The 72,089-nt window shown below is 43.2% G+C and overlaps 1 long non-coding RNA gene across 2 annotated transcripts; it reads left to right on the forward strand.

Annotated features, from left to right (window-relative positions):
- The first annotated feature begins 24,293 nt into the window (after nt 1–24,293).
- Nucleotides 24,294–33,707, forward strand: LOC148686147 (uncharacterized). Of its 2 annotated transcripts, none has more exons than XR_015948830.1 (2): nt 24,294–24,399; nt 31,744–33,707. It is a non-coding gene; the product is annotated as an uncharacterized LOC148686147 (long non-coding RNA). The 2 variants fall into 2 exon arrangements; XR_015948829.1 differs by lacking the exon at nt 24,294–24,399 and adding an exon at nt 30,072–30,400.
- The last annotated feature ends 38,382 nt before the right edge of the window (nt 33,708–72,089 follow it).

Consider the following 72,089-nt stretch of genomic DNA (forward strand, 5'->3'; position numbering starts at 1 on the left):
TTTTCAAGGCACACACATGTTCTAAAAAACATCTACAGTGGAACCTCGGTTTACAAACACCTTGGTTTACGAATTTTCGGTTTACGAATGCTGCGGACCCATCTGGAACGGATTAATTCACTTTCCATTACTTTCAATGGGAAAGTTCACTTCAGTTTATGAACGCTTCAGTTTATGAACAGACTTCCGGAACCAATTATACCCATGCTTTGGGTTAAGTACGCTTCAGGTTGAGTACTCCACGGACCCATCTGGAACGGATTAATCCACTTTCCATTACTTTCAATGGGAAAGTTCGCTTCAGTTTATGAACGCTTCAGTTTAAGTACTCTGCGGAAAGTCTGGGACAGATTAATCCACTTTCCATTACTTTCAATGGGAAAGCTTGCTTCAGTTTATGAATGCTTCAGTTTAAGTCCTCTGCGGACCATCTGGAACAGATTAATCCACTTTCCATTACTTTCAACGGGAAAGCTCACTTCAGTTTATGAACGCTTCAGTTTATGAACAGACTTCCGGAACCAATTGTGTTCATAAACCGAGGTACCACTGTAAATGAGGGCACTATGAAAATGGTGAAAGGATCTATCATTCTGATAGTGAAGACATGTGCATTACCGTAGCTAGAAGGAAGGTATTTTCCTCATGTAGGGGAAAACCATGACAGTTGATTTCTCAGCTTAATTGTATTCAGGTGTCGTGCATTTCCTGCTCTTTCAGTGGCCTCACTGCTGCAGCTGCATTACTATTGCATAACTTGTGTCAGGAAACCAAGCAAAATGCAGGTCACTACATGCCGCTGAAAAGCTACAGGTAATTCAGGCCTTGCAAATGTCTGATCCAGACAAGGCTCTTCACAGTTCTTTACTGAGCAGGTGGACCCAAGGTATATGCTGCAGGTTGAAACAAGAGCTGTAATGAAACATTGCACTTAGCTAAGTGGGGAAAAAACCCAACAGTTTGAAGTGTACTTGCAGCCAATACCAAGAGGCCATTTTGCTGAAATAATATCAGATTTCCGCTTGTGCTATGCATAGCTGTCACCCAGTGATACGATAGGCCCATGATTTATTAACCTACTAAAAGCACTGTCACCGACTTGTTATAATAAACTTGGCTTAAAATATTAAAACATAAAACACAGAGCGGGCAGCTCTAGCAGAAGGGCTTTCTAGTTTTGTTGTGCTGCATTTCACAAGGAGGAAGAAGATAAACAGTGGCTTTGTTATGTTAAGAGTATTGTTGGTGAGCAGCGAGTATCCTTTACCAGCTTTGACTGGTATACCAGCTGCATCTGGAGAGAATGGACCGTGTCTTTGTTGTCCTGCCACTTCTCACATCCAGAATGGCTACAGTCATGGGCTCTACAGAGCGCTGCCTTTGAAAAAGGTTCAGAAACGGCAATTGGTACAAAATATGACCACCCTGTTGCTGGTGGGGACCAGGTAGACAGAACATGTTGCATCAATTTTATATCAGTAGCACTGATTGCCACTGCATTGCTGGGCTGTATTCTGGGCTATTTATTCTTACCTTTTAAAATAGGGGTAGGCAACCTAAGGCCCCCCGGGGGCTGGATGCGGCCCAATCGCCTTCTTAATCTGGCCCATGGATGGTCTGGAAATCAGCGTGTTTTTACATAAGTAGGATGTTTCCTTTTATTTAAAATGCATCTCGGAGTTATTTGTTGGGCCTGCCTGGTGTTTTTACATGACTAGAATCTGTGCTTTTATTTAAAATGCATCTCTGGGTTATTTGTGGGGCATGGGAATTCATTCATTTTTTATTTTTATTTTCAAAATATAGTCTGGCCCACCACAAGGTCTGAGGGACGGTGGACCGGCCCACGGCTGAAAAAGGTTGCTGACCCCTGTTTTAAAATCTGCCACCCTAAGCAGTGGCATAGCGTGGATTGCCGGTGCCCGAGGCAGAGCAAGTGTTGTGCCCCCCTGTTGGACTGGGCAGCTGGGGTGGGGGCCAGGGGGGCATGTGTGGAGCCCGCGTGGAAAGTGAATTGAGCCTGCCTCTAACAAGCTCCTGATGTGGGGTTGCCTAATTTTGTCCTCTCAAAAATATGCACCCAGGGCCACGTCACCCTGCCCCCCATGCTGTGCCTCTGCCTCTAAGCACCCCAAAGGCCCCACACTGACAGCAAAAAATAAAAATACACAGTGTGCTGGAGTGGGTAGAAGGATTTGTGTTTGTGTCCTGTGTGAGAGTGCACATATGACAAAGTAACGTGGTGACACCCATTCTTGCACTAGCCTAGCAGCCTTTGTGTTGGCTGTCAGAGAACTTTTGTGTCCACTCATTGTATGAATGAAGGAGCAACCATTGTATTCTGAGCTTCGTCCAGTTTCAATGGAGCTCAGCACAAGGATCAAGGGGTGGCCTTATTCTGCATAGGAGGAAGAAACCAATGACACACAACAAGGGTCCCGATTTGCTGAGGTCTACTCTGTAGCCAGCTTTGTCCAACAAAGATCCACTCCTAAACAGAATGCCACAATTGTAGAGACAGCAGTGGGACTGACTTGTATATGCTACTGAACGAAACCAGATTTGGAAGGAAACAACATACAATTTGGAGAGGAACAGTGAGCATTTACTTCTCTTGTTTTTCTCTTTTTCCAGTATCTTTTGTTTTCTGTGGAGCTGCATGATTTTATCTTAAAACGTCCCCTGATTTGCGTGTGAAGACCCCCCAAACCACCCCCAAATGAAGACACAATAGACACAGATTTTAGTTTAAGGTTTTTGGCATTACATTTTAGCCAAAACTCTTATTGATTACAGCATGCGAGTGGTTGCTTAGGCATTGGTTCCAGACTACCTGAACCTGCACGGTGGCAGGAACAGGACTGACTCTGGGGACCACCAGAGGTCAGTAAGGGAAAGCATCCTGGGGGAGCGAGAACTCCTTCCATCGTGTAGACGATTTGCTACACGGTAGGCAAAACCCAAGTAGCACCAGCCCATCAGCCAAATGGCAAAATTCCTACCAGGCCCCTGCTTGTAACACAGCAGCTCTTTCATTGATTAGAAAAAGCATTTTGGTTATATTTTTCAAAGTCATGCAGAACCAGGCATTGCTAGAGCTACTTCATCCCGGAGAAATGTTCTGCTGCTAAGAGCTTGTTTTAGAAACAAGAGTATAACCGCTCCATGAAATGTAGCCATCTATCAAATTAGGGATTCCCATATGGTGTTGTTGTTGTTTAGTCGTTTAGTCGTGTCCGACTCTTCGTGACCCCATGGACCATAGCACGCCAGGCACTCCTGTCTTGCACTGCCTCCCGCAGTTTGGTCAAACTCATGTTCGTAGCTTCGAGAACACTGTCCAACCATCTTGTCCTCTGTCGTCCCCTTCTCCTAGTGCCCTCAATCTTTCCCAACATCAGAGTCTTTTCCAAGGATTCTTCTCTTCTCATGAGGTGGCCAAAGTATTGGAGCCTCAGCTTCACGATCTGTCCTTCCAGGGAGCACTCAGGGCTGATTTCCTTAAGAATGGATAGGTTTGATCTTCTAGCAGTCCATGGGACTCTCAAGAGTCTCCTCCAGCACCATAATTCAAAAGCATCAATTCTTCCCATATGGTGCACTTGTATTATTGCTTGGCTTGAGGAACAAATGCAAATGCTGGTGATAAAAAGGGCCATCGTGGGACATGGAACAGGAAATGCAATGGAAATACTGACTTCAGAATTTAACTTTCCTGCTGGGCAGGCATTGCAAACTAATACATCCTCTAGGACGTGAATGGTGTGGCTTTGCAATTTGCACTGGATGTGTTCTGGGTCTGAGGGAGGTGGTGAAGCCTTAATGTTTCAAAAGCAAATGTGTACCCAACACTAAAATGAACTGCATATTTTGGTATTTAATTTTTAAGTGGATTTGTTCAGGCCCCCTTTCCACCTTCTTTAATAAAACATCTGCAAGAATTATCAGAACATTTCATGCAGACTGAATTTCACAGTGTTACATGGAAATGGTTATACTAGAAGGGTCTCTTGTGTTAAACCCATGGGAGGGAAAGAATTGTGTTGAATTACCATTACCTGGTGGGCATGAAGGTTTTTTTTTTTAATGAGTATTGAAATTCTCCATTCGATTCCGCAAATCTCTGAGGTGCAGACCATCTTAATGGATCTAGTCTAACACCCACCAGGAAAAGACGTGACCACGACAGCGGGGTATATGAACCCTTCCAGACTCACCACCTCCTCAACTCAGTACAAATACCCAATCAGAGCCCACTTTATACAGGCCAGCGATGTATTGAGACAGCCCTATGGGTTTAATGGTGGTTGAGAAGTGCCAAGCTAGTCCTTGGGGTGGGTGTGTCCCTTGGTTCTCAGATAGCACCCTTGGACCACCTCCACCAGATGTGCTGCTGTCAGGTGGGCTGACGTGGTATCAGCTGATTGTCAGGTGGTAAGACCCAAACACCGGCCCAAGTGGCTTGAGAGGGGCAGCCACTCCTCCTCTAAATCATGATATCCTCTTTCATAAGAAGGTCTGTATCATCAATGTTACCAACCAGTCACTCTTAAAGGCTTCGGCCACTTCTGGCTTCTGAGGCACCTAGTTGTAAGAAATACAGCCATTGGACGAAATGATGACACGTGAAAAGAAAATAAGGGACCCAAAAAAGAAAAAAAAGTGAAACATAATTTGATTTTTTTAAAAAAATTAACAAATGTTTTCTGGACCTTTTCTATGCAAATGCACTAATAACTGAGGGAAAAACTTGCTTTCTCGCAATGTCACTGTCGATGTTAAGCTTATGAAAAATCTGTATATCGGCTAACAAAAAGAAGTTATCAAACATATCTCTTAATGGCTTAAATTTGCAGCTGTGAGCTGAGTGTGTGTGCCACACAATTTCATCCAATGCACATAAAAACAGGCTGCGAAACTTATTGAATGCCCCCAAATTGATAAGTGTCTAAATTAGAGGGCCCCTTTGAGCTTGAGCCCCTGGGCTAGATGGTCTGTCCAGCCCTCCCCACTTTGGCCCTTCTTCCATCAGAAATGTCACCTAAATTGAGCCTCTAGAGAGAGGTTCCAGCATTTTCCAGGAGCTTTGAGTTTTGCAAAGTACAAAAAATCCCAACACCATGATCAGTAACATTGCATATTTCCCAAGTGCCCCAGGGAAAATGAGACATAAAAAAGGGACATTGTAGCTACCATTTTGGGTGCTCTCACATTGTGCTCTCACCCTGAAAAAACACTTTTTGTGCGTCGTGATCTTGTGCAGTGCCCAAAATGTGTATTTTGGGGCATTACATGAGATCTCCCCCCTCCCCCAAAAGTGGTTTTTTTTTCAGGATAAGAGTGTGGTGTGAGTCATGTGACTCATCCAGGAATGCGTCCCTAATTTGCATTCTGGTTTTGGTGCTTGAAAAGTTGGACAGTATGACATTGACAGTTAGAAAAGCATATTGTATAGTTAGGAAAACATGAAGTATCAAATGTTTCTAGCTCCTAAACAACAAGCACCACACTTTTCACTTGCTCTACTTAGCATTTAGCAGCCTTTGGTAGAAGCATAATTGTAACCGTCTGACTCTGGGAGGGAAATTGTCTATTGCCCTTCCTTGCCTAACAAAAGGATGCATTGATCATATAAAATGTAATTGCATTGGCAACTGCTGTTACCACAATTGATTATATTGACTGGTTTCCCTGTCTATTTTCTCACTTTGTTGTACTTTTGTTGCCTATTTCTTTTCCTATATTTTTAAGGATTTTTTCTTCCCCCCCACCCCAAATAGTTGGTTCATTTGTACAGTATTTCATGCCTGGAATGCTTGGGTCCATTCTTGCAACTGTTAATTCAGTTTACAAAACTTTGATTGGTTCTATGTCGTGTTGGCTTCTTACCAGAACAGATTGATTGGTTTAAATATGTTGCAATCGTGCCTGCCATTCTATATGGCAGTACCCTTCATTAATATTAACTAACCCCCCACTTTGAACTTCATCATGATTGATTCAATGTCATATCGCACACAGTACCTAAATTCTTATTTAATCTTATGTTATTTATTTATTTCTAATGTGTTGTATCCGATGAAGTAGTCCTGTTAGCACAAGGTGGAGGTCCCCGCACTAATGGGATGACTTCGTTGGATACAACCTATTTCTTTCATAAGGTTTAAGATACTGTATTTAAAAACATAAAAACACAAAAATGTCCCCTAGGATCAGGGCTCCCCCCCCCCCACAGCTGGAACTCAACAGACCTCCATTCTGGCACATCTCAGGTAAGAACTATTGCCATTCTAAGAGAATGAGGGAGGTGTTCGTGGTGAGTTCCGGCAACCCTTTTTTTTCTAGAAAAATAGCACTGCCTATGATTATTTATTTCATAAAAAAAACCAAATTTATTTATTTATTTCATACACCACTTGATTGTAAACCACCCCCCTCAGAGCATACTTTTAAAAGGATGCTTTTATTTTAATAAATTATAGCACCTTGAGTTGAATGTATAAGCATGTGCAGAGTTTATATTGTCCAAGAGAAGCAAAGCTTCCTTTTTGTTTTGTTTTGTTTTGTTTTTAAAGGAGGACCTAAGGATAAAGTGGTCTGATCAGGAACTGGCTGCTTTTTGTTTGCTGCAATGCCCAAGAGGCAGCCCAGAAACTATAGGAGCCAACTCCTTGGGGACGAGGTCGCTTAGCCGCCGCCTGCTTTAAAATATTTGAAGAAGCCAAAGTTGATGGATAGTGCAATTCAAATAGGTAGCCGTGGTAGTCTGACACAGTCGAAATAAATAGATAAAATTGTCCAGTAGCACCTTGGAGACCAACCTTGGGTATAAGCTTTCGTGTGCATGCACACTTCTTCAGATCTGAAGAAAAGAAAGAAAGAAAGAAAGAAAGAAAGAAAGAAAGAAAGAAAGAAAGAAAGAAAGAAAGAAAGGTAGGTTACCATTAAAAACAGTGATCTGGATTCAAACCTGGCCAACATCCTGAGGCCAGCAAAGAGAGAGAGAGAGAGAGAGAGAGAGAGAGAGAGAGAGAGAGAGAGGCAAACATTTACATTTTTTAAAAAATGTATCTTTATACCTTAGGGACGCTGCTCCTGTGAGGCTATTGCGGCAGCTCCCCCCCCCCCATATAGACTCTTTCTTTAATGTAAAATATAAGCTGTTAATTTCTCCTTTGAGAATTTCCCAAGTACGACATGGTGCAAGGGACCAAAGATGTTGTGCCTTGGATGCAAGAATCCTCTTCCGCTTGTTTGTTTGTTTCTGAAACAAAACAGAGCCCCGAAGTGCCCGCTCTCAGTCTTTGCTGATCACTTGCTAATAATGGCTGGGCTCTATCCTAATGTCATTACACTTCCAAGCAATGATTGATTGTGCCATAGCATGCTTTTGAAACCTAATTACTGTCTCTGTTGTCTCTGAACTCATTAATCTTCTGGCCTGTAAATAAGTAAAATTGACAAAATAACTGAATTTCTTTAATGATGAGCTCTGGTTATCTTTGTACCTGCTGCTTTAGGTTAACCTTTTTCACTGCTTGGGAAGCAGCAGTCTTCTTCCCTGTACAGTAAAGGTTTCCCTGCCAACAGGTTCATTTAAATGAGCATCTCCACACATGGCATTGCTACCTGTGATTTTTTCCCCCAGGCATTAACTCTGCTGGACCATCCAGAGAAATTCCAGGTAGTTTTTATGTGCGGCCATTGCTCCAGAGGGTTGTGTGGGGAAATTATGGAGAGCTATACAGCCCATAATTATGGAATTATGAAATTATGGAGAGCTATACAGCCCATAATTATGGAATTATGAAATTATGGAGAGCTATACAGCCCATAATGTACAGGTTCCCAGGTGGCGCTGTGGTTAAACCACTGAGCCTAGGGCTTGCTGATCAGAAGGTCGGCGGTTCGAATCCCTGTGACGGGGTAAGCTCCCGTTGCTTGGTCCCAGCTCCTGCCAACCTAGCAGTTCGAAAGCACGTCAAAGTGCAAGTAGATAAATAGGTACCACTCCGATGGGAAGGTAAACGGCGTTTCCGTGCGCTGCTCTGAATCGCCAGAAGTGGCTTTGCCATGCTGGCCACATGACCCGGAAGCTGCACGCCGGCTTCCTCAGCCAGTAAAGCGAGAAGAGCGCCGCAACCCCAGAGTCGTCCGCGACTGGACCTAACGGCCAGGGGTCCTTTTACCTTTATACAGCCAGACAAGTTTTGTCATGCCTCTTGGTGCTGCTAAAAGGCCGTCGGTTTTCAGAGCCTGGATAAGACAACGACAATCCAGAAAAACTTAGGGAAATGCTGGGTGAAATCCAGAAAACTTAGGGAAACGCTGGGTGAAATCCCATGGACAGTAATACTAAAAGGGAAGGGAGTTCATGATGGTTGGGAGTTTGTTAAAAGGGAGATATTAAAAGCACAACTTCAGGCAATACCAATGAGACGGAAACATGGAAGGTGCCTAAAGAAGCCAGGCTGGCTATCTAAAGAACTTTTGACTAAGTTAAGATTTAAAAGGGATATGTACAAAAAATGGAAAAGGGGGGAAATCTCCAGAGAGGAATTCAAACATATAGCCAGCACGTGTAGAGACAAAGTCAGAAAATCTAAAGCACAGAATGAACTCAGGCTCGCTAGAGAGGTTAAAAGCAACAAAAAGGGCTTTTATGGGTATGTCCGTAGCAAAAGGAAAAACAAGGAAACAGTGGGGTCACTCAGAGGAGAAGATGGTGAAATGCAAACAGGGGACAGAGAAAGGGCAGAACTCCTCAATGCCTTCTTTGCCTCAGTCTTCTCCAAGACAGAAAACAACGCCCGACCTGAAGAATATGGAGCAGATGATTCAGCAGGGGAAACACAGCCCAGAATAAGTAAGGAGGTAGTACAAGAATACTTGGCTAGTTTAGATGTATTCAAGTCTCCAGGGCCAGATGAACTACATCCAAGAGTATTAAAAGAACTGGCAGAGGTGATTTCAGAACCACTGGCAATAATCTTTGAAAATTCCTGGAGAACAGGCGAAGTTCCAGCAGACTGGAGGAGGGCAAATGTTGTCCCTATTTTCAAAAAGGGGAAAAGAGAGGACCCAAACAATTACCGCCCAGTCAGCCTGACATCAATACCAGGAAAGATTCTAGAGCAGATCATTAAGCAAACAGTCTGTGAGCACCTAGAAAGAAACTCTGTGATCACTAAAAGTCAGCATGGGTTCCTGAAAAATAAGTCATGTCAGACTAATCTGATCTCATTTTTTGACAGAATTACAAGCCTGGTAGATGAAGGGAACGCTGTGGATGTAGCCTATCTTGATTTCAGCAAGGCCTTTGACAAGGTGCCCCATGATATTCTTGTAAAGAAGCTGGTAAAATGTGGGCTAGACAATGCTACCATTCAGTGGATTTGTAACTGGCTTACTGACCGAACCCAAAGGGTGCTCATCAATGGCTCCTCCTCATCCTGGAGAGTAGTGACTAGTGGGGTGCCACAGGGTTCTGTCTTGGGCCCAGTCTTGTTCAACATCTTTATCAATGACTTGGATGATGGGCTTGAGGGCATCCTGAGCAAGTTTGCAGATGACACCAAATTGGGAGGGGTGGCTAACACCCCAGAGGACAGGATCACACTTCAGAATGACCTTAACAGATTAGACAACTGGGCCAAAGCAAACAAGATGAATTTTAACAAGGAGAAATGTAAAGTACTACACTTGGGCAAAAAAAATGAAAGGCACAAATACAGGATGGGAGACACCTGGCTTGAGAGCAGTACATGTGAAAAGGATCTAGGAGTCTTGGTAGACCACAAACTTGACATGAGTCAGCAGTGTGATGCAGCAGCTAAAAAAGCCAATGCAATTCTGGGCTGCATCAATAGGAGTATAGCATCTAGATCAAGGGAAGTAATAGTACCACTGTATTCTGCTCTGGTCAGACCTCACCTGGAGTACTGTGTCCAGTTCTGGGCACCACAGTTCAAGAAGGATACTGATAAGCTGGAACGTGTCCAGAAGAGGGCAACCAAAATGGTCAAAGGACTGGAAACGATGCCTTATGAGGAACGGCTTAGGGAGCTGGGTATGTTTAGCCTGGAGAAGAGAAGGTTAAGGGGTGATATGATAACCATGTTCAAATATATAAAAGGATGTCATATAGAGGAGGGAGAAAGGTTGTTTTCTGCTGCTCCAGAGAAGCGGACACGGAGCAACGGATTCAAACTACAAGAAAGAAAATTCCACCTAAACATTAGGAAGAACTTCCTGACAGTAAGAGCTGTTCGGCAGTGGAATTTGCTGCCAAGGAGTGTGGTGGAGTCTCCTTCTTTGGAGGTCTTTAAGCAGAGGCTTGACAGCCATCTGTCAGGAATGCTTTGATGGTGTTTCCTGCTTGGCAGGGGGTTGGACTGGATGGCCCTTGTGGTCTCTTCCAACTCTATGATTCTATGATTCTATGATTCTATGAATCCAAACATTTGTGAAGTTGGGTAAAAACGCATGGATGCAGGTATATAAAGCAAGCTTCTTGAGGGAATCTCTAAAAATAAAACATTCTGCATTTTTTAAAAAAAATTATAATCAAGCATTTAAAGTGCACCCCCTGTAGACATACCTGTATGTTTAACCTACGTTAGAACTTAGAAGTGAGTATCCCATTCAGACATTTTTTTCAGGTCTTCTCTCCTGCCATTTGTAGGATAAGAACCATTTTGGGTTCTTTCAGGGTTGTTCTGTTCTAGAAGTGTTGTACAGATGTTAAGTATAATTATTATTTATCTCTTTAGGTTTATCTGTTTACAATTTGCTGTTGGCAAATGAAGATGAGGCAAATGAAGATGATGGAGTATATGGAGATGGCTGAGATGACCGGGAGAATCCGTGACCGGGGAGAAGATGTGACTGAAGAAGATTGGAAAGATTTCAAAATATATTTGAAAAAATATGCTAAAATTGTATATTAAGATTAGATTTAGAATTCTATGGAAGCTGTGGATTTAGAGAATATGTGAAGTATTTAGAGGGATGAAAGATTTGAAACAATATGAAATTTATATAAAAATGTATAAGAAATTGCTAAAGATAAAAATGAAATGAAGCGCAGATCGATGGAACTCGAGGAGGTCCCTATACACAATGTTCAAGGAATGTGGATTTATATTTGGATTTTTCTGTCTTTTTTCTTTTTTTCATTTCTCTGTTAGTTAATGCATTTTTTGGTATGTTTCTGTTATTTTTTGTTTATAAAATTAATAAAAATTATTATATAAAAAACAGAAGTGTTGTACAGATGTTAAGTATAATTATTATTTATCTCTTTAGGTTTATCTGTTTACAATTTGCTGTTGTTATTGTTGTCTTGTATGCCTTCTGCAGGTAAGATATAAAAATTCAAAAACAAGCAGGATATAAAATTGGAGTTTATTCCTAGACATGTTGGGTACTCCTTGCATAAACCATGATGCAAATTTGCTGCCCAGAGGGCTGAGTGCACCCAACATTGTGAGTCTTAACACAGCACTGTGTAGTTTCATTAAAAGGTTAATTTCTCCTATTATATGCTGCTGTTTTTCAAAAACATAATGCATTTCTCTACATTTTCTTTTACTAATACACACATTTTAGCATACTTTCCCTTCATATACACTTTACGGCAAACATTTTTTTCATCAAAAAAATTGAATGAAGTGCGAATGTCAAGAACGAGCTGTGTTTCAGTTTGCGAATTGGTTCCGGAAGGTCAAATTGGGTAGATTTGCACGAATATTTTTTGAAATAAAACGCAGCGTACAAGTTAAATAAATGTAAAAAACAACGACAACAACCAACTGAATGAATTTCTCCCCCATCCCTAGTTTGATGTCTCCAGCCTTTTGTTGGAAGCCACCCAGAGTGGCTGGGGAAACCCAGCCAGATGGGCGGGGTATAAATAATAAATGATGATGATGATGATGCTCTGGACTCACCAACAATCTAGATAGGATGGGAGCTATGAACTCTGTTGCTGGGAGGAATCTATGGATAACAATATGGCTGGGCTGACCAGAAGTTGGAGGCGTTTGAGCTTGAAATGTATATGTGCCAAATGACCTCAGCCAATTCTTTCACTAATGGTTGGTTGGTTAGCATCCATTTGTCTCGGGAGACAATGGAAGAGTGTGCCCGTCAGGGGCAAAGTTCAACCATTGGAGAGTTACAGCGCCTGCTATGGCCATAGAGACCCTTACGGGAGAGACATGTTTCGTTGCAGCTGGGGCAGATGAAGGAGTCTGGTTTCTCTGGTGCAGATGCACCATGGCGTTTCTTCTCTCTGTGCTCCTCCCAGTGGTCATTCCTCCTCTGCTGGGGAGACCTGACCTGTCTGTCTGTCTCCAGACACTGCAGTCGTCTGCCAGGGATTCCCACACGGTGGGGCTGATGTGGGCAGCCTTCCTGTCACGCTTGCAGACTGCTAGTTAAAACAGACTGGGACTAACAGGAAGTCCAGCAACCCAACACCCCTGGAAATGAATATCTGCAAAAGATTCCTCGTGTCATTTAATGTTTAGGTGTTACTTCTGCTAGAGATCCCGCCACTGATTTTCTAGGAAGTGCCACTGATGTGTTGCATCTGGCTCCCTCAGAGAGAGAGAGAGAGGATGAGGGAATAAAAACCACCGAGTGCTTAAAATGCTGGAAGTCTGCTCTGCTGTTACCAGTGGAGACTTTGCAGCAGCGCTTCAAATCTGGCAACATGGCAGAACCGGGACCTAAAGGGCTGCGCTAAGCAATGGCACGTAGAAGAGATGGTCTGACTTCCTGCTTGTTTGTTTTTGGAAGGGTGATGAACTTGGCTGGGTGTTGAACCCCACAACTGAAGCATTTGAGACAAAGTACAAAAAAGCAAAATAAGGATCTCTGGGCTGTGTGCCACCTTTGACCCCCTCCTTCATTCCCTTGCCCCTTCCTTTTAAGTGATCTCCTAAAATACAAGCATTTGTGCTTAGAGACAAATTACATTCTACTTCATTTCCTACTTTGCAAAGCAGGGCTATGAACTCAAAAAGGCTAATTGCACATTGTTTTTAAGAATTAGTCTGATAATTCATCATACTGTAATTAAACTAATTAGGACACTATTCTTTTTTCCAGCCGCCTTAATTAGGCCTTCAACTTGGCAGGGAGCCTGTGGGACCCAAACGTTGCAATTTGTAATATGATTCAATGTCTTTGATAACAAATGACTATATTTGGCTGCTTTTGAGTTAATAAGATTTATATATTAATCTAGTTATACTTTGTTCCTTTGGCGTTCCCAGAGTCCTCCGGGGTTGGGGGGGTAGGGCTTGTGTGTGGTTTTCATGATCCGTCTGCGAAATTCCTTTAGTATGAGCTAAAATTGCTGGAAAATGTTCAGCATCCAGTTGAGGCTCTCATCTTCCCTTCAGAGCCCCACCTGCTCTTCAGCAGCCCTGTAATACATCTTTTAATCTGGCAAGTGGCTCTTAAAATAGCTACTTCGCATATGAAAGGCAGCCTGGAACTTTGTGCAGTCCAAGATTTGCTTAGAGGGTGTTCAGTTTCAAGGTTTTACGGATTGCTTGCTTTTGGGGGCACTGTTGTACCAGGCTGAGACTTCTTGACAGTGTGAACTATGACTGATGGATTTCAGTTGCGTAATTTTTGATCTCCACTTCCCGTCAAATCGTCATTCTACAAAAGCTTGGCAGAGAAATAAGCCTGGCATCAAGGAGGAGACAAATCCTTTGCAACAGAGAAGGTGGTGGACTTTTCCTGGTGTTGGGTATATCAGTGCTGAAGTTGCTCCTGCCCTTTGACAGCCTAATTAAGTGATAATTACCTAAATGAATAAACGTTGATGGTTGTGATAAACACCCACATTTCCTTAATCTATTCCCCTCCCCCTAAATTGCTAAGGGAAATTTGGCTTGAATGAGAATATGTGTCAGTTTTTACAAAGCATTGTGAATCTCTTGTTTTGAGAGTTTAGATGAGCCATCTCTCTTTCTATTCCCCTTCCACAACTCCTCTCTCTCTCTCTCTCTCTCTCTCTCTCTCTCTCTCTCTCTCTCTCTCTCTCTCTCTCTCTTTTGGCGGTTGGAGTAACCAACATATAAAAACAGATGATGGACAAAAAATTCTGTTTCTTTTAGTGTCGCTACCTTCTGCAACATCTGGTTTGTTTCTTTGCTTTTCACATCCTGCAGATGTTGCTGAGCATATGAAAAATACTGACGGGAAAATGTTTTAGCCAAGACGCAATTCCAGCAAAAGAGTATTCTTTTAACTCACCAGAAGCCTAATAAACAGAGACTTCTAGTTTCATTGCAACTAAAGATTAGACCAATTAAGTGAAAGGGGTCAGGGGCCCTCTAAAAATGTCAGGATTAATCGGCTGAGAATGAAATGAAAACGTGAAGCTTTCTTGGAAAACTGTAGGATAAAAGCATATTACAATGGATACGATCCATCCTGTGAAGTACTGCAAAATTCCTTTGATTTCAATTGCAGAGGTAATCAAATCTTTAAATTTGACTGGTTGGTGCCGTTAACAAGACGTGGTTCACATATGCATGTAAGTAATTTGATTTCCCTACACTGGAAGCTGAAGGTGTAGATGGACTTCATTCAAAAGCATTGCTTTTGAAAACATGAGGAGATAATGAAAGCTCGATCCAATGTTTGATCTGAGGTGGCCTATTCAACGTTGCTGTTGTTGTTAGAATTGTTGTTGTTGTTGTTGTTGTTAGTTGGCATTCAATTTCATGTCCTAGTGCATGGCTTCCACAGATGGGGCTAATTAGGTGAATCCTCCTCCTCCTCCTCCTCCTCCTCCTCCTCCTCCTCCTTGTAACTGGAACAACAGAACAGGAAAAACAAAATAAAGGTGGTTAAAATAACCAAATATCCTCATAGCAAACTAATTTGAAAGTTGCCAGAAACAACATATTTCAGCCAACGAATGGTGGCTGAAACATTTAAAAATTCCACCTAAATGCTAAAAATGAGGGATAGGTATGAAGGCATCAGTAGGGAGCCACTACTGAGAAGGCCCTATTGTGGGTCAGCACCAGCAAGCCAGCACCCAGTGGTGGCATCAGCAGCAGATCCTCCCCTATGAAACACAGAGCATTAACCACTCCTTGGAACTCATCTAGCCCATTGTCTCCTACTAAATTTCACTAACCTTGATGGGTGGAGACTGAGAGGGCACATAGTTTGCCTCATAGTGCCCTGTCCATGTCCTCAGGCTTCAAGAGCCCAAACTGATCTAGCTGTAAGTAGCTGATGCTCCAGGAACCTCTAATAGATCTGCACTAATTGGGGCATCAGTTTCAGCAGGGATCTGCACATGATTTTGCCCTCAAAATGCTATGGAAATCTCGTGGCAGATCTGGTGTCAATGATACCACACTGGTGTGGACCAGTTAATTTATGACTTACGTGCAAGTCATCCCTTGATTTTGCACTCAGCACCACATGATAAGCACTGCTAAGCATCAGCGCTACTCAGACACTGGCAGACTACATCACTGTTGATGTGCTTCTTATGACATTATCTGCTCTGTGCACAGCTGGGGATCAGCATAACTTCACTGTGCTCAAAGCTGAAACTCGAAAAGCAGGTTTTCAAAGGGTTACGTTCCCAGGGAGATGATATGCAACACAACAACAATAGCAACTCCAAGCAAAGGCTTAAGAAGAAGAAAACACTGGCATATTTGTACTAGTTGTTTGTCGAGGATCCACTCCTCCTGACATTCCGCTGGACCACTTTGCCCCAGCAAGCCGTGTCATCCTTGCAAGTGCTGTTAAAATATATCTTGGCACGGAAGAGTCATACATGATGGAAACAGAGTTCAGGAACCTGAAGTCTACCAGATGTTTCTAGATTCCAACTCCCTGCCCGTTGGCCATGGCAGCTAGTAACTTATGGGAGTTGGAGTTCAACAACATTTGGTTCCCAGTGTGGTCTAGTGTAGTGGTTAGGAGCGGAAGACTCGTAATCTGGTGAACTGGGTTCACTTCCCCGCTCCTCCACATGCAGCTGCTGGGTGACCTTGGGGCTAGTCACATTTCTCTGAAGTCTCTCAGCCCCACTCACCTCACAGAGTGTTTGTTGTGGGGGAGGAAGGGAAAGGAGAATGTTAGCCGCTTTGAGACTCCTTAGGGTAGTGATAAAGCGGGATAACAAATCCAAACTCTTCTTCTTCCTCCTCCTCCTCCTCCTCCTCCTCCTCCTCCTCCTCCTCCTCCTCCTCCTCCTCCTCCTCCTCCTCCATCTTCCCCACCCCTGGAAAATAAGAAGTTGGATCTAACGCAATAGGAAGAGAGTATGATGCTACTATGTAAGACAGCAAATTCACCTGTCATTTAATGTTTGAATCTAACAGAAGTGGGACTCCTGGTGGATTTGTGGCATAGCTGTCAAGTTTTCCCTTTTCTCGCGAGGAAGCCTATTCAGCATAAAGGAATTTCCCTTTAAAAAAGGGAGAACTTGACAGCTATGATTTGTGGAGGGTTTTTGCCCTTTAATCTGGAGGTCTTCCAATAGAGACCCCCTTGGTCAGGGAGACTGCCGGGCAACAGGGTGGTCAAAACAGCAGCAACATCGTATGCAAGCCGTCCTAGCCTATCTGATGTTCAGTGGGAAATGGCAATGCTCCACCCTTGATGGCAATACTCTAACTCTCCCCCCTGGTGTTGCACTAAGTACCTGGATGGGCTCAGGTGAGTTAGGTAAAGCCCACCCTGACAAATATCTCTGTTGGTGTTAATGATGGGTAGGGAGAAATCCTATAGCAATATTTGCTGGGATGGGAAAGGTTGGGCCTCTGCCTGCTTAAACTTCCATATTCCCCATTCCAACTGAGCTGAATCTAGTGGATCCAGCGGATCCAGTGGTGAGAGGAATGGAAAAGGGGCATTTGGGAGAGGCTGCTCTTATGCCTGTTCTGCTTGGTCCTGTGACCTGGCATCCAAACATAAGTTAAACTAGTAAAATGGGATGCGGGTGGCGCTGTGGGTTAAACCACAGAGCTTAGGGCTTGCTGATCGGAAGGTCGGCGGTTCGAATCCCTGTGACGGGGTGAGCTCCCATTGCTTGGTCCCAGCTCCTGCCAACCTAGCAGTTTGAAAGCACATCAAAGTGCAAGTAGATGAATAGGTACCACTCCGGCGGGAAGGAAAATGGCATTTCCGTGTGCTGATCTGGTTTGCCAGAAGCAGCTATGTCATGCTGGCCACATGACCCGGAAAAACTGTCTGCGGACAAATGCCGGCTCCCTCAGCCAGTAAAGCGAGATGAGCGCTGCAACCCCAGGGTCATCCGTGACTGGACTTAATGGTCAAGGGCCCTTTACCTTTTAACTCAAACGCTATTTTACTTGTAGAGGCTTGCTTTTCTTCTGCCAGGATTAGGCCAGCTCAGCCATCAATAGCCCCACTCCTGAATGGAGTTTGGATCTGGTGTATTTATGTTGGTTTAATTTACTCCAGCCTTGCTTAATGCCAGCTGCTTCTGTCATGGGATGAGACTATGCCATTTTTAAGGGGGTAATTCTTATCCATTTTATTGTATATTGCCCTGAGATGACTGTGTAGAAGGAGATTAATACATTCTTGTTGTTGTTTCCTTAAAAATCTGCACAGATTTAAATAAAGTACGTCTGAGGTGGTCCAAGGGCTGTCTGTTGTACTTTTAAATAAAGTAATTTCAGCTGCTGGTGTGGGGGAATCCTGGTGACACACACCTTCAAATCAACGCAGCATGTCAGTGATAGGTCCTGATGATGTGTCATCATTCTCAGGGGGGAATGTATTTATTTAATGTACGCTTTCCATATTTTACACTCAATTTACCCTGCTACTCTAAGGGGAAATTGAACACAAAATACATAAAATGTACATAAAATACATAGAATTCCCTTTGAGAGTGACAGCATAAAGACCTTTCGCTTGCAGGAGTATTTGCTATATTGAAATTGCTTTTTAAAAATCAGCAGCCCTCAGACCACCTCACATGCAAATCCGCAAGAGAGTGGGTCTCTGGCAATCGTATGGATTTTGGAGCAGACCCTTGGCCCAATCTGTGCATTCAACTGAGCAGATTGCATCAGGTGTTTCTGCTTTGCATTAATGGCTCACCAGATTCCTCACCCATCCCTCCTACCTCAAGACAAGAAAATGGGGAATTAATGATTAGCTTATGTCTAATTACAACTGGAATTGGAATCCATTCTATTATTTCCTTGGGAGCAGGCTAGAATGCAAGTGGAGAAATATTTGCCATGAGTACAAATGAGTAGAAGTAAGAGCTCATCATGGACCTTACTCTGTGTGGTGGTGAAGCATTTTTTTCTTCACCACAATTGAGTCTTCTCAGTGTCGCCCACAGCAGTTTTTCCAAGTGGCTCAGGGCCTTTTGCCAGCTGGACCAGTAGGACATTTGGAGGAACCCTAAGTAGTAGGGTGAGCATCAAATTAGGAAGGAGTGAGGTGTGCCAAAGGGACTAAAGTAGGATATTTGCAAGGCTGTACAATTAAGATTGCCGGAAGAAATATCAACAACCTCAGGTATGCAGATGACACAACCTTGATGGCAGAAAGTGAGGAGGAATTTAAAGAACCTTTTAATGAGGGTGAAAGATGAGAGCGCAAAATATGGTCTGAAGCTCAACATCAAAAAAACCAAGATCATGGCCACTGGTCCCGTCATCTCCTGGCAAATAGAAGGGGAAGAAATGGAGGCAGTGAGAGATTTTACTTTCTTGGGCTCCTTGATCACTGCAGATGGTGACAGCAGTCACGAAATTAAAAGACGCCTGCTTCTTGGGAGAAAAGCAATGACAAACCTAGACAGCATCTTAAAAAGCAGAGACATCACCTTGCCGACAAAGGTCCGTATAGTTAAAGCTATGGTTTTCCCAGTAGTGATGTATGGAAGTGAGAGCTGGACCATAAAGAAGGCTGATCGCCGAAGAATTGATGCTTTTGAATTATGGTGCTGGAGGAGACTCTTGAGAGTCCCATGGACTGCAAGAAGATCAAACCTATCCATTCTGAAGGAAATCAGCCCTGAGTGCTCCCTGGAAGGACAGATCGTGAAGCTGAGGCTCCAATACTTTGGCAACCTCATGAGAAGAGAAGAATCCTTGGAAAAGACCCTGATGTTGGGAAAGATTGAGGGCACAAGGAGAAGGGGACGACAGAGGGCGAGATGGTTGGACAGTGTTCTCGAAGCTACGAACATGAGTTTGACCAAACTGCGGGAGGCAGTGCAAGACAGGAGTGCCTGGCGTGCTCTGGTCCATGGGGTCACGAAGAGTCGGACACGACTAAACGACTAAACAACAACAAATCATAATGGTCAGCTACAGTATATACACTTTAGAGGGGCTAGTATGCCTGCAAAATCCATCCACTTCTATGAAAAGGAAAAAAGTTTCTATTTCTTTACAGTGGATGGAGCGAGGAGAAACTAAACAGACTCAGGTGGATCCTGAACTGAATTGATCATCCCTTGAACTGTGGGGGCTGTTTCCCAAAGCGCTAGATTAGGGCTCTACATGAATCTTGTGATCATTACTCCTATTGTACCAATTTGCTACAGTGGCACATTTCCTAGATACTCTGAGGACTCAAATCCGCCATAATCTGAATACTAAGAGTAATACAAACTGATCAGGGAATTTATTGAGGGCACTTGACTGGTTGTATTTTATTTGATTACGTTCAGTTTTCAAGGTCTGAAGATGTGGGCAACTAGTGCAATGAATGTGTCCTGCCAGCAGAAGTTCAATAGGGCTTTCCTTCCTCTCCTCCACCTGTGCCCCCATGCCTCGGCAATTGGCTCTGGGGTGGGGTGGGGTTGGGCAAACACTTGGACCAGCACACAGGAGAGGAAATGTGAATAAGATTTTGATTTGGGCTACTCTAAAATGAGGCTGCATTTAATTTTTTAAAAAAAATTAAACTGTATTTTAATTAATTGTTTTTCTTTCTTTTACGTCTTGTTGTAATTTTACTGGTGTCAGCCGCCCTGAGCCCGGTTTTGACTGGGGAGGACGGGGTATAAATAAAAATTGATTGATTGATTGATTGCCCTGGTGCAACAATCATCTTAGCACGATGTTGGACTTCAACAGACTGCCACACAGCAAGGAGAGCCTCATCCGAACATCTGGATGGTCCAGGTGGTGTTCCCTCAGGGAAACTGGCCCCAAGTTGTTTAGAAGTTTATGTCGACACCCAAACCTGCTCCAGTGGCAAATTGGCAGGTAGTGGAGTTCTTTTTAGAAGCGGTGTTACATCCTCATGGCAGTCAGCTCCAATGGGATGCTTAACTGCTGCAGATTCTGGGCCATTTTTAAGGGCAGCAGCTGCACATAGGGCACATTACAGCAAACCAATCCAGAGGTTAACAGTGCATGGATAATTGTGGCTAGGGCATCCCTGTCCAGGATTGCCTGAAGCTGATAAAACAGTGCTGCTAGTCACCCTGGCCACCCATCTATGTGGGATGAAGAACATCCCTAGAACATGTGCTGGTTCCTTCAGGGAAGTGCATCCCCAACCAGAACAGGAAACCAACCCAGTCCCCATCCACGGGGCCTCTGTATGATCAGGATTCAGCTAATTGGCCCTCATCCAGTCCACCACTGTTTCCAGGCACCGTTCCAGGGCTTGAATGGCCAGACCTGATTCAGATTTAACAGAGAAACAGAGCTGTGTGTCATCAGCATGTTGATAGCACTACACTCCAAATCCCCTAATGACAGCTCCCAATGGATTTTGGCAAGGAAACCGCCTTGGTTCCCCTGACTGGGAGAGAGACAGTGTGGGAGTGTGAGACCCTGTTGATTCTTCCAGACTTCTCCGCAGCATTCAGTACTGTTGACCATGGCATTCTTTAGCTGTCAGTAGGAGGGGCGGCTGGGAGTTTAGTAGTTCCACTCCTACCCTGCATGCTGGGGGATTTCTGCTTGACTCTTTGACATTCATGCTTCATTGTCCTGCAGTGCTCCCCCATGCTTCTAAAATGTGCCTGAAACTGCTCAGTGAGGTAATCCAAAGATTTGGAGTAAGATGTGACCAATTGGCGGGTGATCCCCAACTCTATTTCACTTGTAGATCAACTTTAAAAGAGGCCTTGGGAGTGCTAAACTATGGCTGAAAGTGTTAATGGACTGGATGAAGGACCATCAACTGAAGCTAAATGGAGTCAAGACAGAGGTGCAGTTAGTAGGTAGTTCATCTGCCCAGAAGAGTGGTCTTAAATTGGTCCTAGAGGGATTTGTCCTCCCACTAAAGCAGGGACAGTCAAACTTCTTTGCCTGTTGAGGGCAGCATTCTTCCGAAGGTATTCTGTTGGGCGCACCTGCTGCCGGTGGGAGTAGCCAGTATCAATGATGAATAGATCCAGAGTTCAAAGTGCTCTAGATACACTAAATTGAATAAAGACCGACCCTGCTTCAGTTTCACTATGGCCACCTCAGATTAGAATTCTTAATTCCATGCAAGCTACTTAGAAGTAAGCCCCATTTCATTACTTTCAGTGGATGGTGATACAACCCAGCTACTGTTCTGGAAAGCAAATGAAAACGATTCCTATGCACACAGGAGCTACCTATTTGTTCTTGGGCAGCTGGAGGAAAGACCTTTTTCTCGAGCATTGCAAAGAGGCAAAGGTAAAAAACACAAACATAAAAAAACACCCATGCTTAAAAGACAGGAAATAAATAATGAAGAAGCAAACAGGAAAGAAGGAACTGATGGGGTGGCCTAATCAGGCTGTGATAAGATCCATGGGGAGGAAAGCATAATATAGGGTCGGAGTCGCATAAAGCCCCTGAGCCACAGGTTATCTACCTGTGCCCTAAAATATTGATCTCGAACCACCTTTGACACTAGAACCACAAGTGGCCTCTGTGAATGAGAGATCCACAACCAGTAGACGTTGGCTGTGCGGTGCCAGTGTTTCTGCGTGGCTCTCCTGGCTTCCCAATGCTACGTTCTGCTGCCAGTTACCAGGAGGAGGGCATCCAAGGCATCAGGGAGCTTGTCACAGTGTGAGTGCAGCATCGAGAGCTTTAGAGTGGCTCCACCGCTACACTCGTATCCACGCTGAGTCCCTACCACCTTGCCACTACCCCCTTCTCCCACTTGGTAACATCGGGAAGCCAGGAAAGCAAAGCACAGCCTCATTAGCTCCTACTGCCTATAGCTGTAGCTGGACAGTGATAGCATTGCTTCAGTTGTCCACAGGCAAACCCCAGTCCTTACTGGAATGAGATGCTTATTTAGCTCAGGCTTAAAACTCCTTCATCGGGAGCTGTAAACATCTGCAATATTATTGAAGCAAAAAAGAAAAGAAAAGAGGCTGCAAGCTGACAAAACTTAATTTTGGTTTTCACAATGAATCTGGGTAATACATTAGCAGGATCTCATTTCAGTAAGCATTGGAGTTTGGTCTCCTGTCTGTTTTTCTGACCTACTGTAAGCTGGTAACTCCCAGTTTGCATTGCAGGTGCCTCCCCACTTGTGCACAACCAGCATGCGCGCTCTCACTGACATGCGTGCTGTTTTTCGCACTGAAAGTGACACGTGCGGTGGCCAGGAACAGAACCCCCATGTAAGTGGAGATTCATTTCTACAGTCATACCTTGGTTCTCCAACGTAATCCGTTCCGGAAGTCCGTTTGACTTCTGAAAACGTTTGAAAACCAAGGCGCTGCTTCCGATTGGCTGCAGGAGCTTCCTGCACTCAAAGAACGTTCACAAACTGGAACGCTTCCGGGTTAGCGCCGTTTGGGAGCCAAAATGTACGAGTACCAAGGCATTCGAGAACCAAGGTAAGACTACTGTAATACAGTACATTTGAAAATGGTCTGGAACCGTTGATAAGTCCAGAACGTGGGTGCAAGGCTAGTGATTAGGACTGGTCGGTATTAATACATTACATCATCACCTTCACTAGCTTTCAGTCCTTTTCCAGGCCCAATTCAAGATGTTGCTTTTGACCTTCAGCACCCTTCATGGCTTGCCACCAGCATCCTGCAGGATCGGTTCCTTCTACATGTACTACCCAGGCCTTAAGATACATTTCAGGTGAGATGTGGCTTCCTGGCTGCGAAATGCGCTCCTTGGCAAGGCTCATTTGGTGCTACTTTGTCATCATTTCAGTGCTACACGAAGACCTTTCAATTTCCCCAGGCCTTTTAAAATCTGCATTTGCTTTTTAGAAGCCATTTCCAATCTTTGTTGTTTTTGTTTGCCATTCTTGACTTTTACCTTGCATCATCTTTCTTTATTTCATTTATGAATGACTTCCCCTAAAACACCATGAAGCGATTTAATTGTATAAACATCAACCTCTCTGCCTTTTGGCTAACATCAAGTGCAAAAGAAGCACCAGCTTTTATATATATATATATAAATGCATTTATTGCATCTGGTTTCTATTTGTAATACTTTATTGTACTTACCATATTTTGGTTTCGATTTATAATGCTTTATGAGGTCTGTAAACCACTTAAGAGATGTTGCTAAAAATGTTAAGGAGCATATAAATTACTTAAATAAATGAATATTTAAAAAACTAGTTCAAATTGAATACAGATACAGACTGAGGTTTTCCTTTTTAATCCATTTAAAAGACTTGTATGGTTTCTTGTTGTATTTCTATTTGTTTTTGAGTGCATGTTAGGCTCCCTTAGAACTTTTCGTTAAAGTCCTAAGCAATCAAACAAAGAACACCCCCCCTAAATAAAAAGACTCCTTCACTTCAGTGTGGTGAGGGAAGATAGCATCACAATAATATGTTTTTCAATCTGGGCATATAGTCTGGGGAAAAATGAGAAATATTGCATTCTCTCCCCCCCCCCCCAATAATCTACCTGAAATAAGTTGTTGAGAGAGAGTTCAATATGTATATAAGAAGCTACACAATCTTATCCCTGTGAAACAAATTAAGTTTCACGAGAAGAGGGGGGTGGGGTCAGGAAATTAAAACATGATTAACTGAACTTCATGCTAATATTACTAATAAACAAGAGGCGGCACCTTCGGTCAAACACTTTTTGAAATTCATGGCATAAATTTAATGACTTTTCTGGGCAATTAATATGCTGCCTTCTGAGACCAATAGTTTTAATAGCTTATTTATGAGCTCCTAAGCTTACCTCCCTCTTTAAAAACAACAGCCACAACCATTTTGTATGGTGAAGAAGAAGAAGGAGGAGGAGGAGGAGGAGGAGGAGGAGGAGGAGGAGGAGGAGGAGGAGGAGGAGAAAAACAGGTGGAAAATCATTGTCTGGACAATCACAACTGATTATAAAAATTGTGGCAAGGCAAACAGTGAACTGTTTTTGGCAAAGGAAGTAATCCATATGACTCCAATGATATATTAATGCAGGTAAGCAGCAAGCCCAAGAGAAAGAAGAGTTGGGGGAAAAACTATTTGAATCTGAAATACAGAATGGAATTGTAAAGACATATCCTAAAGGCACTGATGTAAGTGTTAAAATGACAGATTTAGATCAACTTGAACCTATATTATCTAGCAAAAGCGACAGTGCCTCAAACAATGCAATCCTATACCTGTTTACTCAGAAGTACATTCCATTAACAGCAGATAAAGTGTAAATTTCAATGTATTGGGGGGGGGGGAAGAATCCCTCTGTCCAAATAGTACTTTTGAATCTGGGATAAAGCAAAAAATTTTAAGTTAACTTACTATGTTAACTTGACTTATTATGAGAACCTATCACATGAAAACTGATTTGTCGAAAGATGGACAATTTTTATTTGCTTCCAGAATGAATAATTTGGTGATGATGTGACCCCATAGTCATTATTCTCCTTCGTTAAATATATATACAGTGGAACCTCGGTTTATGAGTTTTCGGTTTACAAACGCCGCGGACCCATCTGGAACGGATTAATTCACTTTCCATTACTTTCAATGGGAAAGTTCGCTTCAGTTTATGAACGCTTCAGTTTATGAACAGACTTCCGGAACCAATTACATCCATGCTTGGGGTTAAGTACGCTTCAGGTTGAGTACTACGCAGACCCGTCTGGAACAGATTAATCCACCTTCCATTACTTTCAATGGGAAAGTTTGCTTCAGTTTATGAGCGCTTCAGTTTAAGTATTCCACGGACCATCTGGAAAAGATTAATCCACTTTCCATTACTTTCAATGGGAAAGTTCGCTTCAGTTTATGAACAGACTTCCGGAACCAATTGTGTTCATAAACCGAGGTATGTTGTTGTTGTTGTTTAGTCGTTTAGTCGTGTCCGACTCTTCGTGACCCCATGGACCATAGCACGCCAGGCACTCCTGTCTTGCACTGCCTCCCACAGTTGGTCAAACTCATGTTCGTAGCTTCGAGAACACTGTCCAACCATCTTGTCCTCTGACGTCCCCTTCTCTTAGTGCCCTCAATCTTTCCCAACATCAGGGTCTTTTCCAAGGATTCTTCTCTTCTCATGAGGTGGCCAAAGTATTGGAGCCTCAGCAATATACCTCAGCCGAGGTATATTGTTTTCTATTAATGACTTTTTCTTTTTTCTGTATATTTTTTATATATACAATCAAAAGAAAAGAGAAAATATAAGTACATCCCATTGAGTTCAGTGGAACTTACTTTTTTAAAATAATTTTTATTAGTTTTACAGATTACAAAAAAGATATATATAAGAAAGACGCTTACATAGACAGATTTTCCACCTTCTTTCCACCCCCCTCCCATGGGCCCTCCCCTGCCACAGGAGAATCCCATGCAGGCGGGCAGTTGAAGATGGTCCATTTTGTAGTTGAGTTTATGTCCCCCACTCCCCCACCCCCCCCAGAGTCCCCTCCTGCCACCAGAGAGCTCCAGGGGCAGAAAGCAGGGAGACAACCACCCAGCTATCCAGAAAGAAAAAAACTATACTAAAAAAAAAAAGAAAAAAATTCAGAAAAAATGATAAAAAAGGAAAAAGACAGAAAACAATAATAAAAACAATCTTTTTCAAATTTACATTAATAAACCATTTTTTGTGTGCTTCCCCTACCTCCCCCCTTTCCCGGTTTTCATCCCTTTACTATCCTCTTTAACAGTTTCCTTATCTATAAACTACTTACTTTTCCTCTTCATAAAATTTTTAAACTTAGCTAATACCATTTTCACTAAATCTCTTAATCCCTATAATTCATAATCCAATTTTTCTTCCCTTGCCTAATTTTTTTCCCTCAATAGACTTCTTAAATTTTTTAAATCCCTAGACTTCTTTTATTCTAACTTTTTCCATAATCAACTCTTGCATTCTAACAAATCCCAATATAACCTTTCTTCCCCAAATTCCGGCTACCTCCCTCCAATCCAGCAAGTTCCATAGTCAACAATCCTAATTTGATCTTGATAATCCATCCTAATAATTACACTCCCATTCTTCCTTCACCCCACCCCCTTTTTCCAATGTTTTGCCCCCCAAATATCCATGAGGCCCCCCTGAGTTTCTCCCCTTCTTAAGTTGTTCATGTCCTTCTCCTTGTGGGAAATCTGTAATTCCATTGGTTCCTGTCGTTCCCTCCTCAAAGGAGGGGTACTCCGCTTCTCTTTTTGTAAAACAATGTCAACTTTTCCCTTGTGGTGTGCTTCATTTCGTGTTGTATTGTCCCAGTCATCATCATTGTTATCTTCATGCTCCAAATCAGAATCCACCTCATTGTCAAAATCATCCAGCTTGCTGTCGCTGTCATTGTCACTATCTTCCTCTTCTATTTCCATTTCAATATCATCATCATCTGAAAAATCATATTCAGCCATCACCATCTGAAATTGCTGCTTTAGTTCTTGCTGTTGAATCTCATCTCGGCATAGTCCTATTTTTAGTTCCCACATGGCTGTCAAAACAATCCGCTGGAACTCAGGCGAGTACCTTTTTGTTGACATAGTTCCGTCTTGTCAAGGTCACTACTTATCGTGTGGGGTGAAAAATGGTCGCTGCTTATTTTCCCAGTCTCAGCAAAGTAGTTGCATTTTCCAATTCCAAATTCACAAAGATCCAAACCAACATTTCACAATCCAATCATTTCAAAAGCATATACTCCTAACTTCTTAAAAGTCTAAATAAAATAAAGCTCATTTATAAATCCTCGTCAGCTCGCTGGGTTGTCTGGGCTGCCGGCTCCCGGGGAAACAAAAGGCTTTCCTCATTCTTTTTCATCTTTCTGCAGGGAATCGTCCTTCTCCCCTTTTACCCTGCATCCAGGGGAGAACTTTTTTATGTCTTTGAGGATACCTTTTAACTATTCAGTTCGTGGCTTCGGGTATTTATTTTACTGTTCCTTAGCTGCCGGTGGGAGGGGGTGGCTTCCGTTTTGTCTCCCTCTCTCCTAAATCCAAATTAATCCAAATTAATATTCAATATCTAATCCAAATTTGAGAGCTTACTTACAGTCTTGATTTCTAATTCTTTCTTTTGGAAGAATCCAGCGCTCTCCGCCTCCGGCTCGGAGCTTCTCTCTGCTAGAGCGACGATGGTGCTCAAAATGGCCCCCGCGACTTCGACCCTTCTCACTCCGGCGCTCTTACTAGGGCAGCCGGATAGTTGGGGAGTCCGGTTTGGGGCTCTGCCGAGCAGTTTCGCCTCTGGGACGCCCGACCCGGGGTTCTATGGGGTGCAGCGTTGCTCTCGCTGCCCTCCCTCCTCTAGCAAAGACGGGCTGTCTCGGAGCGAGACAAAGACCCCGCCGATCGGCGCTGGCGCTGGACCGGAAGCCCCCAGTGGAACTTACTTCTAGGAAAAGGGGTAAAGGATAGAAAGGGTCACATGATTACATAGGGTGAGATGCAGTGTAAGGCAGTTGAGAATTACTCATTGTTGCACAAGTGGTTGTGCAAGCAGTAGTACTGTGGCTGCTCACATTGTGTGTATTTGCGTGTGGAGACCTTTTAACCACCCCCCGAAATAAATTCACACAAGACTCAAATTTTTGGTTTCATTTTTGGCAGAATTTAGGCCACAACTTTATTGATTACGACCAAGTGAGTGATTGCATAGGCTCTGGTTCGACTAGCTCCCTGCACCCTTGCAGGTATCACTGACCCAGGGCACCAACCATAGGTCAGCCTTGGATGAACACCTGGGACAGTGGAAAGCAGGAGCCCTGCTAGGCCTCCCCCCAGATGTCCCCTGGGCTCAGGCTCAGAGCACAACCCCTCACAGGGAAGACCATCCAATGAGTCCGTGGATTCCTTTAGCAGAATACCCATTATATAGGGATGGCCAGAGCGCCCTGCCAACCCTATCACCTGAACCAGAGCCTATCTGCAACCTTACGATTTGCTACGTGGCAGGGGAAACCCAAGTGGCACCAGCCAATCAGCCAAGTGGGGAAAATACCTGCTGTGCCCCTGTCCCAATGACAGACGACACACCCGACGGCATAGCAAGGTCAGGCGCAAGCCCTAAATATAGGGAGAGGTGGGCGGGTGTTCCGATGCACTGAGCCCAAAAGAGGAAGCTCAGGGACATGTGCATGGGCTTAAATAGAGGTCCCTCAATAGACTTGACTGACACCCCAATGGTCAAATTGCACCCAGGATCGAGGGACCTCCAATAGGGTGTTGTGGCCATCCCAATGTTCCCACCCACAACACAGGGTCTGGTTTCCAGGCATAGCTGCCAAGTTATCCCTTTTTTAAAGGGATTTTCCCTTATGCTGAATAGGCTTCCTCGCGAGAAAAGGGAAAACTTGGCAGCTATGTTTCCAGGTCACACCGCAACACGTGCCCTCTTGTTAGGGAGGACCCGATGAATGTTAACACTCCAACCGCCTTCAGCCGTGTAATAATTTTGAGTTCAATATCTTAAGAAAAGAGGAAGCATGGTGGTTTTATTAAGTAGCAGTTACAACAAACACTGGGTTTCTGCTGGACCCCTTTCAGGCAGCCATTCTCCACTCCCTCCAGGGATCACCTCCAGATTCCCACATCAATGTCTCTTGCAAGGAAATGTCTCCCAATTACTATGATCATTACTCACTGCAAAATTGTGGTTTTGCCTAGTAGCAACAGCACCACCTTAGAGAGATTGTGGTTCTTCTTCCGTGGTCTACATGGAAAAAAAGAGAAGGGAGTGAGGAATTTGGTCCTAATACTCGCATTACAAATTTTGGACTTAGATGTGCTTCTGAGAGATCACATATCCAAGAAGTCTGATGTGTAATAATTTGTGCCGTTTATTCAGGGACGCACAACCTTCCATTCAAAATCTGGTAACTCACTATGTTGTCTTCTTAATTCTTACTCTTTCTAACAATCATGCTTGGTGTTGGAGAGAAACTATTTTCTTGCTTTCCACGAGGCTTGTCTAGGCAAATACTTGTTATGATTCTAAATACTTCTGCAAATATTAAAGATTAATCCCGTCCCCGTGATCAGAGTGCAAGCCTTCAGCTGACCCACAAAGCCCAAAGGATTAGCTGGCTTTTTGAAACAGATGCCGATATAATTACACAGGAAGAAACATGACTCGCTGGTTTGAAAAGACACCTCCAGGTAACATATCAGTGTTCAAGGAGGCATGTTGTAATGCTGGAAACTGACAAGGTAGCTTATAGTCTCAATTGACTGTTCGCCTTTGTTTAGATTCTCATATCAGAGAGGTACCTCCCGCTTTGACAGAGGAGGAACCCCCCACCCCCCCAATGAAAATTATAACAGTTGAGAGGAGAAGGTTGGGCAACTGGAACTTCCCTAATCTGATCAGACTTGCTTTTCACTCTCTCAGGCATAAATATCCAGCACTATTACACCTTTGATTTACGGCCATGCATGGATCAGCATAGCACAGGTGCTTTTGAATTATACATTCTCTTAACAGAACATTAAACCTTATGGTGAAACAGAATGGGCCAACATGTAACTATTATCTTTGATAGAGTGGACTGCAGGAGGCTGAGCATCATGTTCCCTTGTCATGGAAACTTTTTTCTTTCCGCGCCCCCCCCCCCTTGGTTGCATTGCCTGAATGAGTGTTATAAATAACGCTTTGTTCCTTCTTGTGAATAAATAGTGTTTGTATTACTCGGCAGAAGCATGATAGATTGCTGATCACTGTTAAGAAGGGGAGATTAAGGTCTGACACATGAAAATAGCTGTGTGCCTGCCTGCAAGTCAGATCCTGCACAGAACTGTTAAAAGAACCTGGCAGCAGTTTTGGCTCCTTGACTTTTGAGGGAGGGAGAGGGAATGGTGGAGAGAAACGTATCTTTGAATGACTTGACAACCCATCTGTCCTTGGTTCATCATATTAGGTTATGACCCAAAGCTACTGCAATATGTAGGAAATCAAGTTTGATTTTGTAATATAGTCAAATGAGTGCTTTGGAGTGCCATGCCTCCTGCGATCAATAGGAAAGCGGTAACTACATTTGCTTGTCATATGATGATATTGATGTAAAAACATAATGGTCAGAATTATAAAATCAATGTCATAATTTAATCAGGAATGTTTATTGATACTGTTAAAGTTGAATTCAATAGCTCATGGTACGCAGTTAATTTCCTACCTGTCAGCAGAGGTGGGGGGGGGGAGAGTAAGGAAGGAGAAGTATTGAGATGTTCTTCCTTCGGCAGACGGGAGTTAATTTGGGTGGGGGAGGGAGAATTAGCAGAGGCACATGATTTTAATAGACACTCATTTGTTGTAATAGAGCACTGGCAAAAAGGAACCTTTGGATATTGAGAAGAATCTGTGTCTCTCTGATGAAACAGACAAGGCCTTTTGTTTCAGATGATCAGTTCTAGCTTTCAAGTTTCATGGGCAGACATTTTCTGATCTTTTGCATATATTAATCTAACCAAAAGCATTATAGTCATGCCGCCCTGTTGTTAAAAGAGAAACCTCTTTTTATGCTTTGATTGGGCAGAAATGGGCCTTTCCTCTGTTCTTTTGCTAAACTAGCCTTCCTCAACCTAGTGCCCATCAGATGTGTTGTGTGTCAATGTCCCCCCCCCCCGCCCCGTGAGAATAAGACACAAGACACAAATGATAGATTTCAAGTGGGTGAATAAAGCCACAACTTTATTGGTTACGAATGTTGAGCGGTATTGGCTTAGGCATTGGAACCGATTGCGCTGGTGAGCAGGGGCAAAGAGGCCGAGTTCCCGCCTCCGGGTCATTTAAAAGGAGCCAAGCCCCGCCCCCGGCCGACCTCATTGGTCGGCCTGGGGCTGACGGAGGCGGGAACGGCCAATCACGAAGGGGCTGAGCTCTCAGCCCCCATCGCAAGAGTTCGGTCGGGCCAGCCCACAACACCACCTCCGTCGCAGGCGCGGAAGTGGTTTTGTACAACACGCATCATCCCCAGTCCTCAATAGCTTTCACAGCCCTGATGGACTCATCCGTTCAGGCCTTCTAACTCTTCCCTGCTTCTAACCTATTGGGAGAATTAAGAGGCTGGGGAAAGTCAATTATGAGCGACTTCAACTCTGTCCACATTTGAAGATGCACACTTTCCATAGCAATGGAATAATAGCAAGGCAAAACGATTTAGTGCTTCTCATCCCTGGTAAGTATGAAATCAGGAAGCTGTGCTGAATATTCTGAGGGTGCAATAATAATAATAATAATAATAATAATAATAATAATAATAATAATAAGGTTGTAGCAGGAAGGAGAAAAGAATCCTGCATCTGATGTACAAAATGGACCTATTGAATGTGCATGGAAGAGTTCTTAGTCTACCTGGGTTTGGTTTACAGATGGAAGACTTTCCTGGAACAGCACTGTATTCTTCTGGGTCATATTGGAGAAGCAGTCAAAGAATCAAAGAAAGGCCAGTGCAGTCGACCTGAAAGCAAAATGGAAGTCTGCAGAGGAGATGATAGATTATCTGGGGTTTTATTATGAACCTTCTGCTATTCTCTTTTGTGGTTATCACAGTTTTCCAGAGGAAGTGGTAGTCGCTGTGAGAGGACAGAGAAGGGCAATGAAGGAAACCAGGATATAGAAAGTATGAGCTATGAAGATTGACTTAAAAACCTTAATCTTTCCAAAGGCATTTTCCATGTGGCTTCCCCATGCTATATAAATTTTTAAAGTGCATAGATAAAGCAGCACATACATCATGATGTCATAAACTTCACGGGAAACATTTGCTTCTTTGTCTGCTGTGGAAATATTGCCCTGTTGTAATTTTCTGTGAAATGTGGTATACTGAGGTTAAAGAATGGTATATTTCTCATCTTTCATCGCCGCACACCCAGACAGATGAAATGTACAAATCCATTGCGGGTGGGGGTGGGGGTCCAGGCCTCTCTGAATGTCATGAAATCTTCCAGTAGTTTAAAAGGGCAATTGCAGATCTTATTCATTGGTATGCTTTTATGCTGTGCTTTAGCCTTTGTTTGATGGCAACCAGAGGACCATTCATAACAATCAGGATGACTTCATTTGTGTTTGTTTTTGCTTGCCATTAATCCATGACCAACTGTGAAATTTTCTATTTTACCATAACCAGCCCATTTCATTTGTCATCTCCTTCTGGAATCCACAGAGGACTGGAGACAGGGAAACTCTCAGCCTAGCCCAACGACACGCACTGGAACAAAGGAAGATGTGCACATGACCAAAAAAGAAAAAAGGAAAAATGAATACAGATCAGGCATTCGGAAATGTGTCTCATGCCAAAAAGAGAGAAGATATTGTATGTGTAATACGAGTCCCACCATGAAAGGATGCTTAGGGGAAATGACTCTTCTTGGTACAAAAGAGCAATTATATGGCACCCTGGGGGGAAGTAAACTATGTAAACGTATATGAGATGCCAGACAAGCTGAACTGGCAAAGGGTACTTGATATCTCATCATTATTGGCATGGCCAAGAGTCTGCCCTAAATATACTTGCTCTCTGAACAGGAATTAGAATCTATAAAAGAAGGGCTGTCGCACAGACCCCAGTGGTAGCAGATCCCAATGCACTCAGAAGATCCCAGATTTGTCCCTGGGATCTCCACATAAGGCTGGGAAAGACTCATTTAAAGTTTTGTAATCTGTTGCGGTCATTATACTGTACCACTTCCGGCAACGGATTAATGGTTTAGCTCTTAGGTTATCCATAGCTTAAGCCCAGCATTGGGGGAAACCAAAATTGCAGCTGTACTTGGCTGCCTGCTGCTGCTTGAGCTGGGACAAAGAAAGGAAAAGGTGAGCTTAGGGCAGGTGTCAGCCATGGCATCTGCTTAAAGATGAAAGGCATGTTGATGCTGGGCAGCCTGCCACCTGAAGCAGCCTGCTTCAAGCCTTAAAGAAGGGATAGCCAAAGGGGCTGCCTCCAGGTGTTTTGGACTACCATCAGCCCCAGGCACCAGGGATTGTTAGGGTTGTAGACCCAAACACTGAGGGGTCACCATGTTGACTATCCCTTCCTTAAAGAAGCAGAGGTCTATTCCTGCAATAATCTTCTGGCAATGAAATATGCCAGAGGATCTTAGTTTTCTTGCTTTTGTAATAAAAGCCAACTTAACATTTTTAACCCGGTCTACGCCTATGTTGGATTTGAAATTGTTTTCCTATATGACAATGTTTTAACTCTTTCTATATATGAAATCGTTTTATATATGTTTTTTACTACTGGTGTTTTTTGTTGTCGTGGTCATTTTGAGATGCCTCATAGGAAGCAATTCTTAAATGAAAATGAATGAATGAATAAATAACTTTTAAACTAGCTTTTTATTTAAATGAAATCATTTTACACTGCATGAATTGATGCCGGTTGGTGCAGAATTCTTCTATATTTTGTTTAAAATTGTGTTGCATTGTGTTGCAGATGTTAGTCCACGAAGGCTAACTGCTCTTCCCTGAAAAGTTAGCACATCTAACTTCATTAGCTTCAGATTCTCTGATATGGGAAATGGTTGAGTGAATTCCACTGGATGAGTTAAGAGCACTACCTGGCAAGTTTGGTCTTATAGGACCAGGTCTCCCCTGAGTGGGTAGGTGGGGGCCCTTGGGATGGGTTGCTGCTGGAGACTGATGGAATCCAAGAGTTTCCTGAACCTTGTGGGAAATTTTCAAGTTCCTAGATTCTGTTAAGGCAAGATACAAAAGGAACATGTGCTGGGCTGTTAACATCACCTGAGGGTTCTCTCTGGTCCTCTGAAGAGCACAGTTAGCTCCACAACCCTCCAGAGCAGGGGTAGGCAACCTAAGGCCCGTGGGCCAGATGCACCCCAATCGACTTCTCAATTCGGCCAATGGACGGTCTGGGAATCAGCGTGTTTTTACATTAGTAGAATGTGTCTTTTTATTTAAAATGCATTTCTGGGTTATTTGTGGGGCCTGCCAGGTGTTTTTACATGGGTAGAATGTGTGCTTTTATTCAAAACTAGTGTCATTCAGCCCGTTTAATAAACAGGCACTAGAACATTCAGCCTTTTTCGGCGGCAGCGGCGTGTGGGGGGGGGGCAATTGGCCCCTCCCACGGCCGCCGCTTCGTCGGGGTGCTCCACTGAGCCCAGCTGACCGGCGGGCGCCCAGGAGAAGGCCGCGATTTGGCCTCTTTTTGCGGTGGCGGCGCGTGGGGGGGGCCCGGCTGCCCACTCCCATGGCCGCCGCTTCGTCGGGGCGCTCCGCTGAGCCCAGCAGGGCAGTGGGCACCCAGGAGAAGGCCGCGATTTGGCCTCTTCTGCGGTGGCGGCAAAGGAAGCAGCCTCCTCCTCGCGCAGTGAGACACTTGTCCGGCCGGGAGCGGCGGTTGGCAGAGGGGTGGGGGGGAGAGCATGTGTGTGTGTGCGTGCAGTCTCTGCATCCAATCCCTGTGTCCGTGGGGCACATGTGCAGTAGCGCAAACCCAGGGACACAGGGAATACTGGACACAGAGACACTTGCATATTATTATATAGGATGCATCTCTGGGTTATTTGTGGGGCATAGGAATTCATTCGTTTCCCCCAAAAAAATATAGTCCGGCCCACCACATGGTCTAAGGGACAGTGGACTGGCCCATGGCTGAAAAAGGTTGCTGACCCCTGCTCCAGAGAGCTCAGAATAGTAAATAGGTCAGACGACAGAAATGCAAATAGTGTAAGACTCAGTAGGAAACTGACAGGACACGTTGGGTGGCAATGAAGGTGACAAAGAAAGCTTAGTTTCCTGCCTCCCTCACACCCATGAGGAGCTCTATGGCAGAGCTATTCTGGGCGGTGAGAGGACTGTTGACATCTGTCCTGGCCAGTGGAGTGCTGGAATTCTCAGACACCTGCTGTGACAAGTTTGCCAGATGCTTTGAGGATAAAGTCACTCATCTCTGTGCCAGGTGAGCTGTCCGATGCAACAGCATGCCTGAACCTGAGGATATGGACATGGTGCTCCTAAAAAATAAAAACATTTTTATGCAGGCTTTTCCTCATCCAGTTTCTTTGGTATTTTTGTATGTTTTGATCTCTCTCTCTCTCTCTCTCTCTCTCTCTCTCTCTCTCTCTCTCTCTCTCTCTCTCCCCTTTATGACTGGCAGGAATCCATTAGGCAATGCAGTTTTGTTTTGTTTTTTTGTTTTACAGAACACATGCACACAAACACAAGCTGTTCAACAGATGTTTGCATAAAACAGCATGAACACATGATGGTGAGGAGGAAAGTTATATTTGTTAACTCTGTACTCTCCATTCACAGTCCTTTCAGCCCCCCCCCCTAAATTTTTGAGGGAGCTGCCCCCCTCAAGTTGGTAGGCATTGCCATTTAAATGATGTGATCATTTAAATGCTGCATCTTGTGATCGGTTTTGTGGGGCAGGGCTTACCTGCCCCCGCCCCCAATATTTTATCCACGTTGGCATACTTGTCTCTTTTTGTGTCTTTATTGTTTGTCCTAACCCTGAATGAAAACTTTCTGTCACTCTGGAACATTATGTTTACCTACAAGGAGGAGGAGGAGATGGGTCTCCCTGCTAATAGGTTCTGGCCATTTGTGGCTATTGTGTTTAGCAAAACTGCTATCCTTTGCTTCTTATTTCATCTGCCTCTCCTTCTTAAAGGAGGGAAAAAAACATTTTAATTAAAAAGAATTAAAATATGTTGGCAGTTAAAATGTGCTAGTATTGTACCTCCCTTAGTTCAGACCAAACTGATATTTTAAGCTCTCCTGAGGAGATCCTACTAGTTGATCCATGACCTGCAGATTTTCGCTTGTTGACAACATGGAAAAAGGATAGCACCAATTGCTAGAAGGCCCTCCATTGTGTACATTGTAAAGGTAAAGGGTAAAGGGACCCCTGACCATTAGGTCCAGTCGCGGACGACTCTGGGATTGCGGCCCTCATCTCGCTTTATTGGCCAAGGGAGCCGGTGTACAGCTTCCGTGTCATGTGGCCAGCATGACAAAGCCGCTTCTGGAGAACCAGAGCAGTGCATGGAAACGCCGTTTACCTTCCCGCTGTAGCGGTCCCTATTTATCTACTTGCACTTTGACATGCTTTCGAACTGCAATGGGCGCTCACCCCGTTGCAGGGATTCGAACTGCCAACCTTCTGATCGACAAGCCCAAGAGTCTCTGTGTACGTTGTAGGCAGAGACAATAATGAACTTTAAATTTCTGTTAAAAACTTATGTGCTTATGCAAGCTTTCCTGGACACACACTCTCTCACTCGCCCTCGCCCTCGCCCTCTCTCTCTCTCTCTCTCTCTCTCTCTCTCTCTCTCTCTCTCTCTCTCTCTCTCTCTCACATTGCCCCGTTTTATTGGTAACACGCAATTGTGTTTCATTGTATCTCACATTTATCTAGTTGTGTCTAGTTATCTAGTTAACTTCTGCATTTTCATTGTTTTATGCAAACTGCTTAGAGCTGTTTATTATATGAAGTGGTATAAAGATTCTATAAATAAATAATGGAATTAGAGTAAAACCTTTTTTAAAAAAAATAAATTACAGTATTCTGAGCACTGGAGATGCTAGAAATCCACTCTTCTGGAATGTGTTGAGTCCACCGAGCAGACAGTCATTGCTCACGACAGAGCTGTTCTCCGAGCTGCATACTGCTGCTTTTTACCTCCGTCCCAGAAAAGAAAAGTCCTTGTGCAGTCGGCGCTAAATCAAAATTTCCCAGACCACTATGAATGCTTTGATGTGCACCTGGACAGCAATGCTTATGATACTTTCAAGACTGGATTAAGCTGACTACTTCAAGAGACAGATGACTGACAGTGGCTATGGACACCATGCAGAAGCAGGGGAGAGGAGGTGCAAACACACTCGTATGCTTCTGCTATGAGGGTGTCTAGAGGTATCGCCACCTGGAACCTGTGCATCTTGCCATGCCCTCGCCTCTGATGTTACACCAGAAGTTGAAAAGAGGAGGTCTGAGTCACTTGTGTTTCCCTGTCCTGTCCCTCTTCCTCCTCATGAGACTCTTAATCTCAGGGCCATGGGTTTGAGCCCCACGTTGGACAAAAGATTCTTACATTACAGGGGATTGGACTAGATGGCTCTTTTGGTCCTTTCCAACTCTACAATTCTATGATTCTATGCATCCTTAGGGACGCGGGTGGCGCTGTGGTCTAAACCACTGAGCCTCTTGGGCTTGCTGATCAGAAGGTTGGCGGTTTGAATCCCCACGACGGGGTGAACTCCTGTTGCTCGGTCCCAGCTCCTGCCCACCTAGCAATTCGAAAGCACGTCAAAGTGCAAGTAGATAAATAGGTACCACTCCGGCGGGAAGGTAAACGGTGTTTCCATGCGCTGCTCTGGTTCGCCAGAAGCGGCTTAGTCATGCTGGCCACATGACCCGGAAAAACTGTCTGCGGACAAATGGCAGCTCCCTTGGCCAGTAAAGCGAAATGGGTGCCGCAACCCCAGAGTCGTTCACGACTGGACTTAACTGTCAGGGGTCCTTTACCTTTTTAGTAATATATGATGACAAAGAGGCACTTCAAGGCCTCAGGACACAGCATCTTGGGGCAGTGGCCAGGGCCTCGGAATACTTGCAGGGATCACTCCTGATTATTATTACTCTAATTATTAGATGTTTAGATGTTTAAGTTGAGGTCATTTCAACCTGTCTTAGTATTTTAACTTTTCTATGTTTTAAAATACTGCTGTGTTTCTCTCTCTCTTGATTTTCTTGTTTTACCCTTTTGTAAACCGCTTGGAGTGTTGTTCCTTTTTACAATCAAGTGGTGTATAAATGTTATGAAATAATAACAATATATAATAATTAATAGTTATTCCTTTAATCATCACCAGGAAGGTTAGGTCTGAGAGCTGCTATTTCAGTTTCCCACAATGTGCCAGAGTGTTGCTTTGCCAGAAACACTAGAAAATTAAAAGGGCTAAGTCAGCCAATCAGGAGGTTCCGCTTTAAAGCTGCTTTGGTTTGCAGCAGCCTCCATGTCCAGACATTGCTATTCAGAGAACGGCACATGATCCAGGGGAGGGAAAAGACATGGATCTTCGTGAAAAGCTACATTGGTGCAGCTTTGTGCAACCTAACGTGAGTGTGTGTAACATTACACAAGCCTCCTTCTACACAGTGGAAGGAGCACTGGGATATACAGAGAGAAGAGTTTGAGGTTTGTAGCTGTTGCAATCTAAAATCTATGTGCCAGGGGTGCCAACTTAAATAAAATATTCTGGGGGCTTAGGTAAGGCCCGCCCCGCATAATGAACGCAGTGCACACACACCATTTGAATGGAAATGCCCACCAACTTTGTGGGGGCCTGGCCCCCTCAAATATTTTATTGTGGTTGTCGAAACCCCCATGGCCTCTAGGAGCTGGCTCCTATGCTAGGTGCAATAGTCACCCAGTTTCATTTGAGCTGGATTCAGTTTAATATGATTTACTTCATGCAAATGTTTGTATTATAAAAGGATTAACTCAGAAGTTGTTGTTGTTTAGTCGTTTAGTCGTGTCCGACTCTTCGTCACCCCATGGACCATAGCACGCCAGGCACTCCTATCTTCCACTGCCTCCCGCAGTTTGGTCAGACTCATGTTCGTAGCTTCGAGAACACTGTCCAGCCATCTCGTCCTCTGTCGTCCCCTTCTCCTTGTGCCCTCCATCTTTCCCAACATGATGGTCTTTTTCAGGGAGTCTTCTCTTCTCATGAGGTGGCCAAAGTTTTGGAGCCTCAGCTTCAGGATCTGTCCTTCCAGTGAGCACTCAGGGCTGATTTCCTTCAGAATGGATAGGTTTGATCTTCTTGCAGTCCATGGGACTCTCAAGAGTCTCCTCCAGCACCATAATTCAAAAGCATCAATTCTTTGGCGATCAGCCTTCTTTATGGTCCAGCTCTCACTTCCATACATCACTACTGGGAAAACCATAGCTTTAACTATTCGGACCTTTGTCGGCAAAGTAAGTAAGTAAGAGCCACTAAATTCAAGCTGGCATGAGATTTCTGCCTTTAATGAATTTCATGAAATGTTTGAACCTGTTAGATGGCATATCAGTACATTTAAAGCACTGATACCACTGTTAAGCATAATTAGTTTAATTCACATTAAAATGTCAAATGCCTTTGTCTACTGCTGAAGGTTTAATATTGGGGAAAATCCACTGGTGAAAATTGTGGGACTCCAAGCTCTTAAATGAGTTAATGGTTAACTATTGATTGTTCTTTACTCTATGCTGAGAGTGAACCTTGGACCATGTGACAAAGGTGTTGAGTTGCATATTGGCCATCTTGGAAGGGTGGCGGCTGTTTTTCTTTATTCTCCCAAGACCCTATGGACTAAAGAGGTGTAAAAGACTCTTCTGAAGGGAAAGGAAGGGAAACAGCTCCAGGCTAATGGAGGCTGGAATGGAGAAGAGACAAAGTTATGATCTCAACCCTGTTTAAAGTTATTCCATGATTTACGTGCAGGAAGCTTATTTTAAAGAAAGTTCCGCAAGTAAAAATTTGAATAATATCTAATGGGTCTGGACAATGCTTCATTCCAAAAGGACTCAGTTTTCATGCATTTAGTCACTTCAAATATTAATATCTGCAGTAACTGCTTCATGGCTCTACCCAAGAATTTTGAGAACTGTAGTTTGTTAAGGTTGCTGACCTCACAATCGTACAGTTCCCAGCACCCTTGGTAAATGACAGTTTCAAGGATCCCCCAAGTGGTCCAAGGGTCTGTTACATGTATGGTGTGTGGGTGTCACTTAGTTCCTCACATAGCTTAGCATATTCTATTCTGATTGGCAGAAGCTTTCCTGGCTCTCAAGGGGGAAGTCTTCTGCATCATGACCCATTTAATAGGGATGGCAGGACTTTAACCTGGGACTTCCTGCCATTGCTGTCAAGCTTTCCCTTTTCTCGTGTGGAAGCCCATTCAGCATAAGGGAATTTCCCTTTAAAAAAGGGAGAACTTGACAGCTATGCTTCCTGCACGTAAATCATGTGCTCTAACACTAAACTACGGGCCCCAACGCATGGATCTTGGCCAAAGATATTTCCTTAATTAAAGGGTTTGCTTCATTGGCCAAAGCAAGAAGAAATTACTCAAATTAACCAATTCTGAGCTAATTTGACTATTACTCTGAGTATTCAAATTACCTCTTGGTATTCAAATGATCTGTCCTTTCCAATCATTTTGAAAGAAGTAGCAGCACTAAATGGCTTTTTCAAACTGATTTTTCTAATATCTAAAGGTCTCCGCCAATTTTTGAGATTAACTACATCCTAAATGTCAGTTTAATAAAGCAGGTTCATTGCTGGAACTCGGGGAAATAGTAGGCTTGAAACTAAGTTTTAAAAAAACTTTTGAAAAATGAAATTTAGTATTCCTTGAAGCACAGTTGAGTGGGCTGCTGTGTACCAGTTCATTTCATCAAGGTTTTTCTTTCTCGTCTCACCCCTGGTAATAAAATTCTTTATTGGGTGTACTTTTCCTAAAATGAAGCTTTTGGTTTTTTAATGGTCCTATCCAGGGTGAAAACCTGAATGCCAGGTTCTAAGTCAGGGGTAAACAGAGCAGAGTTATTCATATATTTGTTTAAGTGTTTTGTATAGTGTCCCTCACTAATACAATGTAAAACAATACAAAAGTAATAAAACTCAGATATAACAAAACAATGCCATCTTCTTCTTTGGCAATCGCTCGTAGCCGAGTAAGATTGTCTTCCATAAACACAGTTTTAACAGTGAGGCTAGTAATTTTTTTGTGGGCTGCTTACACATTCAAAACCAGCAAGTCAGGAAGAAGGCTCTCACTATGATCCTATACATATCTACTCAGAAATAAATCCCACTGAGGTGAAAGGGGTGTGTAGAAAAGTAAGTGTATAAGGGGCTGCATCCATAGCTAGGCTAGAACATCACCCCTCAAATGCTAGTTCAGCAGGTGGTGGAACTGAGTTTTGTTCTCTAATCATAGCTGCCAACTACCCCGTTTTCTCCGGGAAAACCCCGATTTTACTTACCTTTTCCCGGTGGTCCCCTGTATCACTTCGTCTCCCATTTTTCTCCGTTATTTTCTCCTGTCGGCTTCAAAAGTCGCATCTACGCATGTCCGGAAGTGCATAGACGCGATTTCCGGTGTCAGCGGCGGCCATTTTTTGGTGCCCATAGATGGGCGGAGCGACACTGGAAGTTGCGTTGACGCACTTCCTGGCATGCGTACAAGCGGCTTTCGAAGCCGGAGGCGGCCATTTTTTGTGCCCATAGAAGGGCAAAGCGACACCGGAAGTTACGTCGATGCAACTTCCGGTGTCACACAGCTGCCGGTCCCGGATTCTGCAGTCCGGGACTTGGAAGGTAAGTCTCTATAGGGGTGACTTGAGTATTTAACTTCCCAACATGGGTTTGATACAATGATGGGTTTTTGAAAAAGAAAGGCAATGGATGTATATGAGTATACAAGTTTTATGAAAATCATCATCTTCAGAAATGGCCACCAGCTAATTCCCAGCTAGTATTACAATGTCAATGAGAGGTCTTTAGTACGAAGAAAGGGTGGGGGGAGGGATCTACACCAGGACATTCAAACATGAAGCTTTGTGAAATTTGATAGTGAGTGCATTATCTCAGCAGCTTATTTCAAAGTACCAATATCACTTTTAATCATTTCTGTAAAAGGAGAGTGAGAAAATCACTCCGAGTATTTGATTTTTGTTTAGTGGTGCATCCACCAGATCTTTCAGTTTAACTAATATAGAATAGCATTTCTCTCTCTCTCCCAGGCACTTACACACATGGTGGGTTTAACTGAGGAATTCAGTAATAAATTTCAGTTGGGTGGTCTTTCCAGTCTCTCATTGTGAACTCCCAGTAATCTCCATGGAATTCTTTTGACATTGCTTGATGATTCTTCAACCACTGGAAATAATGGATGCTCAGAGCACACTTGCGCAGAATGTAGACGTCCTTCTATACAGCTAGGATAAGGTGGAAGTTGTATACAGGTAATGCATATTTCGCCAATGTGGTTGCTGCACCTTTATTTATTTATTAAATTTATATTAATGCTTTGCTATGGAGGACACAGAAATGCCGTCAATAAAACTTCAAGAATCAATTACACCACAATGTTTGGTGCTTTTAGGATCACCTTGCCCAGTGCTCCTGTAATTGCATTCTGGGGTTTGAGCTTCCACAGGATATTATATCTATATGGACTGACACAAACACATACTTGTGCATATTCTGAGTGCTTCTGAGCAGGCCACCAATGGCTTCAGTATCAATACAGTCATACCTCGGGTTGCATATGCTGTGGGTTGCGTACTTTCAAGTTAAGAACGTGGTGCGCCCGGAAGTGTTTACTTCCGGGTTCTGCCACGTGCGCACATGTGCAAAACCGTTCTGCCACTTCACGCACGCGCAGAAGTGCTTTATCGGCGCTTTGCGCATGCGTGGAAGCATCGACTCTGGATATGTACTTTTCGGGGTGCGAACGGCACCCCAGAACGGCCAATCAGAAGCTGTGCTTTGGTTTCTGAACATTTTGAAAGTCGAACGGACTTTCAGAACCGATTCTGTTCGACTTCCGAGGTACAACTGTATAAGCTAATTCATTTCGCTTTGTGCCCTAAGCTGTCCGAGTCACAAATCCTCCCATATACCATACACTTCCATGATATTTGAAAACATCTGAATCTAGCCATAGCTGGCTTGTTTGACCTACTGCCAGCTAAGGAGTAAATAATAGAAAGAAATCAATATTGGGCCTTTTCACTGTTGGAAGGCATGGCATTATTCAGCCTAACATATTTTAGTTACCTCATTGCACCATTAAATGTCAAGGGCTATGAAGATGTATCTGTGTTTTCTATGAGTGCCCAGGACCTGTTACCTGTTAAAAGTATGATCTAATGTTGCCAAAATTAGTAGAATGGTTGTCATTTCAAAGGGAGCTGATATTCAAAGACTTATGGTAATCAAAGCTTTATGCAACTCCCCAGGCCATCTAACTAGGTAGCATAACTGAAACAACGTTGATGATGTACGGAATAGTAGCGGCAAGAATTCTGTTAGCGAGAATTTGGAAAAGCAACAACATACCCAGCAAACTTGAGTGGCAACTGTTAATGAAAGAATATGCACAGCTAGCAAAATTTACAGGAAGAATTAGAGGACAGATGAAACAAAAAATTAAAAAGGAATGGAGGTCATTTTATGAATACTTAGAATCAAATTAAATAATTAAGCCAACCAGCAGAGCGTACCTGAGCCCAAAATAGAATATTTGAGGAATAATGATGTAAATAAAATAAGAATCGTGCCATGAAATAGAATGTAATTTATGAGGTAAAGGTAAAGGGACCCCTGACCATTAGGTCCAGTTGTGACCGACTCTGGGGTTGCGCGCTCATCTCGCATTATTGGCCGAGGGAGCCGGCGTATAGCTTCCAGGTCATGGGGCCAGCATGACTAAGCCGCTTCTGGCAAACCAGAGCAGCACATGGAAACGCCGTTTACCTTCCCGCTGTAGCGGTTCCTATTTATCTACTTGCATTTTGACATGCTTTCGAACTGCTAGGTTGGCAGGAGCTGGGACCGAGCAACGGGAGCTCACCCCGTCACAGGGATTCGAACCGCCGACCTTCTGATCAGCAAGCCCTAGGTTTAACCACAGCGCCACCTGGGTCCCTCTAATTTATGAGGTACAGAGAGGTAACTGGAAGTCAAACCTCAATTTTCCCTTTCCCCCCCTCTTTTTTCTTTTTTGATTTTTCCCTTCTGTTTATCTTTACCTTTTTTCTCTTTTTTCCTCGTCTTTTCTGAGTCTGTTAGATGAGGTATATGCTTTTATTTGTTTGTATTTCTTTATTGTGACTATGTATTTTTTCTTTTCTTTAGATTTATCTGGGACAGATATATGTGGTGATTATTGTTTCTGTAATATTGTTGTTCATTGTGATCTTTTAAATGGAAACTAATAAAATTCTTTTTAATCCTAAAAAAAATAAAATGAAACAACCAAGAGAAAACGCTTCCTAACACAGCCTATAATTACCGGTAGCTCAACCCTCCGCAGAAGATTTTGGGGTGGCACATAGCACACATAGAAGGATGTATAGCCATCTGTCAGGGATGCTTTAGTTGAGATTCTTGCATTGCAGGGGGTTAGACTAGATTGTCCTTACATTCAGTACGATGGTCTTCTGAGTAAGCTTGTATAGGACGTTGATGCTGAGTGTGGGGAGAGTTAACGACGAGTGAAAATGTTTGCTATCTAACAGTACAGTCCTACAGTTTGAACGGGAGGAAGTTCCACTGAGATAAATGGGTAAGATAAGTAGGTCTAGTACTGCAGGAAAAGTTAGCTCTCAGAATATTAATTTGACCGGTAGTTTCCCAAAACCACAGTGGTAATCTATTAAATGTCTATTTCTTTCATTAGCATACATGAACTCAGCTGGAAATATTGATAATATTTTGCTGATTTTTAAACAATACCAGTATCTATCTATCTATCTATCTATCTATCTATCTATCTATCTATCTATCATCTATCATCTATCATCTATCATCTCTATCTATCTATCTATCTATCTATCATCTATCTACTATCTATCACACTGTACACACACATTTGAGCTAAATGGTCAATTGCATATCAAAGAAAAATATAGGGTTAAAAATAAAATGACTGATGATGTATAAAAAGCTTCTTACCAAATGATGACACACCTCATTATCCTTTAAAGAATGATAACTCATCCTACAGCATACAAGAGGATTCCACAATACAGTGGTACCTCAGGTTAAGAACTTAATTAGTTCTGGAGGTCCGTTCTTAACCTGAAACTGTTCTTAACCTGAGGTACTACTAATGGGGCCTCTCGCTGCCGCTATGCCGCTGCCACACGATTTCTGTTCTCATCCTGAAGCAAAGTTCTTAACTCGAGGTACTATTTCTGGGTTAGCGAAGTCTGAAACCTGAAGAGTCTGTAACCCGAGGTACCACTGTAGATAAAATTTCTATTTTCTCAGGGGTTGCTTGGGGTTTTTCTCATAATTAATAACTCCATCTAGTAACTTGTACAATGGGAGAATTCACTGAATTCCTCTGGAAGCTACCAACATTTTAGCTGAAACCAATGTGTTCTCAATTAGTTGGGGGTCAAACGCAGCACAAATGTGAGCATCGGCTCAAGAACACTCCAAGCGGTAAATAAATACTCTAAATTGTAAGCCCTATTTTCCTTTGTTGGTCAGTAGTGATCTATGAACTGCCTACCTCCCTAATTAGCGCACACTAACTTAATTGAAAACTTTAGTGCTACCTTCCAAACCGTGATTTTTTTTTTATTTTTTTATTTTTTTGTGCCCCTGGTTCATGTTTAGAATCCATTGTGGAAATTACCCACCACCATTGATTTATATTTACATTTTTCACCTCTGCTATTTACTATTTTCACTGCCTTGCACATTTTCTCATTTGGAGTCTGGCTGGTAAAATGTTTGACCTAGCAATATTTACTTTGCTGATTCAGTTAGGAGAAATATGTATGTGTGTGAGTGAGCGCGCGCGCACACACACACACAGACACACACAGAGAGATACACTCCTCTAAACCTTTCTTATTTCTCCTCTGCACTTATTTTGCATTTCATTGCCACTTGTTGTCATTGCCTGCATTTGCTGTTTTATTTGCCATGACTCTATTTTTTTATGAGATCTGATTTATTTGGAGAAACCAGCCACCCTGCCAACAAAAACTACGATATAAATCGATAAATAATGATAACAATAATAAATGAAGTGAAGTTTATATTTTTACTTTATGCTTCTTCTAAGCATCACAACGTGACGGCTTTGAGGTCTCTGTGGAGTGTCAGACATTAAATGAGGCTCTATAAAACAGGGGCCATCACACAGCTCTTGTTACCTGCTCAGTGAAATTAAACTCCTGCTTTAAGGGTGGCCTCGCAGGACTGTGCAGCTTGTATGTCTCCTGCTTTGACCATCTTTTACTTTTAAACCAAGCCTTATAAATCAATTTCTATTAGAATCCACATAAAACAATATTTTGCTCAATAAAGTTTATGCTTTGAAGATATCAAATAGACGCTGGTCTGGTTAACGCTATGTAGGAGCTCTTCAGGGTATGCGTCTGAATCGTAAATTGCTCTCCAGGATGGCACAGTCATTGCTATTTCTTGGAAACTTTATATATTTTTTGTTAGGTCAAGAAGCCTGTAATTCTGAAAGTGATCCCTGAACCTTCTTTAATGCAGCAAACCGCAACTGGAAAAGGGGCTTGAACTTTAGTGTCTGGAAGTGGGAATGTAATAACTTTTCCCCATCTCCTCTGTAAAGTGACTTGGGCCATGTGATGAATGCAGAACCTTCGCTCACAAGGTTTTCCTGATATTATACACTTGTAGCAAATAAGGTTAGAACCTTTAAAATATAGCATTTAGTAATGTGCTGGAAATAGCTTCTTCTCGACTCCTTTAAAGGTCACTGCATTTGCTTTCAAGCCGTAATTTTAGTTCAGGCCTCCACAGAGTGGAACTAAGAACACACTAGCCAACGCTCCTTCAATTTCTACAGGGCTGAAATGAAATAGGAAGTTCATATATTGTATGTGTGCTTCTGTCTTACAAACATACAAGCTTTCATTAAAGGTCTACAAAACAGAACAAAAATGGTGGAAAATAACACCCAATTCAGATCTTTTAGAATTGTTGTTATATGATGCCATCTGGCTATACCATTTAAGATTCTGGCAGATACGTTCCTCGGTAGAAGCTAGGAGGGGCTGTCCATAAACATCAGCTTTGTAAATTATTTACGAGAGGAGGAGTCTCTGTTAAGTATAATTTTTTTAATTGACACTGAAATGGAAAATGCATGGATGTGTGGGGATTTTCCATGGCAACACACTGAGAGCTTTCTGAGCTCTAACTAGTTTGAACAGTGGTACCTCGAGTTACAAACGCCTCAAGTTACACACACTTCAGGTTACAAACCTGGAAGAGTTACCTCGAGTTGAGAACTTTGCCCCAGAATGAGAACAGAAATCGTGTGCCGGCAGCGCAATGGCAGCAAGAGGCCCCATTAGCAAAAGCACGCCTCTAGTTAAGAACAGTTTCAGGTTAAGAACAGACCTCCAGAATGAATTAAGTTCGTAACTAGACGCACCACTGTAATGTGATATTCTCTGCTCTTAAACTGAGTGTTTAACATGAGATCATGTGATGAATTAAATGAATGAATGAAAGTTGCAAATTTGCCATGTTGGAACGGTGGTGGCTATTTTCTGTGTTCCTAGGCTCAATAGGAGAAGGATGTGGTAAGATGTCTCTCCAAGGAGCTCAACAGCCTTGGGCTGGAATGTAGGCTAATGGAGCTTGTGTGTGTGTGTGTGTGTGTGTGTGTGTGTGTGTGTGTGTGTGAGAGAGAGAGAGAGAGAGAGAGAGAGAGAGAGAGAGAGAGAGCGCTAGCTAGCTATGTTTGTTAGCTCTGATTATAAGGTCCATCGAGGATGGACCATTGATTGCTTTTGTACCTGTTTTTAAAGAAGTTCTGGTTAGTAAAGTTTTGAACAATGTTTTATTTAAAAAGCTGTCAGTTGTTATGCATCTAGTTGCTTCAAGTGGCACAATATTAATACAGTGGTACCTCGGGTTACGAACTTAATTCATTCCAGAGGTCTGTTCTTAACCCAAAAGCGTTCTTAACCTGAGGTGCGCTTTCGCTAATGGGGCCTCCCGCTGCCGCTGCACCACTGGCGCACGATTTCTGTTCTCATCCTGGGGCAATCCGGGTACTACTTCCGGGTTAGCAGAGTTTGTAACCCGAAGTGTTTGTAACCCGAGGTACCACTGTATCTGCAATAGTCTCTGTTATACCGTAGAAAGCCACAGCTTTTCTGTTGCTCTACCCAGAGGCTCCTGGGTTACCAGACGTCCCCGGTTCCTGCGGACAGTTCCCGGATTTGCAAATCTGTCTCCGGACAAATTCTGTCCCTGTAATGTCCCCAGATTTGCAAATCTGTCCCCGGGAAATGTGGCAGTGGCAGCCTCAGCAGCCCCCACATTCGCTGCTGTGGTACCCGCCATTTTTCCTGCGCCACAGCAGTGAGGAGCGAGCAGCGCCTGAAGCCAGCCAGAGCCAACTGCGCTAACAGGCTGTCCCCTCCTAGGCAACGGCCGCCTGCCCTTGATCTGTCAGAAGAAAGCGGGAAGGGGGAAGGGATGGCTCATCCCATTTTGCCACCCAAGGCACCCTTGCCGAAGCCTCGCTTATTGGGGTCGTGTGAGATCGGACAAGAGTTCTGTGAAATCTCACCAGAAGACAAAATCCACAGCCGCTTCTCCTTGCTTTGGGGGCAGCAGGAGGGAGGGTGGCCACCCCTGACACAGAAAACGTGAAGTGGCAGTGGGGGCAAGGTTTTGTGAGATCTTGCTGGAAACCGCCGCCACATCTCCTTGCTTCTCTGCTGGCATGGCGCCTGCAGATTCTGCCACCCAAGGCGCCCCTGCCCTCATCCACCCCATTATTGAATCCCAAACACTGGATCAAAACGCTTAGCTTTTGTATGAGGGAATGTGTGTCACTCTTTTATTTATTTTAACCCACCTATGTTTTAAGAATAATTCTCGTGCATCTGTCAGATAATTGTGTTGTTTTCCTGTTTTAAATTGTATTTTATGTTTAAGGGTGTGTAAGTCACCTTGTAAGGGCTATGCCCCAAAGGATGGCTATAACTATGTAAATGGCATAAACCAAATTTGCTATACAGCTTTAAATACGGTGTAAGTGTTCTTAGTCTAATGTTTAGGTTACAAGATCACAACTTTTCATTTTTCAGAGGTAGCATCCAAGACATACCAGAAAGTAAATAGTGCATCATATGCATGTCTACTCAGATGTAACTCTAGCAAATTCAATGAACTTTCTCCCAGGAATGTGTGAATAGGGTTGCAGACTGTAATAGTTTGTGCAAGGAGTTCCTTTCTCTGCTCTCCTCCAGGTTGGTATTCCTCCTTCCTAAGTTTTCTTAAAAAAACAACAGTCAATTTGGATCACCATGAATAAAAGAGGCATTAAAGCGAAAGATCGCAAACAAATATAAAACTGCTAAGGAGAGTGATTATATGGATTTGAGCAGACTGTTGACTGTGTGGAATTGCAATTATCTTTTGAGGCTCCTGGGATGTTGCACAGGGAATCATTATTTTGCACTACAAAACTAAGGAGATTGTTCTCGGGTGCAGAAAGTATTGATTTTGCCATTCTCGAGCATCCTGCAAAAGCACCTGACCAGGTCGTTTAAGTGTGTGTTAACCAAACACATCAATAAACATAAAACATTTTTTAAAACTCTAAAATCACCTCATAAATAATAATAAAGGAGTGAATTATTACCATACCATAAGTGTAATTGATGTCATTATGAATCAACCACACAATTTATCCATCTCAGAGTTTCAAAATGTATGAAAGCATCAGTCAACCTTAAAAAAAAATCTTGTAGTTTATCTTGCTTAAAAGGACATTTTTCACAGCCATTTCATTGGCAGGCATACCTGCAATAGGCAGCTTGCATTTTCAATACTTTATTTTGCTGTAGCATTTCTACCTATTTAAGAATTATTACCAATTACAAGGTTGTGAGATATGTGGAGAAGGGAGGGGCAGAGTTTTCTTTCTATGTGAACCCTTATCTTAGAGCACAGGTGAGGAATCTGTGCTCTCCAGAAGTTGCTGAAGTAAAACTCCCATAATCCTGATGGAAATTGGAGCCCAATAATATCCGGAGGGCTACAGGTTCCCCATGCCCGTCTTAGAACATGGCCCATCAGCACTTACATGTCCATGCATAGCGAAATAAGCACAATGGATGGTAACATGCTTTTTGGTACCTTTAATGTTTTTTAATGTTTTTAGATGTTTTTCGTTGCTTCAATTATGTTTTCATTTTACTTGTAACTGTGTTGCTCCATAGCCTTTTGTATCACCGTGGAATTTGCCACGGAGGAAGGGTGGAATAAAAATGTAAATCATTATCATCCTAGTTATAGTAAACTTTTGCTGAAGTATTGTTGACTGAGCATTTTCCTTTCAGTTGATTGATCATTTTATTTCTTGGGTATATTTAAACATATTCACATACTGCCAACCTCTCAGACATAGCATACAGGTGCTTCATATTTTTGAGAAGCTAAAGGAAGTGTAAGGTAACTCATATATGTGTTTTGGTCTCCTTACTGATATGAGCTATCAAGAGTGGTTTAGTTGAGAAGTTTATTAAGAACCAGCTCTCTCCACTTTTTTCTTCCTCCCTCCTCAATTTTCCCCAGACTACATTAAATCATTGCTATTCTCAGTTGGCCCCTCCAGGAAACAGGATGTTCGCCAAGACAAGACCTTTGTCTAATCCAGCTCTATGGCTCTTCATACATTCTCCCCCTTTCCTCCAGGTTCCTCTGCTAGGAGAAACATCCAGGCAATGGAACTAGAAGACCATTTTCCTGGGACTAGACCACTTTGACCAAACTGCGGGAGGCAGTGCCTGGCGTGCTATGGTCCATGGGGTCACGAAGACTCGGACACGACTAAACGACTAAACAACAACAACAACAACAGACCACAGCCAACATGGTGGCAGTATTTGTGCCATATGGTAGTGGAAACAGGCTTGGTAAACAAGTTTGGACCTGTTGGGTGTCCTGAGAAAATACCACAAGGAGTGATTCTGAGCTTTTTAAATAAAGGGAAAGACCTCATAAACGTAAAAAGAAACCAAAGGGCATTTTCTGCCCTGCATGAGGGAACAGCACCTGGTACACAAATCCCCATAGACCATAATAGAATCTTGTTTTTTTCCCTTGAACACCTTCACCACTAAGTGATATTACTAGAAGCAGAAGTTCTGTGCATGTCTCCCCTTCTGAGGCTGCTTTCTCAGTGTTTGGTATTTTTGAAATCTGGAACTCAGGTGCGGTGAGGATCACTTTTAGTTTTGTTTATTACATGTCAGGGATGGAGTCAGGCATAGCTTAGCAACAAAACAATAAATCTTCTGAAGCCAGGAAAGTTAACTCTTTGTTCAAGGAAACAATCCACAGCTCTGGCATAGTGGTCTCTGCTACTCTTCTTTTCTTTTTTCTTTTTCTTTATTATTTTCTTTTCTCCTAACAAATATCCAATATCATTACAAAACATTCATTTTCCAATTCCCACCCCCCCTCCCTGTTGACTTCCCTCAGCTTCCATTTCTGGTTTATTACATCAAATGATACATTCTGCTGTTTGTATATAATACTATGTTATCATATTGTTATACTTCTTGTTGTCTATAAATAAAATTGTAAATGTTTATTTAAATCCTGCCAACGAGTCCATGCTTTTTGTTTTTGTTTCTACAAATATATTGTAAAGGGTTCCCATTCATTTTCAAAATCACTATTGTCCTTTTTACGCAGTTTGTCCGTTAACTTTGCTAACTCCGCATAGTTCATCAACTATTCTTGCCATTGTTCTTTTGATGGTACTTCTCCGGTCTTCCAGTTTTGTGCTATTAAAATTCTTGCCGCTGTTGTAGCATACATAAATAATGTCTGTTTTTCTTTTGGCAACCCTTGTCCTAATTTACCTAATAAAAAGCCTTTTGGTTTTTAAACAAATGTTATTTTAAACCTTTTTTTTCAATTCATTGTATATCATTTCTCTTAAAAAAAAATATTGCAATCCCACCACATATGGTAAAATGTACCTTCCCTCTGCTACTCTTTCTAGGAGGTCCAAGGCGGAGGAAGGTGGGGGCGGGCCGCCCTGGGTGTCATCACTGAGTGGGGTGACAAAATGGCATGTGGCACTCACTGCGGGGCCTGCAGCATGCCCGAGCCACGCGTCTCTCCTGGGAGAGACGTGGTGGCTTGGGCTCATGCAGGCTCCGTGCTGCCCAAATGGTCCACCTGCTTTATCCCCCTCCAGCTGTAGGGCAGCTGAATGGGAGGAGGCAGGCAGACTCTGGAGGCCCCACAGTGCGCCCCACCCTCACCCCACCCCGCTGCTGGGCGTGGTGCCCCAGACACCTGAGTGGCTTCTTCCGCCGCTGAGGAGGTCTAGCCCCATTGAAGCAGTTGTGAGGACTGAAGGTCCTCTTCAGGGTCCCCCTCTCCAGGGTCTTTCCTACCCAGTCTCAGGCTATGTCTGCTCACAACCCCCACTTTGCTCTGCTCTTTCCCTTTCTCTGCATGTTCTAGGACAGGCATCCCCAAACTTCGGCCCTCCAGATGTTTTGGACTACAATTCCCATCTTCCCCGGCCACTGGTCCTGTTAGCTAGGGATCATGGGAGCTGTAGGCCAAAACATCTGGAGGGCCGCAGTTTGGGGATGCCTGTTCTAGGAGACCAGTGGGGAGGGGAGCTGGTCGCAACAGGAGGGGAGACTCCCTGGCTCCTTCAGCCACCTGCCTCCCCGTCTCCTGACTCCACCCCTCTCCAGTCCCTGCTTCTGCCTCAGAGTCTGAACTGTGCTCTGCCACAGCCTCTTTCTGCTCACTAAACCCTGCTACCTCTTCTGCTTCTGACACCTCCTCCTCCCAGTCTGCTCCTTCTCCCTCTGTCCTCTCATCGTCATCCCACCACCAATCCCCTGGCTCCGAGCATTTCTTCCTCGGCTGGTGCCTCCCATCATCCTCTGCATCCAGCCTGTCCATGACATGACATTTTAATTGTAACTTTGCATTTGTATTTCTTATTATATTGTAAGGCAATGTGTCATTTTTTTGGTATATGGCAATGAATAAAGATAACAAAAAAATGTAACAAAATCAAAGCAGTTTAAAAAACAAATACACATTCCTTGTTAGAAATATTCACAATATCCTCAGAAATTGCTCACATCTAATAATACAGAAGAATTTCTCCTTTTTCCCCCTCATGATGGGAAGGTATTAAAGAATGACTTCATGACTCATGCAAGAGATCCCACACAAATTAACATATATTGTGTCACGTACCAGAAAAAAACCCAACCATCAGCTATCACAGTTAACGTAATAGTAATTAACTCTTGTCTATTGTGTTTGCTCAGTCACACCTACTGTACGTGATTCCTTCCCAAAACAAAAATCATATTGCCGAGGAGATTAGAACTGTGAATACTCATTTCATTCTGTTGCCTGAACTTGCCTCAACAGAAGAATCTGAGTGCCAACTGGCCCTAGATTTATTTTATTTTTTTCAAAGTCAATGGAATCATTAACAACTCTTTATCACGTCAGGTTATTCCCCCCCCCCTTGGGCCAAATATTTTGAAATGAAGTTTGCATTGCATTTCATAACCCTTAAAGAAACATTTTCATTCTTTAGAGCCCAATCTTTTCATTTGTAGGCATTAGGAGAAATTCATTACAAACTGTGTAAAATCCAGTCCGTGTCATTGGATACTCTTTCCGCTGCTGCAGAAATATCCATTCCATATTCTGAATGGAAATAAGCCTCAGTCAGTTCCCACATTCCTAACAGTGAAGACGTGCAGGAAACAGTTTAACACATAAGCTGTTGATTTGTCAATAACTTAATTCTCCATGACAACCTCCTCAGAGGAGTGGGAAAAGTCAATAGCAGGAAGTTCACATCACCTTGGACTGCTGTCGGGAGGCAGAGCACAATAAAGATGAAAAAAGAGGCCATAAGCCTTGATCAGCAATCATTTAGCCATCAAACTCAAGAATGCTAAAGTATAATTAAAATGACACGTATATAATGAATCATTCCAATATAAACCAGGATTTCATAATCCATGAAATGAGCATGAGATTCCCCCAGTGGTCAATTGCAAGATGTATGTTCCCTCTTACTACACCCCCCCCCCCATCTGCTTGTACTCCTGGAATACTAGCTGTTGACGTCTTACTTTTGTTCATTACAGGTGCTATCCAAGATCTCAAAACCAAATTAAAAAATTATATTGATTCTAAATCACTTTCCAGATCCAAAGCCATTGCCCCACTAGCTGTTGATTTAACATTAAAGCTGAAGATTGGCTGGCCAACATTATAGATATATTAGTACACAGCAAATGTATTATACAGTCCTGACAAGATGAAAACACTAATGCTAGGTGGTTACTGGGTCCAGGAACTGGTGAGCAGGGGGCAACTACTGTGATATGGCATTACAATCTCCCTGACACAGCAGGTCCACTCCAACACAGAAGACCCAAATGGCCTCGGTGGCTCAAAACAGGAGTAGCCAATCAGGCTGCTGGCAGAAGTCAATCCACAAACTGATTGGCCCACAGGTGTAGCCCTGAAGTAGCCAATCACGCAAAGCCCATTGTGTAAATAATGTATATAAGCAGATGGTTTGGGGAAAAGGGCATTCTTCTCTTCTTCTCCTTGATGACTATGAGCTGAATAAAGAGCATGAAATTCACTCTCGATTCCGAGTATATTTCACAGACCATCTTAATGGATCTAGTCTAACACCCACCAGGAAAAGACGTGACCACGACAGCAGGGTATATGAACCCTTCCAGACTCACCACCTCCTCAACTCAGATCAACAAGAAATGATCAAGGATGCCAGCTATGATCCTGGGGGCCTCAGAAGTATTTCTATTTCCCCACTCTCTGAAAAGCCCTATTGATTTCAGCCAGCTGGAAAATGTCTGGAGGTGGCTGATGTAGCTTCTAGACATCAACACCTGGATGGGATGTTACACTGAACTTCTTAGAGAAAGGATGGGATACAAACGCGATAAACAATTAGTTACAAATTATAATGAATGTGTCATCATTGGAGTCTGATCACAGTTTGGGGTTTAATGAAGACCACCACAGCCACAAACATTTCACTCTGATCGCATTGGGTCTCTCTCATCAGACTTATTAGTGGATATTATCAGATCCTTGGTGTTATACTGACTTGGTCCTGAAATTCAGGCTTCACAATGAGTTCTTTTAGGCTAATATAATGCAGATGGTTAGGGACACGGATAGCGCTGTGGTCTAAACCACAGAGCCTAGGGCTTGCTGATCGTAAGGTCGGCAGTTTGAATCCCCGCGGTGGGGTGAGCTCCCATTGTTTGGTCCCAGCTCCTGCCCACCTAGCAGTTCGAAAGCAAGCGAGATGAGTGAGCAACCCCAGAGTTGTCCGCAACTGGACCTAACAGTCAGGGGTACCTTTACCTTTAATGCCGATGGTTAGAGTCCTCCCAGGCCCACTGACTTTAATTTGTTGCATCCGGAATGAGACTGAGGAGAGGAATGGACCAATCACTACATTTTTGTTTTGATTTCATTCTCCCCCCCCCCTCTCACACACATATGTATATGAAAGCAGAAAAAATCGAAACCCCACAACCCTGCTTTAATGGGATTTGCCATATTGTTCACAGTCTGAGGTGCAGTTCTTTGTGATTTTATGTCATGAAGTTGTTCTTGCTAATTTATTATTCATCTGCCACAATTAAATATTTATAGTGACCAAGGCCTGCTTCTTTCCTTGCACCTGTGGTGTTTATGCTCAACAGTAACTTGGGCATCTGTCAGCATGGACATGCTTGGTGGACTTTGTTGCTGCTGCGCCAGCTTCATTGCTGCTGTCTTGATCATGTCCCCTCGATGGGATGCTTCCTGCCATCATTTTAATTCTGCTATTTTGTCTGTAAATTTTCTGTTGGCCGACCCAGTACCTTGCTATCCTGCCCTTCCTCCTCTCAAAGGAGCCCAGGGCTGGAGCAAAGCAATACAGTGGGGAAAAGAAGTTTGAAAACATTGAGAACATTTCAGAATGCTTAAAAAAGCAGACACGTATCATAATGGCTAATAATGCGTTTTTCAGAATGCTGATCACCGTGAAATTGCAGCAAGCTTGTTTTCTCCTGCTCCGAAGCAATGGATTCAGGTTACAAGGAAGCCGATTCTGAATTAACATCAAGAAGAACTTTCTGAAGGTAAGAGCTGTTTGACAGTGGAATGGTCTCCTGTGGGAGGTAGTGGACCCTTCTTCATTGGAGGTCTAGCCACGGATGATAAGGGTTGTAGTCCAATAACGTCTAGAGGGCACCATGATGACTATCTGTGGGCCAGCAGATCTCTAGGGATGCCTCACAGCAGATAACGGCAACATAGAAGAAATAGGCATGGAAGTTGCAGTTTTCTCCCACTTCAACTTCAGGCAATTAAATGCAACATCCAGGATCTGGACATAGCAATGTTCTAGTAAATTGCATGAAACTGATCACAGCTGTAACTTCCAGATTCTCCCGGTTTTTCTTGAGCAATGAATCAATGGCAACCAACTTTTCCCAGCAGGCGGGTTGTGTAAGTGTCATCGGCAGTTTAGATTCCTCAGCAGCCAAAAGGTGCTTGTAGCAGGACCTGTGTTTCTGAATAGAGTTGTGTTCCATTGTATTATTTAATTTAGTTCAAAAGGCTTCTCGTTATACAGCAGGGCAGCAGTAGTAATTGCAATAGGAGTAGGTCTACGTATGAGAGATTTAAAGGAAACGAGGAGCAGCTCTGGTTATAAGGCAGCCTAGCCTGTTGTAGAAGATTAATGAGTGCAGACGACTCTCTGTGGCTTTCACCCCACAATTGTGAGCAATCACCTCCAAACCCAGCCTGCTCCTTGCTGGCCAGCAAATAGCTAATCAGATCTCTGTGTGCTAAATATGCACAGCTGTGTGTCTGCAGGAGACAACACACACACATGCCAGCTGCTTTGGTGAACTAGGAAGAGCATACACGAATGAAAATTGCAGCATCCACAGACAAAATATTTAATTCTTGCTCTCTCCTACACGTTTACTCTTCTGTTATGACTATGCTCACTTCAGCTTCACTGCTGTCTGCCATTAAGCCATTCTCTTGCTGAAAAGGGTAGAGATCTTTTCTTCTCTGCCGCTGCCTGGCTTATTTTCCAGGTGGATCGACCCCCTTCAAGTTGTCACAGTGCTAAACTCTCCAATCCCCCCAGGCAGTGATTCAGAAAATTGGCCAGCCACATGGGCCTTGAGGCTTTCCCACGCCCTTCTTAGCTGGCTGACACTTCCCTTTGCTTCTAGCCTGAAGTGTCCCCCCCCTCCTCTCCTCTTGAGCTCCCACCTTCCCCCTTTGTCTGCATCTGGCACTCATCCCCACAGCTGGAGAAAAGGCAAGAAGCGAGCTTGTTCTTCTGAACTACCTCTGTTTCGCCGCTTCCTCGTGTGGCCACTAGGGCAGGCTGGGGAAGCTGCCTGATGATGAATGGGAAAAGGCTGGCCAAGTCTGCTCAAAGCAGTTGTAGTGCAACTGTCAGGCTCTTGTTAGCATAGCCTGACCTTCTGCAGAGCATCCAGAAGCTCCCTTTGAAGTCAACCGGGAGACATGGAGTGTGCAGTCCTGACATAAGCGTCTACATATGGCTCATAAGTCTTGTTCTTCAAAACTTTGGCATCTCAAGCAGTGAGAAAGTATCATGTCTTTATTAACCTCTTTCAAGGGACCATCTGACTCCCTTTCACTTAATGGGAGCTACTATACCCTTTGCAAACCTAGGATAGTCTAGTCCCAACAGTTCTTGAATGGGGCTAAGAGGGAATCATATGAACATCAATCTAATTACCCCACCAGCCTTGCCTTGATTTTTCTAAACTTATTAAAAATACTGTTGACTTAGAGACACTTTGCTTTCCGACCCAGCTGAAACAGAGTTTTACATGCATCCAGAATATCTAGCATTTGGATTTAATTTTTAGAATTTTAAAAATTTGGATTTTGCTTTTGAGCTTTCCCTGAAAATGAGTAAAAAAACAAAACCCCAGAACTTAAAGTTTAACTGTTGTTAATTAATTTTGAGGCAAAAATGTTGAGGATCAGCTTGCTAACATATCCCATCAGCCAACATCTTTTGTTTCTCCTACAATCTCTGCCTCAATAATTGGAAATGTTGGGGGAAATTATTTTCAAGCAAATTCAAAGTAAGCTTTTTCTTGATAATTTGCCCCATCCTCAGTTCACTTTGGCTCAAACCTATCTGATGACATCCTATTTGATGAAATCCCTGTTTTTTATGTAAGCCCATGCAAAATAAACTATAGTTACGACATAATCCAGCCGAATTAAGCCATGCCTGCCCAGTGCTATTGTACAGAAAGTATCAACCTGGCCACTTCTTGTTACATATAATCAAGTCAAAGAGGATGTTTTATGAACAAATGTTTTGGATTTCTGATTATCTGTGGTGCAGCATCTGAGTGAGGAATTAGTCAGTAAACAGATATGTTTAAAGTTCATTGAGCAAAGTAGGCAAATTGCTCTTAACATACATATTTTGTAGGAAGTTTTGATTAATACACAATTTTTACAAGCAAAATCACTGCTTTATTTTGTCATGATTAGTTCTTGAGAATCAGTAATTAAAAGCCTACAATCTCTCTTTTTTTTTTAAGGGTGGTGGTGATAGTGGACTATAATGTGCTATAAATAAATCACATTCTGTAAATAAAACAATGGTGCCAGCAAAGGGCTCATAAAAGTCAACATGCTTCAGTTTATAGCTAGGCAAATTTTGCCACTAATCCTCCCTCAACCATTCCTATCCCTTTGGCCTGTGACATTGTTAGCAATATCCAAAACAACAAGCACAACCTCAACTGGTTTTGAACAGCTTCACACAATAGAAGTGAGTGAATATAAACCATGGCAGAGGAAAGTAAAAAATGTTTAGCATTATCTTCTGGGGAATTACACTCGCTAGAACTAGGATATAAGAAATCATAAAGAAATAGTAAATGCATTCATGCAATTAAACAAAAATCTGGTTAGATCATTTTGCAATAAGTGGTGACTGTTGGGCGTTTGCATTCTCTTGATAAAAGAAAAAGCCAAAAGCCATAAAATGTGCTGGCAAGACACAGGATAGTTCTTAATCCCTTTTCTTCCTGCTATTCAATTTGTACTGTAGTAAAGGAAAAATCCATTTTGAATGTCTCCTTAATTTAAATGTGTTTATTGCCTGTAATGGAGTGCAGGCACAAAAGTGGAGATAGGGGTTGATGCTAATGGTACTGGCCTCATGATATTTGGGCAAAAATTATGTGGTCAAAGTGACTAATGTCTCCCACTACAACCCCCAAAATCTGCTGTACTGCAACAGTTGTACATGCATTCTGTCTTCTACTCTTAGGGGAAATTCGTGCTCTGAAGCTCAGAGGTGTTTACATGGTCCTGTAAGCACCGATGCAGGTTAGTGTAAGGGTGTGACCAGGAAGAGGAATCCATACAACAAAAGGGAAAAGGTACAACTGTACTGATTAGAAGCATAATGCACCATATCGTGAAGCTACACTACAATGCAAATACTGAGAAGTCTACCACACAATGCAATATTTTTGACTACTTCAACCTAACTTGACAGTAAAGGAGAAATGGTCACCAGTCCATCTCAACCAACATCTTAAGTCACTTATATGCCCTTTGTTATGTCTTTTCTCACTTTCTTGTGGACTACATTCTTCAGGCCCTCCCGAGAGCCAGTGTGGTGTAGTGGTTAAGAGCGGTAGACTCGTCTCTGCTCCTCCACATGCAGCTGCTGGGTGACCTTGGGCTAGTCACACTTCTCTGAAGTCTCTCAGCCCCACTCACCTCACAGAGTGTTTGTTGTGAGGGAGGAAGGGAAAGGAGAATGTTAGCCGCTTTGAGACTCCTTCGGGTAGTGATAAAGCGGGATATCAAATCCAAACTCTTCCTCCTCCTCCTCCTCCTCCTCCTCCTCCTCTTCTTCTTTCTCACACCCTCAACCTTCCGCTAATGTTGTCACTGATTAAGGTGTGTGTTTGTCTTATTGTTTCAGCAGATGTGAACATCCAAGCCCTGATCTTCTAACAAGGACTTATTGTCACACTGTGTGCACCAAGGGCAATGTTCCAGGGATCACATACCAGTGGTGGGCAGGATGGGGGACAGAAGTGAGCAGCACAACAGATCTCTCTCTTAAATTTATAGACTAGGCTATATTCTGAGTGTGGAAAAACCCTGAGGTTCCTACCCATCTCCTGCCCCTGCATCTCTCCAACTTCCATCCAGGTAAGCAAGAGGCATTGGGTGGAATTCTACACGACACTAGATTTTTGCTTGTCCTATGGAGCCATCTCCCCTCTCCTCACCCCATGCACTGTTTGGGGGTTCTCCTGATCCTCCAGAGTAGGTTTGGGAGAGGCTTAGGGGTGTGCCTGTCAAAGAGAAGGGGCAAAGTCCTGTTGTGGCAGGAATCCTTGTGCAGGCTTCAGCTTGTTTAAATCTGCTCTGCAATCACAAAGCAAGGACATACAGTATTCAAGCCAGGCACAAGCCATCTAGGAGGGCACAGAGAATGTCTGATTAGGCGTGTAACATGGCCTGGAAAGAGTCCTGATGACTAGGCAGAGAGACACAGATGGCTACAATTGGCCCCCTAGTCTCAGGTACCTCATCCCTGTGATAAACAGTGTACCCTTATGGCCAAAACCTTGTCAACCAGGCCCCTGTCTTCTGTGGAGTCATAAGCCTTCAGCGCTACCAGGTTGTGTCCTATCAAGCCAGTGGGAAGCCTGATACTTTTGACAATCTAGCTTCATGCCATTTTCTGGGCCTAAGACCAATCTGTTATTTCAAACCAGTATGGATAGAATATGAGAGAAGTGAAAGAGGACTTGCCCAGAAAGCAGAGTCCTGCACAGCTAGTTGTACAATTCACTGGAGCAAAGCAACATATGACTATTATCTGCAACCTGCCATAATCTTTTCAGTCTGTTTGTGACCACACTCAATTTTGTAGTTATGAAACGGGTAATTAAATGCAGTTTCCGCTACACTATAATCTAGGACACAAGCACTCGTTTTGCCTTCTTACTAAGTGCCAAGGAAAACGAGCACTGGATATATTTCAAATGTAAGAACACACAATTATATAGATCCACATCTTCAAAAGGACAGAAACAAAACAAAATGTTCTGACATTTTGATAGCAGCTAAAGATAATTGAGATGTGTTCTGATAATGCCAGGTAAACTTTTCAGAGTACTCATTGTTCAAGGCAGGGGCTTCATAAATCCTCATGATGTTCTGTGGAACTTTCTTCCTTGGAAGGATAACCTTAGTAACCTTCATAATTACCTTCTATTTCAACTAGTTACTATTTTTCTTTTCCAGGCTAAGCAGCTGTCTGTAATAAGCATCTATGGTCATGGTCAAGGGTGCTATAAATTTTGCCTTTCTTGAGCATATGTCTGGCAACTGTTCAGGTGGGTCATGCAGGATCAGTTCAGACATGCACAAAACCCCTGTCCAGATAATGAATCTTGATGTTCTCCAAGAATGCACTCATATGTGTCTTCTGGCCATCCACAAATATAACTACAACTTCCCAATGGCAGTTTCCAAAACACAGCACATTTTTCTGCCACCTTCTGCTACAGGCTCCACTTTCCGTTCTCCTTGTAAATATTTCCATATTTATGGCAAAAATGTTCCTGTCATTTCTGAAGCTGCTGGCAAAGCAACCAGATCAATCTATATGTTGTTTTTGCTGGATTTGGAAGTCAGACTTCCACATATTTAGGCAGTACCCCACTTTAAGAGATTTTTGAAATATTAAGTGATGTAGAAATGCTTTTGCTGCATTTGCAACACCGAAGTGACCCCCCCCCCCAGGGTTTAAGCCTGGGCAGAGTATATTGAGGTCCTGGGCTGCCCAGACAACAAGACCATCCTCTCGGCCTCTCTGATGTGGTCCAAAGCAAAGCAGAGCAATATGGTTGTCACCAACTTGGCTGCAGGAGCTGCCAGAATGAGGCATTCAAGGCACCATCCAACCACCTTGGGGACTCTAGACCAGTGTTTCCCAACCTTGTGCCTCCAGCTGTTTTCGGACTACAATTCCCATCATTCCTGACCACTGGTCTTGCTAGCTAGGGATGATGGGAGTTGTAGTCCCAAAACATCTGGAGGCACAAGGTTGGGAAACACTGCTCTAGACCACATGAAGGCCATGTGAATCCACTCTGAATCCATATTGGGATCTGGCATCTAAATTTGAATCTGTTCATAATCTTTTTTGTTTCTTTTTCTGTGGTGGTACAGTCATGATTGAAAACATGTTGTTGTTGTTTAGTCGTTTAGTCGTGTCCGACTCTTCGTGACCCCATGGACCATAGCACGCCAGGCACTCCTGTCTTCCACTGCCTCCCGTAGTTTGGTCAAACTCATGTTCGTAGCTTCGAGAACACTGTCCAACCATCTTGTCCTCTGTCGTCCCCTTCTCCTAGTGCCCTCAATCTTTCCCAACATCAGGGTCTTTTCCAAGGATTCTTCTCTTCTCATGAGGTGGCCAAAGTATTGGAAACATGCCCCCACCATTGAAAACATGCCCCCACCATAACTTAACAAAACATACATAGGGAACACAATGCTTTAAAAAAAACAAAACCCTCTCCGTTGTGCATGTTTTTCAGGGGATATGTTTCAATGTTGCTCAGGAGAGCAACATTGCTCCAGTAATGTGAGAAGACTGTACCGCATTAGCTTACAGTTTGATTCAGCCGTTACCTGGGTATTTTTCCACTTCTATATGGAGTTGTACATATTCTAACTAGAGGAGTGCTAAGCAGCGGCAAGATGGGTGGGGGAGGGGGAGAAATTTCTATCAAGCAAGGCAAAAAATGTAGTCTGACATCACTTTCCACCCAATGGCAAATGCTAGCAGGCACTCAATAAACATATCAGCATTGTTAAAATGATGCATGGGCTGAATAGTTGAAGGTAAAATATCATCAATAGATGTGCCATCATTGATCTCTCCCAGACCTGGCAGCTGAGAGATGATTTCAGCCAGCAATCCTTGACGGAAACCCAAAGGGAACCAACACGCAGGGACAGACAGCTGACAAATTCAGTATGGGGCCCATTAAAAACATGTGATGAATTTGCCGGGAAAGCATATATTTGTGGAAGAGGTGAGCTCGGATCTGTCATAAATTTGTCAGCCGCATTGCAGCGCTCTCAGGCCTGGCGTGAATAATGCCCGGCTATTTACAGGGTCTGTCTGGCAAGAGCACTATCAGTCACTCCAGGGTTATTTACAAAGCAATGTGTCTATCAGTTACAAGGACATGACTTTGCCTGAAAAGATAACAAAGGAGGAAATCAGCCAGTGGCCTCTCAGGGAAAGATGCATCTTTCTGCCGGAGAAGCCCTGGACTGGAATAAATGAGAGGGACGGCAATAGGGCCCTTCCTGGCAGAGTGCCTGGCATGGGCTGCAATAGTACATTTACCCCTGTTGATTAGATTAGAAATTATTAATAGGGGTCTATGGAGTAGAGCAAAGGGGGTCACGGAGAGTTTAATTCTGTTCTCGGATAACTTCATTTCAGCTGATGGGATTGTTATTGGTACGGGTTTTATATGTTTATAGGAAACAATATACTCAATAATGAAGTCATGCATCCTTCTTGCAAGGTCAGGGAAGCTATTGTGCAGCTGGATTGAAGCCTTCACAATCGTGTTAATTAAGTAATAGGGATTTGACTTTGCCTCCTCGTAAAAATGCGTTTAAGAAGGGGCTGAGAATGGGCTCTGCTGATGGGAGTAAATGGCAAAACAAGCAAGTGCATGCTTCCTTGGACTGGGGGAGCACAAAAGTGAGAAGTGGTAGAGGGGAGGCTCTTTCTTAAACTGCAGCGATTAAATGCCTGAGTGTCTTGCTGCCAGCACAGCAGGACTTGGAGCAGTTTGTCTACTGTTGTGTTTGCTGCTGTTCTTTTTTTGCTTATATTTCTAGACGAATTTTCAACACTAACCTTCAGAAGGCAGACTATATACCTTAGAGATGGGGGACAAATTTGATTTGGTGTGAACCTACCCGTTCCACTTTTTTTCCCCATAACAGTAAGCCAGGGTGGAGAACTTTTCTGGCTCCATGAGCCAGATCCTTATTCTTACCTGCCTCAGGGGCCAACTTTGACAGATGGGCGGGGTCGGCCAGCTATCAAAATGCTTTTTGTTCTGATTTTAAAAGAAGCAGGAAGAGGCCTGCAAAAGCCTTTTTATTAGGCAAAAGTGCATACAAAAATATGCATATTAGGAGAAATTCACACTGGAATGTTGATAAATTTTCATGAGAACTTTTTGTCTTTAGCACACGCCGGGGTTCAAAGATCCGCCCAGCGCCCCCATGGACATGATGGAGTATAGCTGCTCCAAAGGAGTTATCCTAGTCAATTGTGTCAACAGTATGTGAACTCAAGATGTACCATACATTACAGATGGCATAGCTCAAAGGATCTATTATAATTAATTAGACTTTAAAAAATCATTATTTTAAATATATTATGTGTTTGTGTGTGTATATTACATTGAATATGAGAAAAGTTGCCTTCGCATAGCCTAGATCCATCTTGGATGCTTCCAAAAAGGGAAAGATAAGACCAGTGAATGTTGATAGTTTATTAAATGGATACAAGTCAGGATAAATACATACATCTATTTTTGGGACAGTCACAAGTGGTATTGTCAACATACTGCAGAAGACAGCAACTTACCAACGTATGGACTACTTATATTAATATACCGTATTTTCCCGTGTATAAGATGAGGGTTTTTTAATTTAAAAATTAGGTTTAAAATTCAGACTCGCCTTATACATGGGTAGTGCAGTGGGGGGTCGGGTGATAGGTTGCAGCCGCGAGCAGGATATTCTCAGGGTCAAAAGTGCGTGTGATTGGTGGCTGTGTTAAGGGTTGCTGGTGATTGGCTGCCGCTGCAGAAACAGGGCGTTTGATTAGCGTCTTCGGCATCGTGTGTGATTGCCAGCGGCGGGTGAGCAATTTTCAGCAACCCCCCCCTCCCCAAGAAAAAGTCTGGGCAATACCCCCCCAAAAAAGCTTAATAGCCTTGACAATCTCCCCCCCCCCCAATTTTCGTAATTTGGAGTCACAAAAATAGGGGGTGTCTTATACAAGGGGGCGTGTTATACATGGAAAAATACAGCATATGATTAAGTCAGGATTTATGTATTATTTATTGTTAATGCAAGTTGATGCGGTCCTTTTTTCTCTTTTTGTTATATTTGAGAAATAAATTGTAAACAAACTACATACCACAGAAGATGTTAAAAACTCTTGTAAATGTTGCGGTTAAATTATATAAGAGAAACTTGAAGTTATTCAACAATTCTGTACCTGGAGTCTTCTGAACCTCAAGCCTGAAGAACAGCAGAACCTCTGGTTCAGTCCTCTGAATACAGCAGTCATGTTCCGTGATTCCTTCACTTTATTTCTGGCATATTACAGTATTTAGCTTTCTATTTAGGTTGGAAGGGATTTGAGGTGCCTTGCCTTAGTGGCTAGTTTCAAAGCTTCACCTTGCCAAATCCGATTGGCGACATAGTGCTGTGATTTCAGCCTGTTCCCTGTGGGTTGTGTGGAAAGTGGAAGGAGGAAAAAACCAGCGGGAGGAAAATGGTTCCAAAGCAGCAGTAGAGAAATCAGGGTTCATCAAAGAGGACCAAGAAATGGTAGAAGAGATATTTACACTTCCCGATGTGCGGCTGGGATAGCTCATCATACTGAAATTGCTAGCTTTGACATGGAAAGGGAGATAAGATCATTCATGCATCCCAAGTGTTTTCAAAACTGTTTACATAGTCTCAATATATTTGAAACAAACAAAAAGGCAAAATGTTCAATTTCTCCTTTGGCAAAGTAAGGAGTCTAGTGTTCGTACAGTGGTTTTCAAACGTCTCCATTGGCAAACATTTCGGTTTTCAAATGCCGTAAACCTGGAAGTAAATGTTTCATTTTTCGAAGACGCCTCGGACGTCGAACATGCCACTCAGCTTCCGCTGAGTACAAGAACACTGCTAGGTTGGCAGGATCAGGGACCCAGCAACGGGAGCTCACTCCGTCATGGGGGTTCAAACCTTCTCATCGGCAAGCCCTAGGTCTTGTGGTTTAGACCACAACGCCACCCACGTCCCTTCAATATAGCGCCCTTAGCAAGGACAAAATATGATGCCTTTATCCTAATTATTATGTTTTATTTTCACAATAATTCCATTTGGTACAGTTGCTTTGAAATGGATCTTCTCAGTAGGTACCTGTATAAATGTAGGTTCTGCAGGGAGGAAAACCTAGCAGTTACACCTAAATGACTTTCCATTTCCAAAATGGCAACAGAGAGAAAAATACAGCGGGAAGGTTGAAGTGTGGAGATGGGTGGTTCTGATAATCCTCACTGAGTTCCTACCACTCTAGGTTTTTAGCCCAAGGTTGTTTGCATGGCCAGTGTGCGAGCAGGGCCGTCCAGAGCCCCCGCCCCGCCCCATTTCTTCCCGCGGCTGGTGGGCGGGCACAGCGCGCAGCGTGGTTTCGCGTGGCTTCGCCGTGCAGCGCCGACCTGGTGCCCTGCGCCACCCAGCCTACCCCTACAGCCAGCCCTGTATGCGAGGCATAAAAACAAAATGCATGCAGCTTTCCGTTTTGAGGTCAATTGCTGCATCCGCATCTCACCTTGAGTCAAATTCTTTCAAAGTTAAGTAGAATGAAACCCTCTGTGTGAGTTTAGCTATCAGAAATCCATCCCCGTCTGCAGATTAGCCAGCAGTAATTTATCAACATTAATCAAATGTTCCTGTACATAACAAATAGGCCATGCTCTCTCACACATATGAAAAAGATGTTCTCTGTCCTGATGGCAAGAAAGTGAGTTTCTAGCAAGCCAATTAATGAATGGGAGGTAATGTTCAGTGTGTATACTAGTGGTTGCCAGCTGACTAGCAAGCTGGAGGCATTGCCTGAATCTTAGTACAAGCCATCAGGTGGCAAATTCACCAAGGAGTCTGCCAGCTGTTTGACTTCATTACAGTTTATCATTATGTCGGCCTTCTTTTTTATTCCTACATTTAATCACCTAATATCATTTTTATTGACTTGTCAGGATGTGGGAGTGTGTGGTTGGGAATTCATTTTGAACCTACTCAACACACATCCACTTTGGTAAAATATTACAGTAAGCTGATATCTATCTTCTTTAAAAAAGAGTGAATTAATTATGGTTTATGCATGGACTCAGATCACACCTAATTAGCCCACACTTCAAAATAAAAATAAAAAAATCACAATGGTAGATTGACATCCAAAATATTGAATTGTTCAGTTGCATAATGCAAAAGTTAATTGCTATAGCCAGAAATGCTTGATTGATATGACAGCTGATATAGCAAGAAATGTTTGATGTAACTTGGGAGTCTGATCTCTGAAGCATAGAGCTTGACCACCTACCCCAAGAAATTCATTCTGGGAACAGATGAGTCTAAAGGGATTTTTAAGGGGCATTTGTGATGTACATTCCACCCAAGTCCCAATGGTGTGCCTAAAATTGCTCTTTGAATTCTGGCCAGAATATTTTTCAAAATATTCTTTCAGAGTGTTTTCTTACTTAAGTAAGCATGCACCTGACAAAGACAAACTTGAACCCCTGAAGAGAGCATCTCCTATTCTCTGGTCAAACAAATAAGGCAGGGAATAGGGAACCACCAGATATTTTCAGGACCGCAGCTCCCATCAGCCACAACCCTCATGGTAGCCATGGACAGCTTTAGACTCCATGAATTTTAAAACCATTCCAGTTAATGGCCACCTTGTAAGAGCAAATTCCGTAATTTAACTCTGTGTTGTGTGAAGCAGTACTTTCTTTCCCCTGTTCTGAATCTTCCAACATTCGGCTTCATTGGACGTCCATGAGATTTAGCATTATGAGAGAGGAAAATAAGAAGGTGACAAAAATCAATATCATTGGATGGTTAGGAAAAGAAGTAAGCAGTCTAATTTTAAAAGTTCAGCACTGCACTTGCTTACACAATATTTTTTGAACATTTCTATAATTTAGGAAAGATACAAACTAAAAAAAAAAATCAAACAGAAAAGTTGGCAATATCAGGAATCTGAATTCTGTGCCCACAACCCCCCCCCCTTTAACAAGTAGGGAAAATATGCCCTTCTGCACTGTTGTTTGCAATCTAATGACAAAACATTGCTCCCAAAAAACTTATGTGTAGAATTGCTCCACATAAGTTAGCCTGAGTGCTTTTTTTTTAACTTGGGGTACTCAAAAGTTAAAAGTGTGGCACTTACTGTAACAACTTCATGGCGAGTATGGCCACCTTTTTTTCTATTAAAAAAATGAGCGCTGGTTAGCCCCATATGCATCATAGGACAAATTCCTCTCTGAGAGTCCTCTGACTTTCTGCCACATGGTGATTGGAAAGGACTGCCTTGGCCCAGGTTCATTCTGATAGCTATCATGTTGTTGCTCAATGAGATGGATTTAGAAGTGACCCTGGTATTACCTTCGTGCAAGCAAATGTAAGCTGTAGATTAACATTTGGCTGACCCTAGCATCAATTACTAAACATAATGTTTGGAGTAATGTGTAACACCCCATACTTGGTGATCTTCACAATGGAACACGGTTCCTGGCCCATCTTTCCAACCCATTTCCAAAGAGCAGGCACCTTAGCATCCCAAGACTGGGCCAACTGGCATGATGGCAATGCCAGGTTAGGAGCAGCTTGGCAGCCATGTATCTGACTATTCACTCTCAATTAAAAAAAATATTTTGCATTGTTTACAAAGTTTGCTTGCTATCCGGGCCAGGGAACATTGCAGCGAACAATGAATCCAATGCCAAAAACCAAGGAAGGAAGCCACAGAGTCCAATCATATGAGAGGTTATTAAATTTTCATGTATCATAAATGAAATATACATTAGGGACCCTCTCCAGCGACCTCTACATTTTTGCAATTTCTGGATCAGAGTTTACGACCTAAATCATGTAGCCACAATAGCCTGTGACATGTATATGGAAGGCATTGCTTTGGTCCTGGCCTGCAATGGTAAACAAGTGTAACTAGTTTAGAGAATTGCTATTGAGAGTAAAATTCTAATTTTACTCTCACTCCCAGAACAGATGTACCTCAGAGTCTATAGACTACACTGCTTAACTGCAGCTACTCAGCTGTGACCTTCAGCCTGAGGCTCACTGCAATAAAATTTTCATGCAACCATATGGAAGAATATTTTAATAGAGATTTACTGTCAGTAAGTGTCCCAGAGGAGCAAATAAGGAAGCTGTAACATATTGCATACAGTAAATCAAGGGGACTTCAATGGAAAAATGAAACCTCCCTCAGGCAAGCATCTTTAAAATTACAGGCAACACTTTGTACAAATATGTGTACAAAGGACGAGAAATTCACTCGGCTAAGCAGCTCAAAAATGCTTCTGATCTGAATATATATTTATTAGAATGTATTTATTGCATTTTGTAAGTGGTGAGATGGAGCGCATCGTGCAGGGCTTTTCCAGTGCAAGTTCCTGAGCAGCTGATGAGGAGCGAAACAAAGGCAAGATCCGGTAGACGGAGGGAGAGAGAGAGAGAGAGCTGGACGGATCACTTCAGGTGTCCAAGTGCATTATACTGGAAAATAGTAGTCTCTGTGCTAGGTTGGAAGGTTTTACAGCAGGCATCCCCAAACTTTGGCCCTCCAGATGTTTTGGACTACAATTTCCATCTTCCCCGACCACTGGTCCTGTTAGCTAGGGATCATGGGAGTTGTAGGCCAAAACATCTGGAGGGCCGCAGTTTGGGGATGCCTGTTTTACAGGAAATAATCAGAAAGGACAATGGCATTTCAGGAAAGGGAGCTACCAGGATGACAAGGGGTCTAAAAGGCAAAATTGACATGTACAAAGCTCCCTACACCGGGTTTTGTGTGCATTTACCCCTCTGTGTGTGTTTTAAATGGAATCGGTTTGGGAAGGTTGTGAGTCAGGGAGGAGGAAGGAAGATGGAGGGAGGGAGAAAAGCTGTTCCTGGATAGTTTTTTAGCTCTAAATTGCCTTCTAAAAGCTGCGTTTTTAAAATATCCACGGGGAAAATAAAGCAGAAAAACACAAGGACCTCTATTTTCCCCCAAAGGGGGGAAAGTAATTTGTGGTAGATGGGTTTCAGCTGAAATCCAACCAGAGTGTAGAGAGTTTAGTGTCCATTTCTGTATAACTTTGCTGTATATCAAATCAGGTCTTCTCAATCTGATTAAGGGAATTTTTTGTTAAAGGAGAAGGTCTAGGTAGAACTCCATGTAGTGTACAGTTGGAGACTTAGGTTCACTACTAAGTAAGTTGGGTTGACAGAGACAGTAACTTGTGCAAGAACAAATGAGATTTCATGATTGAGAAGGGATGGGAGCAGGAAAGACTGCAGAACTCTGAAAATGGATTAGCTAGCCTCTACTGAAATTCAAATGGGACCCAGGTGGCGCTGTGGGTTAAACCACAGAGCCTAGGCCTTGCTGATCAGAAGGTCGGCGGTTCGAATCCCTGCGACGGAGTGAGCTCCCGCTGCTTGGTCCCAGCTCCTGCCCACCTAGCAGTTTGAAAGCACTTCAAAGTGCAAGTAGGTACTGCTCCGACGGGAAGGTAAACGGCATTTCTGTGCGCTGCACTGGTTTGCCAGAAACAGCTTTGTCATGCTGGCCACATGACCTGGAAGCTGTACGCCGGCTACCTTGGCCAATAATGCGGGATGAGCGCTGCAACCCCAGAGTCAGTCACGACTGGACCTAATGGTCAGGATTCCATTTACCTTTTTACTGAAATTCAAATCTTATTTCTATGGGAAATTATACCCAGTTTCATACACAAGAGGTGATTTACAAGCAGGATGTCACTGGTTGGGTCAAAAGGGAGAAGGTCAAAATATGAAGCTAATGGAAGTGGTCCATTTGTGTTGCACACACCAGTCCTTGCCAGAGTCACCATATCAGATCTTTCCCTGACTCTTTTCCACCCTCGTGTCCAGTCTAACGGTTTCAGGACAGCTTATTTTCTTGATATAAATATTCCTTTAGCCAGTAATGCATACTCACTCAATTGGATTGCTCCTTGACTGCCCTTGGGCCAGGAGTGCCAGCTTGGCCCCCTGACCGTGGATGCCTGGGGCCGTAGGTGCCATGCAGTGTGCATGGCCCTGGCACAGAAAAATTGTGAGTGCCCGGCTCCTTTGTGGGGAATTTTGTGGGTGCTTGGGCACCCAGGGCCCCAGAGAGTTTGCACCTATGCCATGGGCAGTAGTAGTATGCTCTCACCTATTACTGTCTGCAGGAAGATGTCCAGAAACAGTCCAGGTTCTTCTATCCTGATGTGACAATTTACAAATACTTGATTACCACTAGCTCTATTAAAACATTCTTAGAATCCGTGCATGGAGGTGGTGTGGCAGGGAACATTCCCAGTTCTGCCCAGAGATGCCTGGTCTTGAACCCGGAACATCTTCCTTTGTAGTGGCACACCTACCACTGAGCTATGGTCCTTCCTGCTCAGCTGAATATGCTTACAATCACCACACCAGACCTTCAATCTGCGGTATGTAATCCATTGGTACAGTCAAGTGCAACATTCCTTATCCCCCTAGAGTGGGCACAGGCAGGGGACATCCACTTCCTGTTCCACTGGTCTGGTGTTTCCTCCCCCTGCATGTGATCTGGGAGATGGGCGTGGCTCTGGCTGACTCCATAAAAGAGCTGAGTCATGCAGCCATTTTCCCAGTTGCAGTTTTGTCTCTTCTTGCCTTGTTCTCTCTTTTGCTGCCATGGCTGCTCTCCTGCAGCCATTTCTTATTCTATTAATGTAAT

This window comes from Zootoca vivipara, chromosome 3 (genome assembly GCF_965207765.1).
Source record: "Zootoca vivipara chromosome 3, rZooViv2.hap1.1, whole genome shotgun sequence".
Classification (NCBI taxonomy): domain Eukaryota; kingdom Metazoa; phylum Chordata; class Lepidosauria; order Squamata; family Lacertidae; genus Zootoca; species Zootoca vivipara.